The 66,738-nt window shown below is 35.8% G+C and overlaps 2 protein-coding genes across 2 annotated transcripts; both read left to right on the top strand.

The window, feature by feature from the left end:
* The first annotated feature begins 38,332 nt into the window (after positions 1-38,332).
* On the top strand, positions 38,333-45,842 carry LOC128557411 (collagen alpha-3(VI) chain-like). Its single transcript, XM_053544776.1, has 8 exons — positions 38,333-38,491; positions 39,198-39,464; positions 40,586-40,722; positions 41,438-41,629; positions 42,403-42,528; positions 42,949-43,146; positions 43,920-44,018; positions 45,422-45,842. Exons 1-8 carry the CDS (start codon positions 38,413-38,415, stop codon positions 45,584-45,586), a joined length of 1,263 nt encoding a protein of 420 aa, XP_053400751.1. The 5' UTR covers positions 38,333-38,412; the 3' UTR covers positions 45,587-45,842.
* A 9,084-nt stretch (positions 45,843-54,926) lies between these two features.
* On the top strand, positions 54,927-59,067 carry LOC128557518 (tubulin beta-4B chain). The gene is made up of 3 exons (XM_053544911.1): positions 54,927-55,086; positions 58,399-58,507; positions 58,910-59,067. The coding sequence occupies exons 1-3, from the start codon at positions 55,030-55,032 to the stop codon at positions 59,041-59,043; spliced, it is 300 nt and encodes a 99-aa protein (XP_053400886.1). The 5' UTR covers positions 54,927-55,029; the 3' UTR covers positions 59,044-59,067.
* The last annotated feature ends 7,671 nt before the right edge of the window (positions 59,068-66,738 follow it).

Genomic DNA, 66,738 nt, shown 5'->3' with positions numbered 1-66,738 from the left:
GGATAGTTTCTTTTGCTCCATTAAAAACAAGACAAATGCTTTCACAGATTACTACGGTGATATGTTTAGGACATGCATTTTTTTAAAGATTAAATTATCTCGTGCCCATGACATCTTATCTCGAGCGCACGACGTCTTATCTCGTTCGCTCGACATCTTATTTCGTGCGCACGACATCTTATCTCTAGCACTCGACATATTATCTCGAGCTCTCGACATCTTATTTCTAGCACTGGACATCTTATCTTGTGCACACGACGTCTTATTTTGAGCGCTCGACATCTTATCTCGTGCGCATGAAATATTATCTCGAGAGCTCAACATCTTATCTCGAGGGATCGACATCTTATCTCGTGCGCACGAAATATTATCGCGAGAGCTCAACATATTATTTCGTACGCACGACAACTTATCTCGTGAGTACGACATCTTATCTCGAGCGCACAACATCTTATCTATATATAATTAAGGCCCTTTGTGTGAATTCAATTCATCAGTGAAAACATACGACTGCCACCGTTTTTGATTTTGTTTCGTTTATACTTATAACCGTTTCACGTGTTTGCAGGGTTGTAATTTAAATACACAAACTGATAAAAAGGCAGCACAAAATCAGTGATGACGCAAAGGAATAAATTTAAGTCCTTGTGAAAAAAGGTTTAGTATTCAGGCTTCGCCAATATTTCAAAGAATTTCCACGTTTCCCCTTAATTCATGCATGCAGTTTTATAACTTTTCTGACAATGCGCGAATTTATACTATCAGTCAAACAGCGATTCGTTGCTATTCAAACATGCAGTAAGCATCATTGATTATGTTCGTTTAATTTTGAAGATAGGATGACCAATTATGTGCACTGCTCTCCCAAATATAAACTTGTACTTGTGGGAAGTTTAAATAACATCTGAATAGGTGGGACCCTAATTATCTACTTGCACTTATGTTTTACTGATGACCTAAATACACACAAAGGGCCTTAATATATATAGATATGATGTTGAGCGATCGAGATAAGATGTCGTGCGTACGAGATAAGAAGTCGTGCGCACGAGATAAGATGTCGAGCACTCGAGATAAGTTGTGCGCTCGAGATAAGAAGTCGTGCGCACGAGATAAGATGTCGATCGCACAAGATAAGATGTTGAGCGCACGAGATAAGATATCGTGCGCTCGAGATAAGATGTCGTGTGCACGAGATAAGATGCCGAGCGCACGAGATAAGATGTCGACCGCTCGAGATAAGATGTCGATCGATCGAGGTAAGATGTCGTGTGCTCGAGATAAGATGTCGTGCGCATGAGATAAGATGTCATGCAATCGAGATAAGATTTCGAGCAATCGAGATAAGATGTCATGCGCACGAGATAAGATGTCGAGCGCTCGAGATAAGAAGTCGTGCGCTCGAGATAAGAAGTCTTGCGCACGAGATAAGATGTCGATCGCACGAGATAAGATGTCGAGCGCACGAGATAAGATGTCGTGCGCTAGAGATAAAATGTCGTGGTCACGAGATTAGAGGTCGTGCGCACGAGATAAGATGCCGAGCGCACGAGATAAGATGTCGTGCGCTCGAGATAATGTAACATGTAATTTTATCTAAAAAAAAATGCATGCCCTAAACAGACCACCGTACAAATATTGTCATAGTTGGGGATCAATATTTAAAAACAACAAAATCGTAAGACACTATAGTAAAAACTGATAATGTTTGTGAGTTTTGGCAAGGAAATCAATCCGGTATTTACCTGTTTGAACATTACTCCCCTACTAATTAATATTTTGCACAGGTTTGCTTAACAAAACCCATCTAACATGCACACACATAGTAAAGAATAAAATTCTGGCAAAGAAAGTCTGTATTGAACTCAAGGTATAGTTCTTTAAACTTCGACAACACTGATTTTGCCATGAAACAAAAACACTGAGATAAGGCGTTGATTGTCCCGTGTGTGTGTGTGTGTTCGGGTTCAACATCTTTTCCAGTTTTTCAGTCATATGAACGACGCCCAACTTTATAGCATTACTGGAATATCACGCCATAGACGGGACATAATACTCCACCCAGTCACATCATACTGACAACGGGCTGAGCAGTCCTAGTACTGAGAGCCAAGCGAGGAAGCTACTAGTGCCATTTTTACGTCTTTGGTATAAAGTGGCCAGGGATCGAACCCAAGACCTCTCGCTCTCGAAGCGGACGCTCTGCCACTAGGCTACCTAGGCGGTCTGTTTGTCCCGTGAGACATGACTTAGGTCAGCCTAGATAATGAGCTCACTTTTGGTTTATATGACACAAATAATGAATGTATTACCAGAAATTAAAGCTTAATAGATGATCGGTGACAAATTTTCTCTTTTTCCGAAGGCATATGTTCTATACAACACCGACTCTCTGCAAAATCGCATCAACATGAATGTGGATTAAACTTGAAGAAGCTACGACACGTGAGATCTTAGTTTCTTTTAATAGCAGTTGCTTTACAATTGTTAACGGATTTTGGCAAAGTATGTTTAAATAAAGAGTTTATCTTACGTTTAAATCTACGGTCTACTTAACAAAGTTTTCGTGAATTTACACATAAAGGCAGATAAATGCTACACAATTTAAGCTTATATGCCTTGTATTTGTTATCCCATTTTGTCTCTGTTTTATTGTCAGGTTATCCTCTCCGGATTAGTACTGTCGCCATAAGGTTTGTTGGACCAACGATGGAATTGTGTCGCACAATAACTATAACCACTTTTGTTATATGTCTCGAGTTATAAGAAAATTATGTTGTTGTTTTTTGTATAAGGCCTAATGTTAAGTATTTAGTATTTATTTTTACTTATCTTCTTTACTTATCATTTCACCTCTTTGTAACCGTTCTCTGGTTCAGTCATAATTTTCTGCTACAGCAATTATAGTATCCAAGAGTCTCTCTTTATCTCCAATTTCTTCTCTTTCTAGATTACATTCCCCAGATCTGCGTCGCTATGTGTTTAAAATGCATCACATGTGCAGTGGATGATCCAGTGTTTTATATAATACATCACTACGTAAGTAATGCGCTAGTCATATAAGGACACAGAAAATAAGGACAAAAGTCTGATAGAACAAGAGCTGTCTCCATAGGATGACACATGCCCCCGATGGCACTTTGAATGAATAGTTATGGCCGATGTTAGAGTTTAGGACCTTTGACCTACGGAGCTGGGTCTTGCGCACGACACGTCGTCTTACTGTGTCACACATTCATGCGTAGTTATTTTAAAATCCATGCATGAATGACAATGATATGGACCGGACACGTCCATCAATGCACTATCATGAAAAATGACCTTTAATGTCTAAGTGTGACCTTGACCTTTGAGCTACGGACCTGGTTCTTGCGTGCGACACGTCGTCCTACTGTGGTACACATTCATGCCAAGTTATTTGAAAATCCATCCATCGATGACAAAGATATGGTCCGGACACGCCCATCAATGCACTAATCTTTAACGTCTAAGTGTGACCTTGACCTTTGAGCTACGGACCTGGGTCTTGCGCGCGACACGTCGTCTTACTGTGGTACACATTCATGCCAAGTTATTTGAAAATCCATCCATCGATGACAAAGATATGGACCGGACAAGCCCATCAATGCACTAACCTTTAATGTCTAAGTGTGACCTTGACCTTTGAGCTACGGACCTGGGTTTTGCGCGCGACACGTCGTCTTACTGTGGTACACATTCATGCCAAGTTATTTGAAAATCCATTCATCGATGACAAAGATATGGACCGGACACGAAAATTGCGGACAGACTGACAGACCGACGGACCGACAGACCGACAGACGGACAGACGGTTCAAAAACTATATGCCTCCCTTCGGGGGCATAAAAATTCACGTTTTAAAAATGTAGCCGCCCGTACAGTAAGTAGTGCAAGTCAATGGAAAATATTAATGATTATTATGTCATATCATCTGAGAGGTTATAAAAGTTAATTCTTTATGGTCACAATCATTTGTTATTTATTTCATTGTGACAGGTAATTTAAAGAAACTAGCCATCATTTCTGACAAAAATAATGTCATTGTCAAATGACATATATAAAAAGGTCTTTCCGAAGCATACAACAAAAGGGGGAAAAATCACGATTTATTCTGTCCATGAGTAGTCATGAAATATGCAACACACCATGTACCAAATGGAACCGATTTAAGCAAAACTCTTTCATAGAGATACAATGAACAAAATCAATGATCCCAAAGGATAATAACAGCACCCAGGCCAAGACATTATTAATTTCCGTAAAATTCTTACAGGACATATACAGTCTTACATAATATGCACGTTGACAAAGTACATGAGTCATTTATGGCATTAAAAAAATCTATAAGATGTTCTTTGGAAAATCCCTGCAAAATAATGACCGATAATGTAGAGGTAGTGTCGGCTTTATCGGAACACTAGTTCATACAAATTCATTGAATGGAATTGATACTTTCAAAATGCCTGAACATATAACAACATATATAGTTAAATTATGGCGAGACATTTTACAGCCTCCACATGACATATAAAGACAGCTAAAGCCGCTACGCCTCAAAATGGTAGCAAAGCACTTAAGTAGTCTTACCAAACAAACTGGCCCAAACTTGGTAATCGCTACCAAACAACTTTAGACACAACCGCATTGTCGTGGTGCAGTACAAAAGGCGTGGGACCTGTATACTCCAATGACATACGGGTATTAATGATTAGTGCATGTCAATTTGTGGGAATATGGACCGCCGTGAGAAAAATATTGAGAAATATAGAGACCTATACCACATTGTAGATTGAAGTGCGTTATCGTAATTTTCCCGTGCATCTCTTTCCAGTCACCAGTTTTGCAAAAAAGAAACAACTGTCAATTTGTACCTCTGAGGCTTTTGGAAAAAAACCCTCCTTACGGAACGACATTGATGCCCGGTAAAGGAATGTAGTTTTTCGAGAGGTAATCCATGAGAACTACTTCTGCCTAGTTTGTCGTATGATTTTGAAAACAGTATACACAGCCAGGTGTTGTTTCTATATCAACAATAATGTAATAAGGTGGTGTTATTAAATGAAACTAACAATTCAAAGACTACAATACTGCATCGATTGGTATTGACATATCTCCATATTGAAATTTGATTTAAATTTTATTTACTCAAAAATATTTTTTCTCTCTATTTATTTGGGGTATGGGGATGTTCCCCGTACAATATTTTGCAATGTATCAGCCCATGTATCTGTTACTAGATATGTGGTTTGTCAAAATAGCTGTAGTTCATGTTGTCTGTTGACTATATGCGACGTTTAATGTATACCTTTTCCTTTACCTTTATATAATCGTCATATATTTGCAAGAGCGACTTTCAAGAATTCAGTGAACGTTATCAGTGTGTCCGTTTGCAGAAATACTGCTATTATCAACTGCGAGAATATTCTACTAAATGTCACTATCGTAATTCAGACTTGTGTGTGTGTATTTAAGATTAAATTTAAATACACTTCAGTTACTTAGTGTATCAAAACAGTAGTTATTTATCAAATTCAATGGAAATGTCTCCAAATGTATTTTTGGTAATACTGATGTGCTACCATATACCGTTCTGACCCTCTTATTCGGAGGTATATTGCATATTTGGTGTAACTTGATGCTACACTTTCCCCTTTGATCGTGTCTAACAAAAAAGGTGGAGGACGCAATGATAGGTAGCTGCTTTGATATAGTTCTACTTTCCTGATTCGTTTGATCCTTAATAATGTTCTGCTGTTGTTTTGCTTTCTGTAACGGCATGAATAACATGCACAAACGGTTATTAAAAGTTTTAAGAAGAATCCCAGGAAGTATATAACTAAACTAATCAAAATAGTAGAAGACTGTTTGCTAATGAGAGGTTCAGAATTGTGAAATACCCTCACGACATTTAGCACTAGCTTAAGCTGAATTCTATTTTGATGATATTTAATGAATTCAATAATACTAGAGGACCCGAGGATTTTCATACAGATATTTATCCGATCATTTTTGTGTTTCACATAATAGCGTGGCTTTAGTTTCCCTTGCGTGAAAAAGACAGTCGGGGGCTCACATTTTATGTATACTGATCTATAACATTGGAATATGGTGGGATGTAGAGTTTGAGCATTGTTGCCAAACTACTCTTTTAAGCACACAAGCGTGTTTTGCAACTGACAGTTCCAATGCGTTGCCGCACTACGTTCCTATATTTTACGTTTTGAGCTTTCTATCTATAAGCTTTACTTCCTTCTTATAGTTATCATGTTCTAGCCTATTCATTTGTTACTGCTGTGTAACGGTTTAAAGATGAGTTGTATTAATATGAATAAGAGTATATCACAAATCGGAACTGTTGAGAAATGTTTTCAGCTGCAGAGAAAGAATGATGAAAGAAAGAAAATGAAATGATTATTCCCTGCATTTAGCTAATTATGGAAAGCCCATGTTAAACTCAGAATGTTTTAAATGCAGTAGTAATACATAATAATGATTGTAGATACTTATTTTATCGCGGGGCTGAAAACGATTTTAGTAGAACAGTTCAGGGTTAATGCTAAGTTTGAATGAATATAATTTACCAGTAATTCTGAGTAACTAAGAAAACTATCATGAATTTAATACTTGCATTAATTAAAAAAAATCTATGAAACTTCTACTGGCAAAATGGTCTTAATCATGCAACATGAAATTGCAAACAATGCGTATAATAATTAATATGCACATAATCTTATATAGACTAACTGACAACTACTTCTACCGACAATAACTTGTACTGTATTTTCGTCAAATTCCAATCCTTCTAGGTACTTATTAAAAGCAGATATTGGTAACATATATTCCCTTGATGTATGTTATATTTCTTGTAACTTTTGGAAATATTCTTATTTCAAGTTCAGCACCATAAGAATAGTCGAAAATAATTAATAATATGAGGTAGAAGCGACATGTAAAAATACATTGTAAATCAATTGGGTGGGGTACAAATTTAACAGTTAAAACAAATTTAAAATACGTTTTCCTGAGAAAGTGTAACTATAAATATTTGAAATGTCCCCTTGGCTTGTTTAATGACATGATATCCGATATTATAAGCAATTTTACTATTTTTTCCAGACATTATTTAGCAACATTATTTTCATAATCGGTCGCCATGTTGATGACGTCATTTCCGGATCCAGTTGCGGTCCCCAGAAGAGATACATACATATTGTTTTTGTCTTAGACCAAGGAATAATTTGGTATATGTTGCTATATTTCTCAACTACTTTCGAGCGGGATTACCAGTGGCCGTGTACTATTTTGCAGTTAGAAAAACTGAGAGTTATTTAAATATCATTTAACGCAAGATAGATTATGGTACAGAGTCATTTACTTGACCTTGACATTGAATATCTGGCCGCCCTTAATTACAAGCAAGCTTGGTTATTAAAGCAAATAAGGGAGAGGTAAATGCAAGGGCGTTTCTGCCTGTTTGTGAAGATCCATCCAGCAGTTTATTTGAAGAAGTTACTGGTATCTAAAGTCAAAGTCTACCACGGACGATGAACGCCAGAGCATCCGCCAATGCTTATGTTGTCGATAACAAATTATGTCAATTTATAAATGGGGACATTTTTCCACCACATTTATCATCACACTGATGATAAATCACGTCGACGTAATCATTACATTCGCCATAATCATCATAATCACCGCCATTAAGATAAGTTTGATCGCTTCTATTTTGCGGCCTAACACTGGTCAATGTTATTTGTACTATACAGTGCTGGAACAAAATAATTTATGCAAATGGCTGTGGAGACAGTGTATTGTATTTAAATCGCAATTGAGTAGACTTTGTGTTCAATACAATTTGTGAGAATGGCGACTGACATACAGTTTAAGGTAGTTCAAAAACCGAGGCAATGGTGTAATTCCCAGCAATGGGTTACCTTGTCGGAGACACCCTACGTAGGCGTCTAACTTGTACAGACTGCAAGGTCGTTCATTAACATCGTTTTACTTGAGATGTTTGGCTGCTGTACTCGACAGTAATAATACGCCATTTCTTTTAAGTAGCAACATACAAATCATCTCTCTAATATGTATTCCACTCCTGTCCCCGAACAGCCTCAAACACACCTGGCCTCATTTTCATTTTTGTCGTGTTGGGCGACCTGTGGAGCTTCCACTTTCTTTCTATTTCATTGAAAGTTTGTACTACATGTACAGCAGTTAACTCGAATTAAGAGAGGAAACTGTAAGAAATAATGTCATTGAGGGACAGTTTTTATATTGTAGTTATTAGCCTAGGCATTCTCTACACGGCTTTTGCACCATAGGACAGTGTTCTAGAATTTTAGAATAGTGTCCTGGGATGAAATAAATAAAGTCATGCCATGGTATCTTGTTCCTTTGAGATCATACATAGTGGGTAAGTACCAAAAAAGGTAGGAAGCACAGATCACCCAAACAAAATCTGATTTATCTATTAATCGCATTCATTAATCACGCGACTGTGCTGGGTACGGAATCTTTTATTTACTTTATTTATTTTAAGAAATGTTCCACACATTCCAGTTTACTGCTCATTTTACTACATTGACTTAGTGTATGTGCAGAATACCGGAACTGATGCTCATTTTTAATTCAATTGCAAAAAGCAGAAACGAGAATATGAAGGATTTGTTAAAGGGAAGGCAGTATACTTTTCTTACGATGTCAGTAACATTTTCTTTTATTTCACTTTCTCATCGGCTTACGCTAATTTCATCAATAAAATCTCAATAAAAGCAAAGAACACAACCAAGCAATATTACAGCATATAATCAAAGGTTTTCTTAGTTGCATAATTTATACCTTATTTGTGTATTATGGTTTCTTTTGAGGACATAAATATAAATGCCTTTGTGCTAAGGGATTGAAGGGGGCTGCATATTTCATAAGCTCTCTTGAAGAGACTATATTATTTGTCTTGGTTGGGATCTATGCTTTCAAAGGATCTCTCTATATATTTAATCAACCTTTACAATATCTGCTGGTGCTGTGTTGGGACGACTGTATAAAGTCGCCTCGTACTTTAACGTAACGTTGTTTTAAATTATGAAAAGTATTATATTCTCATCTACAACAATAACACTAATAACAGAATACATTATATAACTGTGAATCATGAGACTGTTATTCTTTATCATTTAAAATTACGTTTGGTTTTCCGTCAGGTTACGAAATTGCTCGTTTGATTTAATCGTTTATTCATATAAACTGTATGTTTATGATATCGACAGTAACCCAGTGATGTTTGTATAGATCTGTACTTTATGGTGCTTGCTTGTTGCTTCGCTTTCTGCAAAGGTATTATTATTATTATTTACCAGGTTTTTATAGCGCTCTTTTCATCTATAAAATAAACGTTCAAAAGCGCTGTACAAACTACATATCACCGAATGATATGAACATACAACACAATACAAACAATATATCAACAATAAAAGGTATTTAGCCTGAATCAGGTTTTACTCTACATTTTAATTGTCCTAGATATTTTAAAGAACAATTCACAATAGGAAATAATTTCCATTGCATAGCTCGTTTTCCAGTGCAAAGTGAGTTTCAATAGATCTTGAAGAAAAAGTGTGTGTTTTAATGATCGTTTGAAAGCATCCAAGTTTTTAGCGTCTCTAATAATAGCCGGAAGAGCATTCCATAACTTCGGTGCAGCTGATGAAAAACTACGATCACCGTACCTCACAGTTTTGCCTTTTGGAACAACTAGTTGTTTTGAGTTGTTCTTGGATCTAAAATTTCTTGCTGGCAGATAGAGTTCGAGCAACTCTTTAACATAGATCGGTGATTGGTCATGCAATGCAATGCTATTGAATACAATAGGGTTATTATAACATCGAGTGGATTTTGCCAGATCGGATCTCACGAGGCGCGCAAGCGCCGAGTGTGATCCGACCTTGCAAAATCCACGAGAGCCGAATACAAAGTCCCAGATCTAGCTACTGTTATAATGACCCTTCTATTATATACCTTTACCATTTTGATTCTTGTTTTGTTCTTGAACGAAATCTTCAATGTTTATCGATATTAAATGGAACTTACTGAAGTTTTTATGTGCGCTATTTATAGAAATGTGTCGGGTCATGCATATTTATGAAAATAGTCCGGCAGCATACAATACGGAAGGTACAATACGGAATTTAAAAGGTACAATACGGAATTTTTGTCTGTCTGTTCATATTTAATTGTGAAATACAAGCCGAATTTTTACAGAATTTATATAGGTATATGATAAATGCATATATGATTCATAACGATATTATCATGTAGGATAACGCATGTTTTTCGTGTTATAACGTCTGCAGAATCCGAAGGGATTGGTTGGAGCCCTAGCTCGATAGGGCGTGGGTACCAACTTTTCCAGAGTTATAACACGAAAAAGAATATGCAATATCGCTATACTAGCATAAAATGCGTATACAAACTAATACACGAATAAATTATCCATCAACGCCATTAAAGACCTAGATCCACTACTATATTAGTGTCCCCCCCCCCCTCACACCCCAACCCCCAAACCAATAAACAACTTCCATTTCAGCGATTATGTCTTTCATCTTTCAATTCGTTTATTTCTCTCAATTCATGATAACATGACATTATGAGGTACAATACAATATTCATAATATATAACTATAACGAGGCATTTGCATTGCATTTGTCAAAACAGCAGGTAAAATACTAGCACTAAGTTCCATAATAATATTTTCAATGTTATGTTCTTGCGGGAGAGTAACAATTTTGCAACAGTACACAATACAAATATCACTTAATTGAGTTAACAGATCCGCACATTCTATCCAAATTTATAGCATTAAACAATATAAATATGACTTTTAGGTGAGGTAGAAAGCTATCAACAGTTTTCAAACATTACGTATATTAATCTTATCATAATCTATTTAAACCTGATCTGGTCATCTCAGTCTACAATAAGAAACAAGTAGATCTTATACTTCTAGAGTTTAGTAAGGCTTTCGACAAGGTTAGCCATGAGAAAGTCCTACTAAAAATGCAAGAATATGGAGTCAGAGTTAACACACTAAGATGGGTCAAAGGCTTCTTAGATAATAGGATCCAATCAGTAGTCCTAAATGGCACTACCTCTGATGCCATCCCAGTATCATCAGGTGTCCCGCAGGTGTCTGTACTTGGTCCCCTGCTCTTCCTAGCTTACATAAATAACCTCCCATAAAACATCAGTTCCAAAGACCGTCTGTTTGCAGATGACACGGCAATATATCTAACATTGTCATCTGCAGACCAATCTGTCACTCTCCAAAATGACCTAAAACTTCTAGAAAAGAGTTGGAGTGGGATATGGAGTTCAACCCCTCCAAGTGTCAAGTGATCCACGCCACTAGAAGGAAACATCCTATCCCTACCCAGTATTACCTACATGGAGTCCAACTTGAATCGGTCAGCTCAGCTAAATACCTAGGCGTGGATATCTCAAATGACCTATCATGGGACAATCACATAAACAGGTCAACCAAAAAAGCTAACCAAACCCTAGGGTTCTTACGAAGAAACATTAAGCTCAAATCCCGACCCATAAAGACCATTGCTTACCAGACTCTAGTCCGACCCCAGCTTGAATATGCCTCTGAGGTATGGGCGCCCCACACCCAAACCCAGACAGACCAAACTGAAAGTGTCCAAAGGAGAGCCGCTCGTTGGATCAAGACTGACTACGGCCGTACTTCCAGTGTAACAGATATGCTACACTCCCTAAACCTTCGTAGACTGGATTTAAGGCGTATAGATTCTAGGTTATCACTCTTCTATAAGATTCATCATAATCTGGATGCTATCCCAATCATAGATTACCTTACCCCAATGACCCTTTGTGTCCGCTATGGCCATTCCCTAAGATATAGGTTAATTACTGCAACCACAGACTATTACAAGTTCTCTTATTTTCCGAGAACTGTGTACCATTGGAACCAACTTCCCCCCAGTGTCGGCAACCTCCCTACCCTAGAGCAATTCAGTGCCGCAGTTTGCAGCCTTGAACATGTCTCGCCCTAGTTATCCTGCAAACTCAAGTTTTAACCTTTTATTTCACCAAAGTTATTTTTTAGTTTCTTCCACTCTAAGTTTTTATCACTATATTCTTTCTCTTAATGATTTTGACGCGCAAAACGTCTACGTCCCCGCAAGGGGGTCGACGGTCACGGAAGATAGATAGATAAAACCTCTGGATGATATTTTTAACAAAGATACATAGATTTTTATATTCTATAGTATTGCAATTCATATTCATGACATATTCGTAGTGTAAAATATTTGGAAATCTATGAAACTCTGATTATGTAACAGTAGCTGATTAGAGAGCAATTAGCACAGCAGGGGTCCCAAAGTGACCATGAAGATGTGTGCAGTGGAGTTGAAAGAAATTGATTTACCTTTGGTGAATAATAATAATAATAATAACAATAATACTATTATTATCATTATTATTATTATTGTTGTTATCATCATATTTTATTATTATATCATAATTATTAATATCTGATGATGATGATGATTAGTATTACATAAGATTACAAATAAAAATAATAAAAGATACACTATTACAAATAATAATGATAATAAAACTCGGGTATAGTGAAAACTCAATGAGCTTTTTTTGTGTTGATAAACAATATCTTATAATATTATAATTATAATAAAAAAGGTCATTCCGATGAAAGTGACCCTTCCATTATATCACAAAACGAATAGGAAAATGAGTTTCTCATATATTTGCAATCACCATTATTGAAATGTAATATTGCTGGATAAAATAAAATTATTGTGTTCCATCTATTTCAAATAATAATTTGTCTAATGTGTATATTTATGCCTTTCTTTATCACACTAAAATGCACATTCGATCTGCAATGTTAGACACATTTATGTTATTTACAAGATTCTGCAAGCATTAAAACAAAACTTTTAGATGAGTGAATGTCACATTTTCCTAAAATATCAAATCTGAATTTATGCATATCTCCAGACAGAACTTGAAAAAACACATACTTTTTCTCCTCTAAAAACATAATGAAATTTGTAACATATTCCTAAATAAATTTCTTATCATTTTATGTTTGATCATCAAATATTTTCTTTTTCATAATAAATGCCAAAAATAGGTATAACTTTAAAGTTATCACTTATCTATTAAATAAAATACACTGTTTCTCCTTTTCACTAACTGATACACTTGTAAGGTAGACTGACTTTCCAATAAATAGTGACCCTTGTTTATTGGAACCATACTGTGTTAGTCATCAGCCCCAAACTGTGCTAATGAAGACAGAAATCCCTTGGTCCATTGATAAGATCTAGGCCTTTAAATTTCCACGAAACGATGGGGAATGTCTGCGTTGTTTTTCACGTTGACTTCATTTCTATTTGAGCGCAAGAATCTCTCTGTTAACACACGTTTTCTGTCCTGTTAAAATACCCCCGAAAAAGTACAAGAACAGTACTAATGTCTTTTATGCTAGAACATGTATTTAAGTGATAACTTATTTCTGTGTTTTACATATATTGACTGTTGTTATCATTACGTGTGAAAGGAATTCGTTTGTATGAGGATAACTTAACACTTTCCTGTAATTTTAGAATAAGAGTGAACTAAACAGTAAAATTCCGTTTCCTGTATCTGACCTTTTCAAGGTGGTGACCCAGTGTATTTCATTATTTGTCCTCGTTGTCTATATATTTTACTGGATATACGTGTTTTGTGTAAATTGTATCGTCAACATATCCATACATACACGGTAGTAGGTTTTCGGTATGACAGGTTCATGGAACATTACTTTAATCTAATATTTTTATAAGAAATTACGACAAAACGCAAGATATAAGCTATTTTAAACATCTTTGTTGTCATGGTTACTTTAAACTTCAATAAAAATGGAGTACCATGTAAAGTGCTTGGTATTTTGCAAATAATATGACCCAAATATTCCATGCTGGTCATTAACAGAATGTTACTGAAGCCGACGAAAAACCCGTGTTCATACATAATTGAACAATGAGAGAAAATAAGCTACCATGGAAACACGAGTGCCGCGACATATACATTATAAGCTGATATTAGAAAGCTAACGCGCTTAATAGTCAAATTATCAGTTATGCAGACTTCTACGGATAACAATGAAACTAAAATACACGGAAAAGTGATAAATATACGTATTTTCCTTCTTTTTTCAATATAAAATACGTTTGAATGATCATGTCCTTCATACCTGAATAAAAATTGTACTTGAAGGGACAGAAATAAACGACATTGAGATTGTAGCAGTTAAAATATTAAATTACACGAAATACAAAAAATTGCTGCGGTTCAATTGATCTGAATTTACCCTGGTAACAAGATAACCTACCTCCTTAACTAAGCGACATTATAGGTAAATTGATGTTACTTAGATAATGGGACAGTAATGTCTCATATTTTAGACATCAAATCAGTTTTGATTATCGTCCTTATTTCATTGCTGTTAATTTACCTTCAGTGTACAACTCTGGTTGTAATATTATCATTCCGACAAAATTACAGCAAGCATTGATAATAATACAACATGAAATTTTTCCTCCATAAAAAATGTAGTACTTGCAATACCAATGATCTTAATGCTTGTGTCTTAACTGACCTATTGGAAACCCGGAACCATAACCATAATTCTAACACGACTCAATATGTGTAAGAAAGAATATATCTCAAACAATGATTTTGGCCAGATTAGCACTGTACGCTATCTAATTTGGAAAATCTGTTTAAAACCTTTATCCGATCTTCTTCAAACTTGGTTAGAATGTGTACACGTATATTGTCTCTGCAAAGTTCATTAACCAACCAGATTGCCTACTTCACCGTGATTAAATGAGACTGAACATGTTATTAACGTTATCAAGTTATTGCCTGCCGAAACGAAACACTTTTAAATCATTCTTTTCAGCAATCAATTTTGTCCGTCCTGATACACTGTCTCCCGCAACACGGCGCGGTAAGAAATGTAACAAAGTTTAGTCTGTCATCGTGTTGACAGACGAACGGTCATTAGAATCACTGCCTGGGAGTTTAAAGTATGTGTATTTTGAATGTTTTCGCGACAATTTATTAACTAAAATGCTTAATACTAAATAGTGATTTTTATTTTCTTACAGATCTAGTAGTTAGTTAACGATTGTTTCAAGATTTCTCATAGATTCTGTCTATCAGGCTTTTGGATGGTTTATGGACTTATTATGGCCCCCTTCGAAAAAGGTGGGGTATATCGGTCGGTCGGGCCGTCAGTTGGTATGTCGGCCAGTCGGTCTGTAGACTAATCGGTTTCCGGATAATAACTCAAGAACGCTTGGGCCTAGGATCATGTTACTTGATAGGGGGGTTGGTCATAACCAGCAGATGACCCCTATCGACTTTTAGGTTAGTAGGTCAAAGGTCAATGTCACAGTTAACTGGAACAGTTGAACGGTTTCCGGATGATAAGTAAAGACCACTTGGGCCTAGGATCATGTAACTTGATATGGAGGTTGGTCACTTGATAGGGAGGTTGGTCACTTGATAGGGTGGTTGGTCACTTGATAGGGAGGTTGGTCACTTGATAGGGAGGTTGGTCATGACCAGCAGATAGCCATTATTGATTTTGAGGTCAGTAGGTCAAACGTCAATGTCACAGTGACCTGAAACAGTTAAACGGTTTCCGGACGATAACTTGAGAACATTTAGGCCTAAGATCATGAATGTTGAAAGGGAAGTTGGCCATGACCCCTTTTGAATTTGAGGTCAGTAGATCAAAGGTCAAGGTCACAATGACCCGGAATAGTTAAACCGTTTCCGGACGATAACTTGAGAACACTTAGGCCTACGCATTTCTGTCCCTTATGCAGTTACTGAATGCATTAAGGGGGCATTTCGTGTTCTACGAGCTCTTGTTGTGTTGGGTTTAATGTCGCACCGACTTAGTTATAGGTCATATGGCGACTTTTTAGCTTTGATGATGGAGGAAGACGCCAGGTGCCCCTCTGTGCATTATTTCATCACGAGCGGGCACCTGGGTAGAACCACCGACCTTTCGTAAGTCAGCTGGATGGCTTCTTCATATTAAGAATTCAACGCCCCGAGTGAGGCTCGAACCCACATCGATGAGGGGCAAGTGATTTGAAGTCAGCGAGCATAACCACTCACCCATGGAGGCCCCGGTTAATGAACTAGCCACTAGACTGATAATAAATATATTTCTACATGTTTCCCCTTTTTTGTCCAGTTCCATTTCATAAAGACAAAAGCCAGTCAATTTTAGAGATTTTAACAGAGGAACGATGTTACAATTATCATTATGATATTGGACATAGGATATAGACTGGCTCTTTTCACTACATTTTATCATAAAAATGTAAAAAGATATATCATAGTTAAGGAGCTAGTCTAAATACGTTACTGCATGTAGTCTTTCATGATCAAAAGTATTATGGCAATTAGAAAAGAAAAAGTGTTTCAGGACTACTTACATAAGGCCACGAAACTCTCCCCATATTGTAGAATGTGTACTGCAATCTCAATAGTATTGCCCAAGACATTGCAAGCCTGAAACTATACTAATACTTTCAAAATACAACGTGTATCTATTTTATGCATTTTCCTTAACAAAATTTGACAGAGTTTGAAGTGAAACATTTGAAACGACGCCTGAACAGACCTTGAAGTGAAACGTCTGAAACGACGCCTGAACAGGGTTTGAAGTGAAACGCCTGAAACGACGCCTGAACAGGGTTTGAAGTAAAACACCTGAAACGACGCCTGAACAGGGTTTGAAGTGAAACACCTGAAACGACGCCTGAACAGGGTTTGAAGTGAAACACCTGAAACAACGCCTGAACAGGGTTTGAAGTGAAAGTAATTCTGAACAAATAATTCAAACATTATACAAAACTTGGATATCGATTGTTACTGTACAATGAAAACTAATTACTGACTTTTATGCACACGCAGCTGATAGGATTAGGGGTCACAAAGACAAAGATAATTCGTTGGAAGCTCAAAATGTAAGCAAGCCAAATAATTGCACTTGGCTACGTGTGCATTATCATGCATTTAACTACATTCAAATATTCCCTTACCTAATTTAAAACTTGAGATAATTTGTGTACCATGTGAGAAAAAAAAATGTGTATCTTTATTTAGGTTCGTTTGACTCTTACACCTATATACGGCAGTAACAATAATTATGTTATATTATTATTTCTATTGGTCAGTATCAGTACTGGTTTGCCGTCGATTAGGCCTTTGTGCTTCCTTGGGATCTACATTTGCCTTTTTTCTGTGATAATTGATTCTTCATAATAAATTCTTTGACAATATACGAGTTATTACATAACGTTTCGAGTGCCCGCTCAGTTAACTCAATAAAGAAAAGCGCAGATTTATGGGTCACGAAGTCAGGAGTTCGATCCCTGAGCGAGGCGTATGTTCTCCGTTATGATTTTAATAAAATACATTGTGTTTGAAGTCATTCGTTCTCTGCCTCTCATTCATACATGTTGAGAAGTTCGCAGTTTCTTGTGAAGAACAGGTTTGTGCTGGTACAGAATTCAGGAACGCTGGTTAGATTAACTGCCCGCCGTTACATAACTGAAATACTGTTGAAAAACGGCGTTAAAGTCAAAACAAAACAAAAACAAGAGCTGTCCGTAAGACAGCCAGTGCTCGACTATTCGAATCGTTGTCACAGAAGCAGGAATATTAATTAATCTATATAATGTTAAAATATTAATAGAGTTTCAACCAAAACTTTAACCAGAAGTTTCTAAGTCTAAAAGGAGGCATAATTTGCCCAAAATACATGTCAGAGCTATGGGACTTGATGCAATCAACTAGTTTTATAACCTCGAAGACACATGTGAAGTTTCAATTCAATATCTGCATTTGTTTTGCAGATGGTAACTTGCACGCAAAACTTTAACCAGAATTTTCTACGTCAAAGGGTGCATAATTTGCCAAAAATACATGTCAGAGTTATGGGACTTGACCAAGTGAGGTTGGGAAATGACCGAGAAAAAGAAAAAAATAAGTTTCGAAGCTATATGCTTTTAAATGATAACCATATGTACTTGCACGCAAAACTTTAACCAGGATTTTCTAAGTCCAAAAGGGGACATAATTTGGCCAAATTGCATGTCAGAGTTATGGTACTTGATGCTATAACCTAATTTTATAACCCCGAAGACACATGTGAAGTTTCGATTCAATAGTTATAGCATTAGTTTTGGAGATAGAAACTTTCATGTAAAACTTTAACCAAAAGGGGACATAACTGCCAAAAATACATGTCAGTTATGGGACTTGACCCAGAGAGGTTGGTATTTGACCTAGAAAAATAAAAAATAAGTTTCAAAGCTATATGCCTTTAAATGATAGCCATATGTACTTACATGCAAAACTTTAACCAAGGCGTGACGCCCTCGCCGACACTGACGCCGACGCCAGGGTGAATAGAATAGCTAGACTATTCTGCGAATTGTCGAGCAAATAAAAAAGGACAAACACACTTTTTGAAACAATGTATATTTATATCTTTTTTTAACAAAAATATTTTAGGGCTGGGATTGAAACCTTTGTTTAAGGAACAGGGAACAACGTCGATAACAACGAAATTTTAAAGGTATAAAAACATTGTAAAGACCATTCTTCCATACTCAGCCGAAATACAGAAGCAAATACAACTATGTGTAATGTGTAAGCAACATACCGATGCCATATTGGTAAGATATCGGTACAATATCGTTTACTTAGGTTGAGGAAGTTCCCAAGAACATATCAATACCATATCGTTTACCACAGATGAGACATCGATACCACATTGTTTACCAAGTTTGAGGAGGCGTAAAAGTAACATATCGATGTCAAATCGTTTACCAATGTTCAGGGGCGTGAAAGTTTCATATTGATACCGTAACGTTTACCAAGATTCATGGGGTGGGTGCTCTACGGATCACGGGGTCGTATGTTCTCCTTGACGATTTCATAAAAGACTATGTGACGGAAATCATTCGTCCTCCACCTCTGATAATTCATGTGGGGTGTTGGCAGTTACTTGCTTTTTTTTTTTTTTTTTTTTTTTGGGGTTTAACACCGTTTTTCAACAGTATTTCAGTCATATAACGGCGGGCAGTTAACCTAACCAGTGTTCCTGGATTCTGTACCATTACAAACCTGTTCTCCGCAAGTAACTGCCAACTTCACCACATGAATCAGAGGTGGAGGACTAATGATTTCAGACACAATGCCGTTTATCAAATAGTCACAGAGAACATACGCCCGGTCCGAGGATCGAACTCACGACCCCGCGATCCGTAGACCGACGCTCTACCTACTGAGCTAAGCGGGCGGGCTGGCAGTTACTTGCGGGGAACAGGTTTGTACTGGTACAGAATCCAGGAACACTGGCTAGGCTAACGTACTGCCTGCCGTTACATGACTGAAATACTGTCGAAAAAACGGCGTTAAACCCAGAACAAACGAATAAATCATGGGGTGGGTGCGTAAAAACAGCATATCAATTGTTTACAATGGTTTTCATTTTTTAACTTTGATTCAAAAACAAATATTTATTTTTGAGAAATTTATTTGTTGACATATATGTAGAAACGAGATTGTTTTACCGTTATGTCTACCAAATAAAACAATGTTAATCCATCATTAGTGTGAAGAACATGATCTAATATTGCATATAATTATTGTCATACAGCAGCATGCTTTCACATAACTTAGATCTGAAAACATAATGTTCGTAAACTTACTGATCAAAAGAGTGATCCCGTCCAATTATTAGTTATCTCACTGATGACACTACAGATAAACTGTATTTTTAAAAATTCGTTTTTGGTAACTATTTGGTTCGTTATAACTATTCATACAGACAACAAAAATAAAGCTAGTTTGGGAGTATTAGCAAAACACATGTCTATTTTGGCGGTAATAACGCATACAGGCGGGTAGGTAAACTGTTTTGCTTGGAATGGTAATACCCCGTACCAGTATCAAAATCTATACTTTGTGCAATTTGAAAAATGACTGGTACATTTACATGGATTTTTAATACAATAAAAACGTCCTTCATATAATGCGAAATACCTCGGGGTTTAACTAAGCTTTCGTGTTTAACTGTAACCATTTCTCCATTTTCGAGATTATACACATCAATTGCATCTGCTTCTTTGTCTGTTATAAGTAACTGTTTTGTTCTTTCATCGTAACAACACTTTGAAGACTGCTCCAGAAGAGAACCCATTTCCTTTAAAGTCAATGCCTAGATCGGTCACTACTCTGGACGAGTTAAGCTCATGCGATGGGCCGTACCGCTATAAGTGCTAACAACAAACCGGCCGTTGTCAATGATTGATGAGGAGTCAATATTATGTGTAACTGGAATTATACATATTTCAGTTAGTGTATTGTTCTCATTCAACTTATACATACACAATTTCCTATCAAATCCAGTAGATATAAACACATAATCGTTATCGGTTACAGACAAACTGTATGGCGTCGCTGGCAATGAACGTTCACCTACTTTTTTCAAGTTTCCATCCACCACAACACATTTCTCATTATGAAGATCAACTGCAACTGTTCTTCCGTCATTCAAGAACCCATTTCCACGATACCATGGTTCTCTCTCATAAGAGTTGTCTTTTTCTGTGTTTATCTCCACTACAAGAACAAATTCAAGCTGTTTTGCCATACTGATGTGTGCTGTCTTGTACTCGACTTTCAGAGAAATCATTTTTCTATTGACGTATTAAGAAGTTCCTCCATTGCTTCGGAGAAATTCAGTGACAAGTTCATCGAATTAACCTCGGTAATATCTCGAAAAAGTTCAGAATGTCGCTCAAATTCACTCTGTTACTTCTGCATAACGACATATACTTGTTTTGCGGTTCCGTTTTCATCAGCAAGGTTTAAAATAGACCTAGGCGTTCCATTTCACGTGCAATGTCGTCGCATCTAACAGCATTTTCCAAGTTTTCGTTCGCTTTTGACGTTGGTACAGTTTTCATTTTGCTCTCTAGTTTTTTCTCAAATTCATCGAAACTCTGATTGATTTTTCGTCTAAGAAATTTTATTCTGTCTTTCACATCATATACTTGTAATTTCATTTTTAGGTATTGTTCTGAGTACAATTTCATTCTCTGTTCTAGCAGAGACATTTTTTCCGAAAGTACTGAACATTGTATATTACTACCTTTATCATTAACAATTTTGCTAATTTCTTCCAAACAGTTGCATTTTCTATGTGCAATAATAGCATAGTTACTACAACAAATTTTGTCTTCATCTTTACAAAAATATTTCAATTTCTTCATATGTTGCTCACATCTTTGAAGCCTTTGAAAAGTTGTGAAATATTCAACATATTCCCTATCCTCAATCAAAACAGATTTGTGAGACACCGTGAACTCAGAGCTATCATGGATCTTCTTGCATTCTTCGCAAAACGTTTCATTGCAAACATAGCAGAACAATATTGCAACAGTCGAATTGTTCTTTTTCAAGCATGGTTGGCAAAGCTTTCCGTCTTTTTCAAACGACTTGAGGTTAAAAGTTAGATTCTTCAGTAATGAAGCCAGGGCGAAGTTTGATCGTAAAGATTGAGCCCACTTTTCAGGCGGTTGCTTCTTATCGACAGACGTCACAAAACGGCAGAGAGGTCACCTTATCCCATCACCAAGAAGTCCTCTTTCTTTGTTCTTCAGAATATATTCCTGAATGCAGGTCTCGCAAAATGTATGTAAGCAAGCAAGGGCTTTCGGCTCCTTGTAAATCTCATAACATAAAGGACAGTATGATCAATCATTTGCTATGTTAGACGCCATGATATCAACCTGGAATGAATATAAGTGCAACGTAGAACACCAAGAACACGATTGAGAGGTTGCATGGCTGGAGACGGGGATATTGATGGGGATGGGTATATAGATGGGGATGTGCTAGGGATGGGGGTGGGATGGGTGGAGATATGGTAGGGATTGGGAAGGGATGGGATGGCAGTTGGGAATGGGGATGGGGATGGAGATTGAGGTGGGGATGTGGATGGGGGTGGGGATGGAATAGGAATGAACGGGAAGGGATGGATGGATGGATGGATGGATGGATGGATGGAATGGGATGGATCGATGGATGGATCGATCGATCGATCGATCGACAGACAAACAGACAGACAGATAGATAGACAGATAGATAGATAAACACAAATATGATAATTTTATCCCTTATTTCTATTTCGGTCTTGTTATTGGTGGTATGATAGGTGACAAGATCTTAATCATATGTAAGACATATTTGGCAAATTAATTTAAGTAATGTTTACAGTAGCGGACTCGTAATGGCTTGCTAATCGCCAAGTTACGTACTTTCCTAGTTTGACATTCTCCGTTATTACGGACAAACATTTGAACCTTCATTTGCAGAACAAAAGTACGTTGCCAAATGTCCTTACGCGTCCACGTAACCGAACATGCACTGATATATTACACAAATTTAATATTTAACTTTACTGAACCACTGAAAAATACTTTTGTGCTAGTGAATATAAAAGAAATGAAACCACAATCGCGTAGCACTCAGATATATAACTGTTATTACTAAACTTGATACTGAAATAGGAAATGTGTGAGTAAAAAAGAGAATAATTCACGAAAAGTTTATGCCAGAGTTATGCACTTTGTATTGTATGATGTGGGTGATGCTGTAAAAAAAAATAGATGCAATTTTAAATCAAATCTACAGAGTTATAACAGATAGAGTGAAAGTGCATAAGAAATTTCATAATTCAAAAGTTATAGGTTTCGGAAATATATATGATGCAGATGATGATGAGGAACTAGTGTTTAAAGTTTGAATCAAATTCACTCAGTATTAACCGAGGCAGAGTAAAGGTCCGACAAAAATGTTACCTGAAATTCTAAGTAGAAAGGTGTAATAACTTAAAAAATCGTGCACGAGTTTTGGACTTTGTATTATATGCTGTGGGACAAAATAGCTATTGAAGTTTGAAAATATCCATTGAGTTTTTACAGAGATAAAGTGGAAATATATCTAACCCTTAACAAATAATCTCGACAAGGACAACGTCGCCGACGCAAAAACAGGAAGTTTATAAAGGACTGACAGTTTTGGGTCAGATTGGGTTATTTATTTACTTCGATACTTGGCCTAACTATTAACTATGAAAACTGTTCATTTCCTAAGTATGAAATTCTACATTAATAATAAAAAAAAACTTTATTATATACGTATATAAATTCTGTAAAATATCGGTTTGAATTTCACAAATAAATATGAACAGGCAGAAAGAAAAACGTATTGTACCTTTTAAATTCCGTATTGTAGCTTCCGTATTGTATGCTGCCGGACTACTTTCATTAATATGCATGAACCTGACACAGTTCTATAAATAGCGCACATAAAAACTTCTCTTAGTTCCATTTTTATATTGATAAACATTGAAAATTTCGTTCAATAACAAAACAACAAACAAAAAGCTACAGGTATATAATAAAAGGGTCATTAAAACAGTAGCCAGATCTGGGATTTTGTATTCGGCTGTCGTAGATTTTGCAACGTCGGCAAAATCCACTCGAGCCGAATACAGCATCCCAGATCGATCTACTGTTATAATAACCCAATTGAATTCGCTGTCTGATGATATATTGTTTAAGCAATATTCTAAATACATGCAAATCACATACGGTTGACATTCTGAAAAACGATTATACACGCAACACGTTGTAGACTGCTGGAAAGAAATTTAGCTTGATATTTTTATATGATAATGTTAACCCACCCCACATACATATCTTTTGCCCTTGTGAAACAACAATTTTAAGTCTAAAGCAAGTTCCTTTTGTAATATCAGAGATATATTGAAAATGCCAATAGTAATTGAAAAAGTGTGTGTGGGGTGGGAAGTGGGGGGGGGGGGGGGGGACAAATTGTTGCAAGATGTCTGGACCTTTGGTAATGATAAGGAACAACTATTTCAAGTTTGAATCAAAATAATGTTGTTCATGATAATAGACAGAGTGAAAGTGCGTCAAACCTTTAACCCGAAATTCTAAATAAAAAGGAGAGGAAAATCCGTTTTATATTTGTGTGAGAGTTATGGCCCTTCTGTAATACCATGTTGATAATGAAGAAGAATAACTATTTAAAGCTGGAAGCCAATCTCTCGCGTAAAAGCGATTAGTAATTGAAAGTGCATCAAAGCTTTAACCAAGGCGTAGACGAGGACGCGGCCGCCGACCGACGCCGGCGCGAGTGTGATAGCTTCCATATACTTCGTATAGTAGAGTTAAAAACACAGAAATCCAAACTGATTTATCACCAATTATTTCGGCTATTCGAAGAGTAGGCAGAGCTATTGCACTTAACCATTCGTCGGCGTCGGTGCCGGTGTCGGCGTCCCGATTTGTTGTTTAATTATACGTAAATGCCTTCAAATAGACACTGTTTTAGGACTTATGTGAATTGCAATTCAGTCACTCTATATGAAACAAGAGCATCGCCTATGGGTGCCATCGATCGTCTGCAAGTGCTGGTCAGTATGTAAGAAAAGTGTTATAGTTCAGAATTTCTAAACTTAGTACAAAATGGGTAATAATTCTAATAATGCAGTAATGCAGACTAGAGTTATGGTTCTTGGCCTACAAAGTCACCTAATATTGATAAACAAACGTGCAATGTTTCAAAACTGTAGCTCTTATAGTTTTATAGAAAAGATGGACCTAAACAAAACATTTAACTAAGAAACACAAATTTTCTAAGTACAAAAAAGACCACAATCAGATAATTGAAAAAAAATGCAAATCAGAGCTACGGCTTTTGGCCTACTAAATCACCTAATAATGACAAAGAAGTGTACAAAGTTTACAAGCTGTAGCTCTTATCAGCTTATGGTTTTTGAGAAAAGGTGGACCTAAACAAATACTTACTGTAATTTATCCCATATAGGAGAAGACATTTATAAGCCTAGCTTTGGGATCTTATCCTTTTTCAACATGTATAATAACGATATTGTAAATTGTAAAATGTAGTATGCACATATATTTGAAATAAAATATGTTTAAACTAAACAAAAATATTAACCGACGCCGACAATCAAGTGACGACAATGCCTCGTAGACTTTTTTCAAAAATGAGACCCGCTAATAAACGAACTTTCATACTTCTATTCATTAAAATGAGCCAAAATTGGGCTATTAAATCTCAGTTCGACTCTGCGGGCCAGTCTGCGTGTTCAAATTGAACTTTTGTCCAGTCCAAAACAAAGCCATTACTGGAATTAGTCCATAAAAGTCACGAAACTATATGCATATCCATTACATGTTGATTGTGTATAACCAAGGTTAATTTGAATGAAAACTATATGAGTTTTGTATACAAGGTGCTGGCTTAGAGCCGAAAAAGGGTGCATAACTGAAAACAACATGCGCATGTCTACTTCATGTTAGAAATGTATACCAAGTATTGTGTGATCTGGAATGAAAATGCAGAAGGAGTTGTACAGTTGAGTACACACAGAAACGACTGAATGACTAACAGAAAGTTCATTTTTTTTTTTTTTTTTTTTTGGTTGGATTTAACGTCGCACCGACACATGATAGGTCATATGGCGACTTTCCAGCTTTAATGGTGGAGGAAGACCCCAGGTGCCCCTCCGTGCATTATTTCATCACGAGCGGGCACCTGGGTAGAACCACCGACCTTCCGTAAGCCAGCTGGATGGCTTCCTCACATGAAGAATTCAAAGCCCCGAGTGAGGCTCGAACCCACATCGATGAGGGGCAAGTGATTTGAAGTCAGCGACCTTAACCACTCGGCCACGGAGGCCCCTAACAGAAAGTTCAAACAATATACATGCCAGCCGGGTCTTCAACATCTAGTACATAATAAAATATGACCGTTTAAGTTTAAACTGAGAACACGCTAGAAAGAGAGGAATAGCAACAATTATACAACAGTAAATCGACGTACAGAGACATACAATAAATCATTTATACCTTCCGCTACCGAATTGTGGAATACACTTGATATTGCTGTTCGCGACTCAAACTCATTGAATATGTTAAATCAAAAATGAAAGAGATGTTTAAAGCCCCACAAGTACCTAAGCATTCTTTGTTCGGAAACAGACTTTTTGCGGTTCTACATGCGCGCATAAGAACTAATTGTAGTAATTTGCATGGCGATCTGTTCAGCAATTTTTTGAGGGAAAATGCAACATGTAATTGTGGATACTCGTTTGAAGATGCTGATCATTAATACCTATTTCACTGTCGCATATTTAAACCTCAAAGAATTATACTATTCGAAGAAACTAGAATCTATCATCCACTTACTTATTGTTAATCTATTACTTTTCGGTAGTGATTTGTTAGACGTTGAAAATAATCAAACAGTATTTACAGCTGTTCAAAAGTTCATTAAAACTACGGAACGTTTTCACAACGCTTGATTTTATTTACTATATGTATTCGCCCTCCTGCCACTATTTTGCAAATGTTTATGTGGGCAGAAACCAATCCATTGAGCGTGGATGGGGATAGTTCTTGGCTGGATCTCAATAGTTATATATATGTACTTGTTAAACTACTGACAAATTATTATGTTTCTAACGCAATATTTTGTGTCTTTTTTTCTTTTGCTTAATGTGTATACATGTTACAAATAGCTTAAAATAATGCTGTTACTAATGTTCTAAGAACTTGGGCCCAACCCTTTTGTTTTTCATTGTATCGTAAATGTTTTGTATCTGAAATACATGTATATAATAAGCAATAAAATATTATTAAACTAAAGAGAAAATAAGACAAATAATTTTACCTGTCAAAAGCCTGATAGTAAATATCCTTACGAATCTACTGTCGTTTCAAAGTGAGCCGAGATCACTGTTCTTTTTTTTTCGGTATTTGCACCGCTCTTGGTCCGTCGGGTCAAATATTATAAAGACAAGACTGAATAAAATCGCTCCGCCTTATTGTCAAAATTTGCCCGAGGTACTGTAATATGAAATCATGTTCACTTATCTGTGTACAAAATGTAATCCTGATTTCTTGTGACGACTGGTTAATCAACCATAATCACACTTCGTATTAGGTATGTTAAAGGCGCCACAGAATAACTGTATTCTTTTGTATTTCCATGATGGTTTTTATAATTAATTTGCATGATAAAAATGAGGAATATACAAGTATCTAGCTGCAACTAAATATAGCACTATGTACAGTATTTGATGTATTAAGGCCAGTGTCGTTTGGACAATGTAAAAGTCCTGTGTAAAACTGAAATCGCCGAAACAACACGAAAAATGCGCGGGGATAAAAAAGAAACTATTATTGTTGAAAAAATATCTCTATAAATAAATTATACAGTATCAATGGCACTCAAAAGCGTGTCCCAACAGTGAACGAGAAGAAAATGCATAGAACGTAGCTGTACGTGGCGGGCAATATCAACCCGCCGGATGCGCTATGTTCACGTTCTGCTGCGTTTTTGCTACCTAACATTACGTTGAACTACGTTCTCGCCACGTTGTTGCCATGTTGTAGTGCTTTGTCTAGACACCCAAACCTTGACGTACGCCTCCGAATATGTATACATCTTGTGATTTATAATTAAGCTTTTGTGATAAATATTTTGATTTTATAATTTCATACACAGATCTGTTTTTCTGGATTCACAAAAACCATATAGTAAGAATATCATATGATATTTTCTGCGTTTTCTGTATATTGCATGCAAGTTAGATAAACATTTAAACAGGTGTACTTTTCTGGTGATGACATAAGTACCGTTGCTACGGAACGCCAAACACGACTTTGATTTTTTTTTTACTCTGCCATTCGGCAATGTTGTTTCGTGTCATTCGGCAGTGGTATCTTATAATTTGTCATCTTGAGTACGACGGGAACCAGACTAGTCTCTCGGCAGTGGTTATATACATGTCATTTTGCAATTGTTTTGTGTCACTTGTTAGGTGTAACTTGTCATTCAGCAGTTGTTTCATGTTATTCAGCAGTCATAACTTCGGCAGTGCTTAATTTTCATTCGGCAGTGGTTACGTATCATCCGGCAGTGATTACGTGTCATTCGGCAGTGGTTACGTGTCATTCGGCAGCAGTTAATTTCCATCCGGCAGTGGTGACGTGTCATCCGGCAGTGGTTAATTTTCATTCGGCAGTGGTCACGTATCATCCGGCAGTGGTTAATTTTCATCTGGCAGTGGTTACTTGTCATCCGGCAGTGGTTACGTGTCATTCGGCAGTGGTTAATTTTCCTCCGGCAGTGGTTACGTGTCATCCGGCAGTGGTTACGTGTCATTCGGCAGTTGTTACGTGTCATTCGGCAGTGGTTAATTTTCATTCGGCAGTGGTTAATTTTCATCCGGCAGTGGTTACGTGTTATACGGCAGTGGTTAATTTTCATTTGGCAGTGGTTACGTGTCATTCGGCAGTTGTTAATTTTCATCCGGCAGTGGTTACGTGTCATTCGGTAGTGGTTAATTTTCATTCGGCAGTGGTTAATTTTCATCCGGCAGTGGTTACGTGTCATCCGGCAGTGGTTACGTGTCATTCTGCAGTGGTTAATTTTCATCCGGCAGTGGTCACGTGTCATTCGGCAGTGGTTAATTTTCATCCGGCAGTCGTTACGTGTCATCCCGCAGTGGTTACGTGTCATCCGGCAGTGGTTACGTGTCATTCGGCAGAGGTTAATTTTCATCCGGCAGTGGTCACGTTTCATTCGGCAGTGGTTAATTTTCATTTGGCAGTGGTTAATTTTCATCCGGCAGTGGTTACGTGTCATTCGGCAGTGCGTGTCATTCGGCACTAGTAGGTGTCATTCGGCAGTTGTTACTTGTCATTCTTTAGAGGTAACTTGTCCGTCAGCATTGGTAACTTCTCATTCGGCAGTTGTTATGTGTTTTTCGACAGTTCCTGTCTGGTATTCGGCATTTGATACTTTTCTTCCGGTATTTTTTCCCCGAAGCTCAGCACTTTGTCATTCAGCAGTGGTTACTTGCCAATTGGATCTGGTAACCTGTCAACTTTACTTGTCAATCGTTAGTGCTAACTGGTTACTTATCATTGTTTATATCAATGTTTCTTATCATTCATTAGTGGGAACTTGTCGTTCATTTCATACGGGAGTGGTATCATGTTATTTGGCACTTTCTTATTTGGCAGTGATTACCAGTCATTTGGTTGTGGTAACTTGTCAATTGGCGACCGGCAGTTGTTTCTTGTTCATTAGAGGTAACTTGTCATCCGGCAGTGGTTACTGTTTTTCGGCTGTTAACCCTTACCCTGCTTAATTTCTACAATACACTTGTCCATCTTCCAGTTTGGACTGTACTGTTAACTGTTATAAAGGGGTACTTACTTAAAAGATACTGACTGAATAGCGAACAGTGCAGATCATGATCAGACTGCATGGATGTGCAGGCTGATCAGGATCTATACTGGACGCAAAGGCAGAATCAATCGTTTCCAGCATGGTAAGGGTTATGTCGTGGCAGTGGTTAATGATATACATCTCGCTGGCAACCAATACATACAAAAGAAAAAAATATAGAAATACTTAAATGTTTGTTGTAAATCAAAACTTCGTATCATTATATATATTCCTTACTTGCACAAATATTTGTCATTTAGTTATTATACAATAACATATTAAACCTTTTGTAATTTAAATAAAAAATGGCAGGGTAACGTCTTCATTTTGTTTTCTAGAGAAAAATCCATGGTGATAATTTCAGAAAAATAACAAAAAAAGAAAGCAAATAAATGAAAACTTTCATGTCTGCACTTTACATTTAGCTAGAACCGTCACAAGTATCGTAGAGACACGCATCCATTATGCCAGTACAGAGTAATTCTACAGTGTCTCTGGGATACCATGTAAGAGCAAAATGCAGTGTATCCATGTTTTGTGTACTGTCCAGATAGTGTAAAGTGCTGGTAAAGGACTTAGTAATTTCTAATTCCGTTTTCATTCGAAGTCAGAGTAAAATGGAAGCGAGTATTTAAAAATGAGTATTAATTTGGCAGTGGTTAATTTTTATTCGATTGATTATTACTAATGAATTACACGAAACAACTGCCGAATGGCAAGGGACCAATAAATTACCACTGCAACCAAATGACACAGTGCCGAATTACATGGTACCGCTGCAGTTTGATCAGTTTGTTTGTTTGTTTTGGGTTTAACGCCGTTTTTCAACAGTATTTCAGTCATGTAACGGCGGGAAGTTAACCTAACCAGTATTCCTGGATTCTGAACCAGTACAAACCTGTTTTCCGCAAGTAACTGCCAACTTCCCCACATGATGAATCATAGGTGGAGGACTAATGATTTCAGACACAATGTCGTTTATCAAATAGTCACGGAGAACATACGCCCCGCCCGAGGATCGAACTCGCGACCCCGAGATCCGTAGACCAACGCTCTTACTTACTGAGCTAAGCGGGCGGGCTAGTTTGATATGTAACCATTGCCGAATAACGAATTACAACTCATGAAAGACAAAAAACAACAGCCTAATGACAAGATACCACTAACGAATGGCAAGTAATAATTGCAAAAATGATAGGTTACCAATGCCGAATGACACATAACTACTGCCAAAATCACATGGTGTCGAATTACAAAGTACTACTGGTGAATACTCAATTAAAAATCAACCGTCATACTATCAAAGTGAAAGGTATCTTCAGAGTATTACTGAAAATAAATACACACCAAGCAATTATTCAGCGAATTTCTTTCAAAAGTTAACATTGCCTGTGAATATTTGAACTCAAGGAAACCGTGGGATGGAGATACTGATTCAGAGCAGAGTGAACCAGTCATGGAACCAATTTTAAATGTGTCCGATGACGAGTCAATGACGCAGAGGATATTACATTTCATCTCGGCGAGCTAAAAAGCTGAATACTAGGTAATTTAAATTAAATCAAACAAAGAGTGATTCTTACTTCTTCTTTTCAGCAGGTTTGATTACTAAGAAGCCCTGTGTGAAGTTTCAATCCGATACATGAAATGGCTAACGAGATTTGATTCCGCACACAAAACATTAACCAAGATGTGACAAAGACGATGATGGCAACGACGCGTCGCTCTCACTGTTCTCCAAAAAGTCGAGCTAAAATCTGGGATTTTTTTCTGTTAGGGAGAACTACCTGTCATATACATAATTTTATTATAATGAACAAAAGTCATGATGATATATTGGTATTAATTTTTACTGTATTAATCTTAATTTACATAATAAGGGAGCGGTTTGTCTAATGGATAAGGTGTCGGTCGCTCAAACCAGGGGTCGTGGGTTCGAGTCCCACTGCGGTCACGACCATGACTTCTCATATGACACCAGTACTGGTTTTTCCAGGAAGCGAGAGTGGTTACAATAAGCTTCAAGCTTTCATCACAATCGAACTAAAGCAAATTAATATAAGCTAATTTACATAATTGAAATTATTCTGACACTTTGCTTGTTACAACACTGACTCGTTTATAATACTTTGATATACTGTTAGCTGCAGCATGAAATTAATAGGTAATGATAAACAGACAAAAGTGGTACATAAGTAGTACTGTATCTAAGGTAATGTGGAATGTGACTTCAGCTACATTATCTACAAAAAATACACCGACTGCTAGAAACCCATACATCACTTATATGATTCGTATGTGCACTAAAAAATTTCAAATCACGGCGCATTTTTTAATTTTGTCGAAAGTATAATTATTGTAGCAATTTAATTACGGTTTCTGACAGAAAAAAGGTACAACATACATGACTTTGTAAAAGTGTACATGTTCTACCATAATTTCCGTGTATTTGAGTTAGACAATTCGGCAGTCTTCTGACATAAAGTAACTGAAAACGGACGTAACTTTCTTGAAAAACACAGCTTTCAGGACGATTTGTGTGTAATTTACCGTTATTGAAAACGAAAGTACGTTAGTATTTCACAGAATTGATATTAAATTAAATTATGTTAAATATTTAACTTTTTTTGATAATAAAGTGTTCTTTTGTCCCACTAGAAAAGTGACTATTATTCAGCAGATTATGTTAAATAGCAAAATAAACCTAAGGCCATTTAGTCTCTAAAATGTCACCTATTTTTTGCATATCATGGCTTTCTATATACAGACCGACATATTCATATAAGGATATACGCACAACTTTCATAGTTTGGCAATTATTATTATTATTTTTATTATATTTACTCTTACATGCCTGTCAGCATAATACATGGGGTGATGGCGTTTCTTTCCGCCCAAACGTCTTGCATCTGGATAGTCAAAGTTGACAGATTCTCTTTCTTTTTTTCCAGTCCGTATATATTTTATCATATACTTTATCTGCAGCTTTCATGAACCTGACGAACTTTGAATGAAAGAGGGATAGCCAAATAGACCTCCGTCCCATGTCATAACCTCTGGAAGAAACACTTTCAATTTATGATTATAGTATTATTATAAAGGTTAAATTGTTTAACCTAATTACAGGCTCTGGCAAACCTTATTATCTGTTAAATATAAGCCCAAGAAGATGTGATCCGGAGAAATTTTTTATCAAGGCGAGGGAAAATGACAATATCAAAATTAAAGTAATCTCTTTCGTTATATAGTTTCGTACGTATGATACCATTATTAATGAAAATCTGAAAAACGCATTGTTAGCCTCATTTAACTGAAGCTGTCGCACTGGGGTTTAAATCTGTATCTGCATAAGGGACTACGGATGCGAGTCTGTTTCTACCCTAAATAACTATGCATATGTCATGTATATGCAGGCTGTTACGTTCACTAGCGGATAATTAGTCGGGAACATGAGTTGATTTCACATATGGTTTTATATGATCACAGATCATTTCCCTTAAAATCTGTGAAAAAATGAATGAGTAATAGCGATCCCATTAATATAACATGCATTATCCATTTTGATACGATAATGTAATTTAATGTAACAACATTTCAGAGTTACATTACGGGTACACTACCTTAAGACAATACCTCGAGATACGTAACTTCAAAGTCATCGAATATAGAACATAAAAAATGATACGCATATAGTAAAATCTAGAAACAAATGACAGCAGGCAGTCAGAAATCAAGATATATATAGTTCCGCAGCTTCCTGGAGTAAGCTTAACTAAAAACATGAGACTGCTGGTAGAACAGGGGTGTCCGTTTTTTTTTAAATATACTTTGTTCACTAAGTTTCACATATAGGAAACTAGCAGTAATAGTGAACAGTACTAACTTTAGAAACGGGGAATTAGCTGTAACAAAAACGTAAAGTGGACAGCACCAAAACAATGAAGAATATCCAACAGGGAAAGCCACGTTCCAAAAACGCAGCCTCCCCAAGCGGCACACGATCAACACACACACACACACACACACACGCACGCACGCACGCACGCACGCACACACACACAAAGCAAACAAGCATGGACAAAACAAACAATTAAAGGAGCACAGTGGGGTACCGCCTTGAAACGGTCTGTGGCAAGTTCAACAGTTATATTTAGCAGTAGAAGAAATTGGCAGAAACAGTAGCAGTAGTGGCAAGAGCAGTGCTGCAGTGCAAAATGTGAAGTAGGCAGTAGCAGCAGTAGCAGTAGCAACAGGGGAACAGCAAAAGCAGTGGTAAGACGTGAAATTGATAGAGTGGCAAACTACAGTACGTAGCAGAAATTGACAGTAGCGGCAGTCACATCTGGATGAAACGTAGTAACTACACCGGTAGCCGTATGGTATGGTAACTACACCGGTAGCCGTGTGTTTGGATCTGTCCAATATGGCCTCTCCCGCCGAGCAAAGAAAAAAGTCAAAAACATCACGTAAGTTTCGATATTTTGTACGATTTAACACATCTTTGTACATAAAAAATTACTATGCTTTCAGTTTTCATTCTAAGGTGCAAGTTATTCGATATAAAAATATCAAATCATGTCAGTTCAAGTTAGTAAGTTATAAAAACGTGCAGATTATGACAATCAAGAAGCGAAAACGAAACTTTTAAATTATCTTATCAAAACTCTTGTAATTATATCGTCAGAAAAATGAGTTGAGAAGAAAGAAGAAACATTTTCACATATCTTGTCATCGGTCTGTAAACTAAAAGTATAGTATGTTTGCGAATAAGTACCATCCAAAGTCAATCATATGTATCAAGTGTGTAACGGTTTGGATACAAGTAAATGAAAAACTGTTAACGGTTTGGAATTAGTATATGCACCGGTTTGGATCGCAATTTAAGTCACATTCCTGTACGATAGACCGGTATCAAAGTTGATAAAACCACATCTATCTCTTTCAGTTATTTCTGGGATATCAGAGGTAACTTTTTGTAAGGATTACGTAACATCTACAGAAAAAAAATAAACTGAAGTTCATAAAACTAAATATTTAAGGTAAAAGGAAGAACTGTGTATAAACGAACACTGTACCTCGTCATGTCAGCGCAATAACTCAATAAGTGCTTATATGATATATATGCACTTATTGAGTTACTGCACTGACATGACGACCTATTGTTATTATTTTTGTTACCGGTGCATAATAATATGTTAGGTTTTATAACGAATTTATTTCCGAGAACATTTTCAAAATGAATCACTGTACGATAAAACGACTTAAAAAACGCAGCGTAAGTACGTTTGAGTGTCAGGTTGGTTAAATATCAATTTTCGTTCATTTTTGAAGCCCTGCCATCTGCCGTCTCGAAGGTAATTTGATTTCTTTTCTTAAGCTTCGGCATGCTCTTTGTTGATTATTTCTAAGATGTTATATCAGTAATGACTACTGGGAATTTATTGAAACTAAGTTGTTCAATGTGATGATCTGATATGCAATATACATGTTCCATAATTCTAGTTTGCTTTGTACAAAGGTATGACCCTTTTCCCGATTTACAAAATTGAGTTTTGTAACTTTTGTACCTACGCAGGTATCTCAATAATCAATAGATACGGTGAATCAAAACTTCACACATCTCCGTGATGATCTAACATGCAAAGTAAGAGTCTGCAAGTCTGACTTTAAATTCATTCTTCCTTTAGCTAAGAAATACTTGTTACGCTTTGGTACTCGAGTACTATTTGGTATGTAAGCAAGAACTTCTTTTATCACATTTTAAGAAAGAAATGAGACTTCAAACACTTATTTACTCTAATGATCCGATATGCAGTGCACATGCTCCAAAAATCTCCTGCTAATTCAATGTGCCGCTATATTGACTTAGAACTTATGGTTCATGTATGTAAGCAGGTATCTTATTTAGCATCAGAAGACGGGAAAATTCCATAACTGAATCATACGTCTTACTAAAATTGTTGGTCCTTTTGTACTTGTTTATGTCATTTATTCATTCAGTTAGCTTTCATTAGTGACGTAGCATTTGAATAGCTGATCTTTGTTGGTACTATCAAACTTGATGTTTGCCTTTTTTTCATCGAGATGCATATAAATAGTCGTGAAATTTGAACAGAAGTCAGTATATTAGTAACCAAATAAGTGAATCATTCCTTTTAAAAGCTCTGTTTTGAAATGTAAGATCAGAAGACAGGAAACAAAGCTTTTAATGGGGCCTAACTATTTAACTAACTATCTTGCTTAATTAACAATATTATGTATTCATGCACTTGCAGCCTATCTTATGTAGAACTAGGCATGTGCGTTTGAATTTCCAACGAAAATTGGTGTTGACCACTGCTTTTCGTGGCCATTCCTCTCCCACTGGTGTTTTAGACTTGAAAATTTCACTGCTACGCTTAAGAAAAAAAAATTAAAATGGGAAACATTTTCAATATGAAATACCACGATGTACTCGTAAGATCAAAACCTCTTGAAACTGAATCCTACAGCAGTGTATGCATGGATGTGTACATTATTTAAACTATTCTCAAAATATAAAGACATACTATAATGTATTAGTTTTGTAAAGTAGAAGAAACAAACAACCATCTGGGCGTAGCCGTGGAACTGTCATTGACAAAATGACCACTAGGGTATAAACTTGTTAGTACATACAGGAAGGTGATAAGGTGTACAAGTCGTGTGTTAATTAAACACTATATATTAAACCTGTGGCTTAACGTATTTCCGGCAGATCATGGAGCATGGCTTCCACGAGGATGTTCGTTTGGGCATGTGCTAACGCATATATCACTTGTGAGGTGTGCGTCAATGTGTACCGAACTGAAGCAGTCTTCAGCATACATTGATCATTTACTCAGTTTTAACACATATTTTCATGGTCATCTGCAAGGATATGTGTATACTCATTTCAAAGGTTATTGATTTCAAAATTGTTAACAGTAACAGCCTTCATACCATTTACCATTGTAAAATATGAAAACATTACTTACAAACAAACAGTATTTCAAAATTACCAGTTAAAAGTGTTAGTCCAAACCGCAAACATCCAAGGAGATTAAGTCATCCAAACCGGTGTACACTTGTTATCCAAACCGTTACATTCATGTTTTACTACACAATACGTTTTGTGTCCTTTTGATTCTTAGGGGTTTTGTACATATCACAGTTTATGCATACTTATACTAGAGATTATCCTAAAGTATATTTACATCCATTTAGTCCAAATATTTCAATTTAACAGGTAATAAAAATGAAATTTTGGAACATCTGACCGAAAACTGGCCAATTTCCATGAGTTGATAAGATATATCTATGCTAAATATGATTCCGACCGCCATATCAGTCTGGCGATTACTTCTTTAGACATAACCGCGATTACTAAACAAAGTTTGGTAACGAAACATAGCAAGGCGTAGTAAATATCTTCAAGAACTTACATGAAGTTCCATTGTTTTTTTTGAGCGGCCATATTGGATATATCCAAACACACGGCTACCGGTGTAGTTACCATACAGTGGTACTGGTGGCAGTAGAAGTAGCAAACTGTAAAATTAGCAGTAACAGTAGAATCATCAGGAAATCGTGAGTAGCAGTATCAACAGTATCAAAACGTGATATTGAATTTATTATGATGAAGTCAGGCAAGGGCATACATTTTAACCTACCTCCTTAAAATAAACGGAACGTCCTTCCAGAACAACGTCAGTCACACTTCATCTTTGTTATTTGATCCGGAAATTTTATTTCGGTACCTAGACAAGGTGTATGTTTAAATAGCTAGATTTTTTTTCCATCCAAATAAACCACCTGTGTGGTTTGCTGTTAAGAGACTCTTTATTAAAATGCAATGCTTCAGGTTTCTTGGAGAAAAGATGTTTCTTGAAAAACGTAACGAAATAAAAAGAATATGACAGAAACTGCAAGAGAGTTTCTCGTGTTTAATTATTTTATTCTGCGACATGTGACTGAAATGTAAAAAAATAGTTTAAGAGAATTCGACAAAAGGACAGCGCAATTTAGGGTTAAGTAAAACGTTTCTTGTCATTGGTTTTTAAATTTTAGTTTCTGTATTTGAAAATATCTGAATGTTGAAACGCTACTGTTAAAATGATAATCGTGAAGGACATTTCAAAATGCTGAACTGTTTCACGTATAACTGGTTGACCTTTAGGAATACTCTAAGACCTTATTTCATACAGTTCAAGAAGAAGTGTATTAAATGTATAAGTCCTAATCTACCATGATAGTTATACTGTACTGCTAGATATGTTCTAATCTACCGGAAAATTATATACATGTAGTTACGCTTATGAAACACTCACGTTAAAACTTGTTCGAACATTTGATCGTCGCTATAACCGTATTGAAGCTGGATTGTGCGTACATAGTCTACCATCTGTGTCATTCCTGACTGAATCCAAGGCTCATTAAGGTATATCAATTGAATAATTCTTTACAGTGGCCCTAATTGAATATCATTCGTGTGAAAATTATCCCTATGTTGTAGCATGGGAACAATTAAAATTAAGTATTTTGACCAAAGGAAACGGCGAACGAAGTCATATCCAGAAAACAGCACCATTCTATATCTAGTCAAGCAATCATGCTCTGCTCTAATGTTACTTTTTTTTTTTTTTTTTTTTTTTGATTTTTTTTTTTTGCACCGTAAGTGTAAAGTACTTGAACTATGTGTCTGGCCGGCATTTCAAATAGAGAATCCATTATCAAAAAGACATGACAATTAATACTTAAATGTTCTACAAAGCACTTCATTCAACCAAAAACGTGGTGTCCCAATGCCATATTTCTATTTTCACATGACTAGTTCACACGCACCTTTTCCTATATAGACTATAATATTCAACTCAGCTGTGTTCAGTTATCAAAGAACAATGGCTCGTGTTGGAACTTCAGTATTAATACTAGTACTTTACCTCGGACTATCAGAGGCTGCTGAGCCTGTTGATAAAGGTAAACATAAATCTTTTTGTTCTTTACAAAATTCTGTATATAATTCAATCAGTTGGAAGAACCGTAGGAAGCCATAGATCACAACCAAGTTGAGCAAAATAACAGCGGGCTCGGTTTGATTGAATCTGTTAATGAAAAGTTCATTATTTGGAACCTTTATAACAGACAGTTTGACAGAGGCTGACCTTATAATTATGTGATATATTGTTAGGAAAATAGAAAGCGACTTCTGACATAGAGTTTTCAAACATTACTGATATTGTTTTTAAATGTTTTAAAACTGCTTATTCACGGTTTATTTCCAACATAAATTGAATTCTGTTTTAAATTGAAAAAGTAGTTAATGTTTATCAAATTGCAAAACAAAAGCAATTACTCAATTACTCTGCAGTGGGCTTCTGTTGCCGCTTCGTTATCACTTGTCCTCCAAAGTTGTGGGCTTGTACCGTTAGGGATGTAGATTTACACAATGAGAGGAAGCCATCCACCTGGCGTGCGGTAGATCAGTGGTTCAACCAGGGCACACGCGCTACCATGAGGAGGGCCCTGACTCGTCCTCCACCGTTAACAATGATCTTAATTGTGTCGTTTGACATACAGCACAACGGACACAAAATAACCTGTTTATCTTAAATTCGTGATCTGTTAGTGTAAAAATGTTATATTTGAACTGTTAGTAAATAGCACCTGATTAAAAAACTTGCAGCCTGTCCATTCAAGCCAGCTGATCTGATATTTGTTCTGGATGGTTCCGGAAGCGAGGGGTCAGCCAATTTTAACCGTCAACTACACTTTGTCTCAAACTTCACCAAACAGTTCGAGGTTGGGCCAAACAACACCCGAGTCGCTCTTGTTTCGTTCGGCACTACTGTCCATAATGAGTTCTATTTGAATCAGTACATGGACAATGCGACTGTTCTGAACCATATCAACCATGCAAAGTATCCTGACGGGGAAACAAATACACATCTAGGTAATACCTTTGTCGACAGGCATCAAAAAGCTTCAGGAACGAAAGTTCTGTAATACACAAATATATCTTGCAGATATACTGTTTTTATATGTACTTTCCGAAAAGTATCGTGAAATTAATGCACGAAGTCTTATGTTAATAACATGGAAAAGAAAATGCTTCTTATGCTATAGATTTGGTAATTTGTGACGGGATTGTTGTAAATACGTATTAGCAAATCGAGGGACTCTCGCAATAAAAACAGGCGTACATATGAACCAACATATTATCGACAGTTTACATTAAACAGCAAAACAAAGACGCAAAAATACCATATCTACAGACCCTTTTGACAAGGTTATCATTAGATTAAAATGTGAAGGTTTTTCTGATTTAAAGACAGATAAGAAATTCTAACAGCACATGGTGCTAGTCAAAAACTAGTACTATTGAGTTATGTTGATTAAGAATACCTTACTATAGAATTTAAAGGCACTGGCCTCCAGAGTTTGGCTTAAAATGATCTTTCTGTCAAATTGAATTATTGTCATATAATGAACATTGGAACATGAGTTTTTTGTTTCTAAACTACCCTTAAAATGCCAAATCAAGTAAAAATATCGAGTCGGGAATCGAACCTAGACCGCCGCGGCAATAAAATTGTTCCTGCATCCTTTACCATTGGTACACCACGGAAGAATACTGAACGTTCGTGAAATGTAAAGCTTTATAATGAAGGCAGTTTACCGCTGGTACCCCGTTACAAATGCTTTTTAATTTTGAATGGGAAATTAGTAAAACAACTAATTCTTATGCGTTCTCAAGTAATACCTGTAGGTAACGAAGGTTTAAAACCTTCTCCAGAAATATAGCAACAGTTTTCTGATATCTTGAAATTTTCTCTTCTTTTTTTTTGATGTCGTACGATCTGCAGGTCAGTGCCTTTAAAACAATGGTCTCACAGATCCAACAGAATTAGCCACCCTAGTGTGCAAAACATAAGCGATTCAAATTTTAACACTGGCAGAACGATTTTGGTATTTATCAAATTTAAATGATCAATTAGGCTTGTAAATTTTTTCCAAAGCAGTGAATACATTTTATTAGTAGCATTTCATGAAATTATCAAAATCTGTTTGTAGCCTTACAGTTTGTGAGAACAAAGACTTTATCATCGGCACATAATGGTAACAGAAATTCTAGTAAAATCATCATTGTGTTGACGGACGGGGAGTCCTTGGAGCCGGAGAAAACAAAAGCTGAAGCTGCATTACTCAAGGTAGCCGGCCGTACAAGCAGCTATGAATATTTCTTTAATCAAAATACTGAAAGTACAGAAAGGCTGGCGAGCACAACACGCTGAAATGTGAAAAAATAAGTTTGCACCACTTAAAACATTATGAGTTTTCCATATCAAATTAAGTAGAACATGTGGTACTGTTGGGAAAAGCATTTTAATATGATTGAGAGAGATAGTACCTTACTCAATGTAGCTAACAATACTAATTACTGTATGTGAAGATCTCTTTGAGAACTAACTGAACACCTTACCTCCCGAAAAATCTGTATACTACAAATTAGAATATGTCCAACATTCTTTAATTACACTTTTAACTCGCAAAACTCAAGGTGCCAAGCAGTAATACTCCTTATATTAATTACACATTTCGTGAAATAGTTATAATGACGTGCAATATTCTGCTGCGAAAACACGTTTTTAAAACTGTACGGTATGCAGTTAGCTTTTGAACCGAAAACAACAGAAATCTTGAGAGAGATACATTATTATTGTATTACAAGAGTGTTGGAAAAAATTATTTAACTTAAGGTAGATGTTTGTTGAAGTGGTTGCTTAGTATAGGTGGTATTAAGGCTCATTTGCCTGTAATGCCATTCGTAATATTGTCCACCTATTATTATCCTTTTCATTTAAAGGGATGTAACAGCCGTATACTTAGATTTTGTAATCACTTTTGACGTATATTTGCTTACAGCGAGATCCTAGGGTGACAATTATTGCTATTGGTATCGGAAGTCATGTGGATCCTACAGAGTTGTCTAACATAGCAAGTGATGGTAACCATACATTCCGAGTTGCCTCGTTCGAAGCCCTGAATACCATAGAACATGACCTTACCACCGAAACCTGCAACGGTAAATTTATATATTTTGGTCAGAATTACTCAGTATCAAAGAACTTAAATCTTTGTCTGGAAACAAGCATTGAAAACCATGTCTTTTCTATAGGGATAATACACAGAAGCCCGCGGGATTGTTGATGACAGAGGTCACAAATATCCCAAGAGTTTTGTAGATGTTAATACACAAAACAAACATATATTTTCCTCTATAATCGCAACAAATATATGACACGAAAACTAAATGTATTCTTTTCATAGGTAATAACTTTACGATTTCGGTGAAGTGTTTAATTACCATTCTGTTATTCTGTTGGAAAGGGTCAACATGTTTAAAGTATCCATAACTGGGGCGCACAATTTAACAACACTACTAAAAGCATTTAAGGTTTTGGATTTATTTTTATTTCTCGTTTGGTGTGTAGAATTCTTTATGTTAGGAAGCCATCGAGCTAGCTTACAGAAGGTTAGTGGTTCTATCAAGGTGCCCACCCGTGATGAACTAATCAAAAGCTGGAAAAGCTACAATATACTTAATTTGTGACGGTGTGACTCTAGATAAAACAAAAACAAAACAACAAATTATCAAGACTTCTAACAATAAACTGCATTCGCAATTTAGACTTGAATGAAAACAGTCAAGATACAACATTCTGTTCAATGTTTCTTTCCCTTGTTTTAATACCTTACATGTCTGATAATAATTGTAGGAACTATGGAATACACTAACTGAATGACTTGCCGGTCAATAGTTTTGACTATTGACTGGCCAGCCATATAATTGTTTTGTTACAAGGCACAATTAACTATTTTTCTTCAAGTTTTCACTTTCTGACTCGGCTAAATATTCCTGGGATAGTGTCCGAGGTATTATTGAGTTCTATGGTAATGATACAGGCAACTTCAGCCTTGTTGCCGGTCCAGGAAACTACAATGACCCGGATATGGTGAGTTTCCCCTTTTAACAGTGGTAAAGTTGATTTGTTTTATAATTAAGAAATGGCAATTGATCTTGGTCAGCTTTTGATGTTAAACTATATATTATATCCCATGGCTTATGGCTGCAATAAAATGTGACTTAAAAAAAGTATTTTCTGTGGTATAGAGCCGAAATGTTACTTCTTTAACTATCTAAGAAACATCCTGTTTGAAATAGTCTACGTCCCTTATACAAATCTGGATTATTTTTCGAAAGCTAAATAATACGATCTGGTGTTTGATATACGACAGTTGTGCTGCCTTTTATAGAGAGCAAACTCCAAAATGATTCAATTAGACTAACTTCGTGTTAACTAGTGGGTTGACTAAAATGTTGAGCTCAACCAAAGCCGGTGTTCGGTTTTACATGGTTATTTTGTAATTTTCAGATCATAGTAGGGGACTATGGACTGAGTTATGACCAGCAGCGTGTTCAGATGGCCATGTGGGCCATCATGTCAGCTCCTCTGTTGATGTCCATAGATCTCAGGAATGTAAAACCGGAAGCAAAGGCATTGTTACAGAATGATTATCTCATCAGGGTGAATCAAGACTCCCACGGAACACAGGGGAAAAGAATAATGAAGGTGAGTAACATTGTGAATTAAAGCATTCCTACAGGGAGTATAAATCTATTTTGCTAAATGACCAATCAGCTAAATGATAGAATTGAAAATAAGAGGATATATCATGCGATAATGGGGCCTCCGTGGCCGGGTGGTTATGGTCGCTGACTTCAAAGCACTTGCCCCCTCATCGATGTGGGTTCGAGCCTCACTCAGGGCGTTGAATTCTTCATGTGAGGAAGCCATCAGACTGGCTTACGGAAGGTCGGTGGTTCTACCCGGGTGCCCGCTTGTGATGAAATAATGCACGGAGGGGCACCTGGGGTCTTCCTCCACCATCAAAGGTGGAAAGTCGCCATATGACCTATAATTGTGTCGGTGCGACGTTAAACCCAACAAATTAAATAAATAAATATCGAACGATAAAACAATATTGGAACAAGGGAGATAAATCGTGAGGGCATAATGCCACTTATTTGCATTATCATTCTATGTTCCTAACAAATGAAAAATAGCGAACGACGAATACGGTACTGGTACAAAATTTAATTGTTGGTTCCCAATTTATCTTTGATGACAGCTTAAACAGGAAAACTCTCTTCAGCAAGGCTTACTACAACACCGAATTCTATACGTACCAAGTTAAAACAGAACTGTTTAGAGCGACAAGTACAAAACTGTCAAGCAATAGATGAAACAAAAAATATCGATGTCCATTCATAATTTTTTTTGTGAAAACTGGTGTAATTCTGTACTGATACTTCTATCTTAAGATATATATATCTTCATTTCAGAACGGTGCAATGGAAGTTTGGACTAAAAACTTAGGTTTCGATGACAAAGGAATGGCATTTGCTTTTCTGAATTTAAATGATGGCGGCGCTCCTTTTGAAGTTCGTATAATATATTAATTCTTTTCATGAGAAAAAATACCTCATTCAAAAAGGCTATGTATAGATGTAGAATGAAAGTCTGAGTTGGGTAGGATGTTGTGCCTGAGCGGAGAAATTTGCTGACTTCGGGTTATTCGCCCTTTTATCATTATGAGTTCCAGCCGGTGGTCGAATTCCTTCATGTGAGAACGCTTTGACCTCGCTTAAATAAGGTCGATGGTTATACCATGTGTCTGTTTGGAAATAAGAAGCACATATCTTCTTCCACGACATTTACTACAAAATACTCTCATTCACAACTCACCGTGTAAAGATAGCTCCGACAATATAAATATGATACAATATATGCTTCATAAAATGTCTCATAATCCCAAGTTATTTTAGGTACTTTCAACATGTAGTTTGTAAGTCCTTTTGAATAACATTTCTACATAAGTGAAATAATCTATGCACAAGTTAAGTTACTTTAAAATTTATGTCCAGTGTTTCCGATTGGAATTAAACATGATTTGGTTTTTATATGGGGTCGCTGGAGTCATGTTCAAGGTCAGCATAACATAATAAATCTGCAAACTTAGAAAATTGCACCGTGGTGAAATGGGCAAATTCGTACAGTGCTCCCTCTCTACAACAACACCCTTTGGAAGACGGAAAATTTGGTTGTTGTTCGGTGAGAGGTGAAATAAAGAAGCATATTTTGGAGTCAGTGGCAAGTGTTGTTGCAAGGAGGGAATTGTTGTTCAGAGGGCCGCTGCAGAGAGGGAGCACTGTATTTCTGTTGTACCTTTCTGTAATTTTAAATGGACCGGGAGCAGTTAAAACCAAAGTACTTTTGGGTTTTTTTGTTGCTGTTGTTTTTGTTTGATAAAATAGAGTGAAAGGATCAAACCTTCAAGGTAACAGTTAAATAAAATAGAAATGTCTGTAATCAACAAAAAGTTTCCAGTTTATAGCTTTAGTAAGGATTGACTTACTGTCACAAAACTACGCGTGTAGCAAGTTTATATAAAGAACTGGCTTTGGATTGTATTTTGGGTCACTGTTGATAAAAGTAAGAAAATGATTTCCACTCCCACTCAATATATTTAGTCTTGGTACACCTAATATCAGCAAGCTTTGCTTAAATGGTGTGAAGAGTGTGTTAGTGTTGGTATATATTGTAGAGAACTGGTTGCATTGTGTCACCATAATCTAAAGCGTCGATATGTCACCTTATTCCATAAAGGAACTTAACCATCTATGCCTGTTGTATCTGTACTTCTAAACAGCTTGATCGAATGCCGTCAAACATGTATAACAGAACATGAACTTTTTTCAACAGAAAATAATGAAGTGATGCAAAGTTTGAAAACCTGGCATTCGTAGAATTTGGCGGTTCTTGTTCATTTTTCTTTTTATTGCAGGTAAGCATGCCACTGTACCAGCTAGGTTTGAATGAAGCAGAAGGTTACAACATGACGGAAGGTTTCACGGGAAAGTTTATCGGAGTTCTGAAACCCCACGATATCATTAATGCCAGTGTAGATCCTTCAGGTGTGTGGATGGGAATTGCTTATTTCGACTGTTAATGGTCATGAAAGTTTAATCATAACTTTTTATCACTCAAAGGCATGTACGTATACTGTTATCAAGGATCACCAGTATCACATTTCTTAATATGAAACCAAGGATCCCTGTGATCACATGACAGAACTATGTCAGTGCTTGTAAACCAGTTGGTTTGCTTGAAAACGGCGTTTTTATGTTTTTCAAAGAATAGTAGATATCTATAATGTGCAATTTTGTTAAATTTTCAGATCATGTAAATATATTTGAAAAAAAATATATCAAGATCTTTCTTGTTTTATTTTCCTGAGCTTTGCTGTCATTTTTTTTTTCAGAAGAGAAAAACGTTGCTTTTTTTTTAATCTTCTGTTTTTAAATTTACATTTTGCCATGTTCCACATGATTATAAGTGTGCATCATAAGTTTGTCGCTCAATTCATCTATGTATAATAACGGAATGTATGCTCAAATACATCTAGCGTTTAAGTGTCTTTTTTAGGTAACATTCAAATTAAAATAAGAGCAAAGAGGTTTGTTAAAAAAGTTTTGATCAGTTAGGTGAGAAGAGGTCCGGTTAAGACCTGGGAATGAATATTCTGTTTCAATTTCTTAAAATGTTTATTCCATTACCTCTTAACTCTTAGTTTTATTCGCTGGTAGCCTAAACATATCATATATGCCATTCGTCATCATCTTGTAAAGCTTATAATTCAGTTAATGCAAGATTTATTTTTATTTCTATTTTTTTAATTTTCTTTTTTATTTATTTTATTTATTCATTTTTTTTATTTAACGTTGCACCGACACAATTATAGGTGACTTTCCGGCTTTGGTGGTGGAGGAAGACCCCAGGTGCCCCTCTGTGCATTATTTCACCACGAGCAGGCACCTATGTAGAACCACCGACCTTTCGTAAGCCAGCTCAATGGCTTCCTCACATGAAGAATTCAACGCCCCGAGTGAGGCTCGAACCCACATCGCTGAGAGACAAGTGATTTGAAGTCAGTAACCTTAACCACTCGGCCACGGAGACCCCTAATGCAAGATTTAGGCCAGGTAACTGTGTGAATTTAAAATGGTCCAAAACAGAATCAGCACCCCTTCGGAACTGTACATGTATTTTCATTGCTAAATATAAAAACCCCAAGTATAAATAGCTGTACCGTTAAGCAGTTTTGAGCCATTCTAAGGTGTCCTGTCGCGCTTAAAACTGATGATATTCACAAAGAATTTCTAGAATAAAAGATAATGTTTTATTAAGTTATAACACTCTTGCATCAGAAAACCTTTTATATATAACCGTAAGTTAATACCAAGTTTTAAGATAAGAAAGCACTTAAAACAAACATTTATTTGCATCTACAATACGTATAGCGTGTAATTATTAAATGCCTGTTTAGCGACTGTAACATTCATAGATGGATCCATTGCAAAGATCGTTGTTTTGATATATCACTATGGTCAATCTGTAGGCTTGAACTGCATTCCGCAATAGCATGATATCTTGGTACCAGTGTAGTGCCTGTATGTCCTAGATTTTACCGTTATATTTGAACAGGAAGCTCTAATCACTCTGGCTGCACTTGGAAGCATTCTATTAATGGTTTAGATATGCTAAACGCAATCGATTTGCATATTCTGAAGCGCCTTTTCACTCATCCACGTTGGTAAGTCTCTTTGAAACATAAAATATCTAATCGGATGATCTCGGACTGTATTCTTACGTAAATATTTACCCATCAATCAAATTGATCGCAGTTTGTTAAATGCAAAGACACTTTTCATTCTTCGCGTTGACAACTTCTTTGGTCCTTCTTTTATACGATAAGCCCCGTCCAAACTTGAATGAATCCCATTAAAGCTTCTTGGTCTACGAAATTGAGTTCTTTATTTACATATGGATGTCCTGTAGATCTACAAAGCGAGAGTGTTACACAAATATTTCATTGTGAATAGGATAATGGGGTAATTTGCTAGGATGAAATCAGATCTGACGATAAGTACATGCAAGATAAAATCCTGTAGTCCCGACGAACAGTTGAGAAATTGTATAAAACTGTACGGACTTGTTCATTTAATTTTTCAACAAGAAATGCTGTCCTTGTCATAGAATGTTAAACTCAAAACATAATGATAACAACAATAACAAAAATGATGAGTTTAATGATGATGATTATAAACAAGCTGAAGCTGAACAGCATTGCATCTGTTTACTACAGAGAAAATTCCTTACGTATTAACAAGGACAGTTAGAGAAAATAAAGACATGCTTTAATTATCGGGTTTCGGTAAGTCTTAGATAAATATTAAGAAAGTTTACTCACTTTTTTGGCATACTTTAATAAATATGAAAATAGATCGATGACAGTCATGAAAAAGAAGATATGGTCGTAAAACTGACGAATGTTTACAGAAAAATAGAATAAGACTGTAACGTTCATTTAAATAATTGCATCATTAAATGAGCCGTGCCATGATAAAACTAACATAGTGGGTTTTCGGCCAGCATGGATCCGCGCAGTCTGGTCAGGATCCATACTGTTCGCTTTTAAAGCCTATTGGAATTGGAGAAACTGTTAGCGGACAGCATGGATCCGGACCAGACTGCGCGGATACGCAGGCTGGTCTGGACCCATGCTGGTCGCAAACCCACTATGTTGGTTTTCCATGGCACGGCTCAAATGGCTTTCAAGTTGTTACAAAGCAATGAGTAGTCCGCAACACCAAATTGAAAAACAAAATATTCAAATAAAAATTTGCAAGATATATGCCAAAAGAATTGAATTCCTTTGATTTATTTTGTTTCCTGGTGAAAGGTAATGTTAAAGTGGCAATGTTTACCCGAATGTTTTTCGTACTACTTTCGATGAAAAATTAAGATGGCCATCGTTAAAAAAAAGGAAACAGTAATTGACGAAAGCAGTAAATCTTTGTTAAACATAATATTTTATCTATCAATGGAGCATTAACTTTCTGTTAATCGTGCTCAATCAGGAGATTTTGAAGTAATGAAAGTTGTAAATTGTTCGGTTTGAATTTATATTGCTTAGTTTGATTTCCATCTCCTAAAATAATGATTTTTGTGCTAAGAAACTGTTAAGTGTTTGTATACATAATCCCCAGCAATCGACAGGTGGACTACCGGTAGCATTAAAAATCTGCTCTGTAATGTAAAGGACCGTAGTTTGCATAATTTGTCGTCTTAGAGACTAAAGAAAAGTGGCAATATTTGGTATTTTGATGTCAGGGTTGGTCCCTATATCCTAGGACCTCCTAATAGGCACTCCATAACATAAAATAGTGAAACACGACATAATTACGAATCAATGATGTTGTATTTTATTTGAATGATAGTTTAAGTTATACGTTTAGCTGAAATTAAACGTTTGGCATTTGTCGCTTATTGTACTTCATAAAACACTTTTTTTTCATATTAAGTAGTTTTATCAACAAGAAAATGAACGCTTTTAAGCTCACCATTTATTTACTTTTTTTTAAAATATATTGAAATACTGGCGTGAATAGGTAATATGTGATGCCATATTTTATACCCTTTTTATGAGAATTGTTTAGCGATCATACCAGACCGCATTGTCAACTGAAATCTAGATTCTCCAGCAGCACCAAAATTATTCAATACTTATTTTCATTTTGACTTATTATTTTCATATTTTTTGTCTTTCATAAATTATTCCAGTCTTCTAAAATCTAAATCTAAAATTTGCAAAACACAACATTAAAATATGTGACCAAATATAAATATCGGTAATAAGCTCTTGATTTGTACAGTTCAATGTGACCTTGAGGGGTGGGGGGGGGGGGGGGTTAGTTCTTTAGCCTGAATAAAAATGAAATATCGTAGTCAAAGAACGTTTTAATGCAAGGATGAATATAAATGACGTCACCGTCACATACCGGTATGAACATTGAACTTTAGTATTGAACAAGAGCTGTCTCCATAGGATGACACATGCCCCCGATGGCACTTTGAATGAATAGTTATGGCCGATGTTAGAGTTTAGGACCTATGACCTACGGACCTGGGTCTTGCGCGCGACACGTCGTCTTACTGTGGTACACATTCATGCCCAATAATTTTAAAATCCATGCATGAATGACAAAGATATGGACCGGACACGCCCATCAATGAACTATCATGAAATATGACCTTTAACGTCTAAGTGTGACCTTGACCTTTGATCTACGGACCTGGGTCTTGCCCGCGACACGTCGTCTTACTGTGGTACACATTCATGCCAAGTTATTTGAAAATCCATCCGTGGATGACAAAGATATGGACCGGACACGAATGCACTATCATGAAAAATGACCTTTAACGTCTAAGTGTGACCTTGACCTTTGAGCTACGGACCTAGGTCTTGCCCGCGACACGTCGTCTTACTGTGGTACACATTCATGCCAAGTTATTTGAAAATCCATCCATGGATGACAAAGATATGGACCGGACACGAAAATTGCGGACAGGCCGACAGACTGACAGACGGTTCAAAAACTATATGCCTTCCTTCGGGGGCATAAAAATATTGACGTGTCATGTACCACTGTATTTTAATTAACGGAATTTATAAATGAATATATAATAAGAAACTATATCTAATATGCGTTTTAAGATTGTATTATTCAATACATTATCTTAAAATAATCTTACGTTTAAAAGAACTAAACTTTAAAGTTTTATCTACATTTATATACAGCTGTACTTTACCTTTACATGAAACGGTAAAATATGTAACGTTTATTTGAAGGGAATCATTACCAGACTATACAGATTATTCTCTGTAGTATCTTAAAGCTTCTAGTACACTAAGACCCTTCCATACCGGAACCTCTGAAAACCAGAAACGTCCAAACTGACCAGTTTAGCTTCTTATTTCATCGTAAAATTATCTCTGTAAACCGGAACCTGTCTAATCTTGAATCCAAACAACTTTTCTAGACCGAGCACAAAGTTGCCTGTACTTGTTTTATGAAAGACTGTAGTTAGTCGACCCGTTGGTTAACAAAAGTAATGTATTGAGGAGTTTCAACTATTTACACTCCATATCGGGAACCAGCGTCAGAATAAGGAATACTGGAACATGTTGTGTATAACATAATTAACATGCAGAGCTACTCTTCTGTATCAATGGTACATTTTATGTAGCACCATGCAGTACCCTTTTTAAAGATGTAAATATCCTAGAAGTACAATTGCAGATCGTCCTTCCAAAGTATTTGGGGTCCTTTCTTTTGAATAAGGTGTAATCTAACAGACTGTTCTTTTTTCTGAAATGTAAATATTGTCTAAAATATAATCCAAAAACTAAGCATTCGATCTGTTTGTCAAAATATTTGATTTGTAGTATATAAACATTTCACACTTGTAAGGCGAAATAGTAAATTAACAAAAAGGCTTCCAAATGAATTAATATGCACGAATTGACTTCTTGGCGAACTAAATGCAATTAGGTTTAATCCGAATGCTAATACACCGTAAGGATAATATATAAACATAACAAAAATAGTGCTTACTTTGATTTGTTTCTGTTTTATTTAAAGGTATCTCAACATGTCATGTCATTCGGCGACTTTAGAGTTTTACTTGTAAGGTATGCAAGGTGTATTATTCCCATCGGGACGTTACAGTAAAACCTTCCATAGCGGTCACCTTGCAACTGCCTTAAGCGGCCAGTCAGCTAACTTTACAAATTGACTTTTTATTCTGATTTCAACTTGACTTAAGCAGTCATCTGTCTTAAGCAGGCAAATTCTGTTGCTCGTTTTGGTCGATTGCTTAACTCGGGTTTGACTGTACTTCCACATGGACAGCACCATCAGCCTTCTGAATTAGATAGCTGTCTTATATGGTATGAGGCTCAAACCAGTGTCGCTCGCGGGCAAGCGGTTGCTATCAAGACGTTAATGATTTAAAAAAAAAAAAACTCATCTAACGCTTTAAATTACCCACTGAAGAAAAGATCTTTCTCATATATAGCCATAATGATACTAAAGATATAATTATAAATTATACAAAATCTTGATTAAATTTTTGACTTAACTTTAAATTATCTGAGATTACAAGACCTGTTCCATCTTTTACGTATTGTCACGTTTTCGATTTCGGTGAACAATGTAGTGTGTAAATAGTACGCTTCTGTCTATTTGCAGATTAAACAAAAAACTAATGAACTTTGACACTAATATTTAAATGGAATGATACTTTACCGTTACTATGTTACTGATGGTACATGAAATGTTTGCCGAGGTTCTTCTAAATGGTAACATCATGGTATGTAATAGGACTCTAGTCTGCTTAAATTGTAAAACATGAAGGCTGTTTACTGCTTATTTACATGGAAACAAAAATGGTTATTATAAAGGCCCAAGAAGTGAATAACGTCAATTCGAATGGCTAAATAAAAGGTATATCAATCATTACTTGGTTATGTATCAAATCTTGTAATGTCTTGATAGAAGGAATCGACCAAGACCGCCTCGATAGTCTAGCAGTAGAGCGTCCGCTTTGAGTGCGGGAGGTCGTGGGTTCGATCCCCGGCAGCGTCATACCAAAGATGTGAAAAATGGTATCAGTAGCTCCCTTGCTTTGCGCTCAGCATTAAAAGGGAAACTGGCCACTTCTCTCATACCCTCGTGGCGATGGATTCCATCAGGAATGAGGTGCCGAGAGTGATTAATATAAGTTGTAGAACTTCCTTCACAATCGACCTAAAATAAATTATGTATAAACTAAGCGAAACATTTTTATATGTGCATACCATTTGCTTTTGTTGAGGCCCCTACCATTACTGGCCCTTTTCAAGTTGTCTTGGTGCTAGTCCGGTAAGATACTTGTCAATGTCAAATCAAATTTATCGCCTCAGATTTGATCCACTTACTGAAGTAATTGCTTTGAGATAAACAAATGTAACTATTGGTATTGTTGCTGCAACATACCAGACGGGGTTAAACTCTTTGTCAGCGAATAGTTAATATATGTAGATGACAAGCAACTTATTGTTTTAACAACTATAGCTCAAAGATAGCTACATCCAAAATATTGATTCTTTGAGATCTCTAAAGAGGCTGTTTCCAAAATAAATTTTGTGACGGTATACTTTGTATTGTCATAATATATAAACAATTGTTTAAATGACTAATTAATGTATTTGAATTCAAAACAAAACCAAACTTTAATTGTCCAAAAGAATAAAACTTGTTTGGATGTTCTTTATTCTTTAAGGTTTTTGTATACCTATGGAATTAATACAGATGAAATAATTGTACGATCGCTTAAGGGTGTAACGATATATCGAAATTCGCTGTATCCCGATACACTAGTCTTGAGATACGCATATCGTATCATAGACATGTTTCACGATACAGAAACGATACAGTGAAAAGTAGAAATATTGAATGAAAATTTTCATACAATCAGTGTTAAAGATAGTAACTAAAATATTTAAAAACGTAAACCAATAATAAGTGAATGATAATTTTAATATAGGAACATGTATGCTTTAATTTGCTTAACTTTTTCTATATCGAATTAAGAAAAGCAAAACAAAGAAAATAAATTGATACCAGTCTGTTATGCTTTGTCTGAGGTTATTTTATTTTGAATAGCATCGCATGTAAGACTAAACTTTCTTTCGATTCTTTGTGTAATAAAGGACCATATATTGCAGGATAAGGGGAGGTTATGTCGAATACATTTTTTATTAAAATGCACTCAGTTAGAAGTAAGATTTTCTAAGACGGGCAACCCAAATTGCTCTTACTTCGTATCTCGCCGGTTTCTTCTGATCTCGACCTGGTAGCAAACTTACTTTTATGTCCAGTGGGTGTTCTGCTACCTTAAGAAGCACTAGAAGTTTTGGCATGGATTTCTCACGGCCAACCGTGATCACCTTTACAACACTTGTCGTTAGCGTATTGTTTACAGAGATTTTCATCTCGAGTATTAACAAAAATATTTAAAAAGATAAATCAAGAACAAACATTTACAAAATCGTCGATTACATTGCACCAATTCAATCAGGGAACACGGAATATAGAGGGTTAATCTAAGATAATATTTGTAGTCCCCATCGAGATTCCGACACAATATATGTGACAATTTGTGATGCATACACACACAAGATGGGTATCTCATTGCCACTATTGTTTTTGAGATATCAAATTTTTATCACGCAAAGTTATGATTATACTGATACCATAGCTTTGCAAGATCTTGATAAAATATCCCTATTTTTGCATTCAAACTAAAGTTAGCTAGAGTATAATGAGATATTTGTGAATATATTAAACTTGCCATACTATGAAAGTCTGAACCCAAACTATGTGCATTGGTTCATTATGTCATTAAGCCATGAAATAAGAATAAGTAAAAATGATACTGACGACAACGTGGAAAACGATGAGTATAGTAATAATGGTGTTGATGATGAAGAGGAAGAAGAAGAACATGATAATAATGATGATGATGAAAATGCTGCTGCTGATCTTGTTGATGGTGGCGGTGGTTATGATGTTAAGAATGGGGAGAAGAAGAAAAAGATGAGGAGGATGATGATGATGATGACGACGACGACGACGACGACGACGACGATGATATTGAATTATTTATGATGAAGAAAAATGTTATTATTGATAATTTATGATGATGAAGAAGAACAAGAAGAATGTTGATGAAGAAAGCAAGAAAGAGAATAAAAAGATGATGATGATGATGATGATTATGGTAGCATGATGATTATGATAATGATGAAGATGACATCATGAATGAAGTTTATTGTTGACTGTCTATCTTTAAGGTAGTGGGTTCGAACCGTATTGAGTACAGGCGCACCTTTCATATAAAACACAAATCGGTATTGAAAACATGCAATTTCTCTCCACAGCTGAGCTAAAATAAACACGTTTTAATTGTTAAAAAACAGATACATTTTTATATATATGAATCTTGCTCTGTTTGGATAAGGAAAATTGACAGAAAATTAAAATCTTAATGTCGCCATTGTCCCTCGTCAACTAGTTTAGCCCCTTTCACCGGTTCTGGGCCGTTTTTCTTTTAGTTTGACAACCTGTCAGATAACTGTTTCATGTCCCAACATACAGTAAAGGAATATCAACGCCTTCAAATACCATTGCTCATCTAATACAAAAAAAAATTATCTTGTGATGAAATGATAAATCTTGATATATCAAAACAAATTATCGACATTGTATCTTACTCAATGTTTCTAACGAGTTGAAACAATATTTATATATGTTTAAATTTGTTTTGCCAACGCGCGCCGAACTATTTTGTGGAAATGCGCACTAATACGACCACGTGATTTTTATCCAAAAGCGCCCGGATATAAATCGTCGGATTGTCCATCTCGGCAATCGGAAGAAATATCATCAAGGGGAAAAGAACCCAGTGCAATTCATTCAGGGAAGCTATAAACACATAAAATACATCATGAGAGAAATAGTTCATATGCAAGCTGGCCAATGTGGCAACCAAATTGGAGCAAAAGTAAGATGATTTATCATTTTCTGCTGCTTTATTTTAATTTTATTGTTGTTTTTGGAAAAACTAAATTTGATATTCTATTCAATTTTTTTCTTTAATTATTACCTGCGAAATTTTATCATCATTTTTACATATTGTTTGATTAAATGATCTTTTAAAAAGTAACAAATATGAATTTTAAGGAAAGCATATATTATTTTAACAGTTACACTATACGAAAAAAAAAACACTTTATTTTTATAACAACTAGATTTTCTTTATTATCTGAGTTTATGATTACGTTTTATTTAATGTTCGTTACAATCTGATCTGGTTTTATTTCTAACTGAATGAAACATCATTTTGTAAACATAACACCATGGTGTTACTACTATATGACCAAATATTTCTTAAATGTACTTTTACATCAAAGTCAAATCTCAGATTCTTTATTCTCTGGTGTTAAAACTGATAAAATGTCTGCTCGTAATCTCCCGAAAGGAATTACTTTTATTTGTAGAATAAAGTAAACTTTTATATTCATTATGTTAATACATTAAAAGAATAGTTAAAACGCTATGATTAAGAAACAACTAGGCATTTCGAACTTGCACGTGCTGCACCTTGCTTTATAATAATGACATTATTATTATTATTATCATCATTATTATTTATAATTTATTATTATTATAAAAAATATAATACATAATAAATTAATTATAAAGAAGTTACTATAAAAAAGCTGATATGGAGGATTTTATACGAATGTCTTTTCATACTGAATTTATTAAACGAGTTGAATAATATAATAAAATGCGAGGCTCTGTAGAATATTTTATCAATTTTATTCAACGGGTTTAATAACTTCAACGTGGAAAGGCACATATATAACATTCTTTTCATATATAAATGCCTCTTAGCCCTTTTTATGCTGGACCCGGCTGATTCTGCCTGAGCGACCAGTGCATATCATGATCAGCCTGCACATCCGTGCAGTCTGATCATGATCTGCACTGCTCGCCGTTCAGGCAGTATCTTTTAGTATGCACCCCTTTTAACAGTTAACGGTACTGTCCACACTGAAAGAAGGACAAATCAGGGTAAGGGTTAAAATATGTTCGCTACAAAGACTTCATTTGCAAGAGATAAATAAAGATATGTTCTGGTATAAATCACAATAAAATGTCGATCCTCTAATAGGCCAATTCTCGTATCATCATTTACTTAAAGTGTTTGTGTAACTGTTCTATTGTTTGAACACCAAAATTTAAATAAAAATCTCCTATAAATACACACTGACAGTTTGCAAATCGTTCAAAATTGAAAAGTATGGGTATCATATTGCAGAGATGTATCTAAACGTCCACTTAAGGAAATCAGAGTGTTTGTTCTTGTTCACAAAATTTAGCTGATACCACAATTATCATGTTCATCTTCAAAGAATGTTATCACGATTTTGCACTTCAAAATGAGCATGTATCAAATTTGAAAACACAAGATTTAAACTTGGCATATTGTATTTTAAATAAAGTGAAACGATCAGTATTTCGAGATGTGTCGCGTTTCTGATGAAAAGATCGGAAAATAAATTTGAACATATATTGTCTTAATTCTATTTTTAAAGCAATGGCGGCCATGTATTTTGAGCGCATTTGTATCATCGTTCTTAGATTTAAATAACCATATTATGATAAATTAGAGAAAAACAACTGCATATAAGAAAATCTTATTTATTTAGTCAAAATATATTAAGTAGAACCTCAATTCAGTCGTAAAAATTAAAATCCTACATCTAATTGTATTTCATATTGTTTTGCCTTATGTGCCGTATCTGATGACAGAACGATGTATTGCAGTGCCAAAAAAATAGCACCTGTTTTGTTATATAGATATTATTCAAACAAGTTCAAACGTTTCAAATAGCTCTGTCAAATAAATTGTGTACCCCCTTTAAAGTTAGTGATAGAGTCGTTTACTATCATTGTGTCATAAGGAACTTCCACCACAGACATGTATTACTGAACCAGTCCGGTTTTTTTTCTTTTCTTTTTTCTTCTTTTTTATTTTTTTTTTTTTTTTTTTTTTTTTTTTTTTTTTTTTTTTTGCATTTGTTCGAATTTTACTTTCGCGACGACACTGCACTGAGTGGAGCCTTGATAGGCGTTTTGTTAAGAGGCAAAGTACTAAACAAGGCCAATGTTTCACTTTTTCAATAACGCGTGAATTTATAAAAGCTTTTGTATATATATTTAAAAACTTAAAACATGATTTAATTCAAATTTACTTTTAACCTTTTCACCTTCATTCTGAAACATTTCTGTAAGTCTAGCACGCTTTCAATTGTATTTCAAGCATTTCCGAGATAAGCGAAACAGAACATTCTTCATAAAAGTATTTAGACGGAAAGTGAAAACTACAATATCTTTGTTGATGAGATTTAATTTGAAATCCTTTTAAGACACTCTTGTCACTTAAGAGTTTAAAAGCTTATGAAATTTGAAGGGTTTAATCGTTACAGTCTTGATAAGAACTAATAAATGCGAACATGTTACTGAAAAGATTTTATAAACTTTGTTTTTCGTGGACATCGGAATGAGCGTTTTTGTTTTTATGATTGAGTCAAAGAAAAGAAGAGCTGTACACGTTTGCATATACAAAAGATGATAAAATGATTTGAATAAAATGTACGAACGTGCGGTATTTAAGTGATATTTATTACAGAAAAATGTAGACATTTGTCAGTTGATCAATGAAAGAGAACTAACATAAGTTGTTTATACAGAATACTGTTATAGATTTTGGCAACGACGGTGTTAAGGTAATGAAGACTTCAAAGTTAAATAACAAATAAAAAAAATACATAAGTAACTGTAAACAACGAAAAACCTGGATTGAGCAACATGAAGCCGAAAAAGACTTGATCAGGTTAGGCAAAATAATAAGTAATTGAGTGTTGTTCCTATAAGCAATTATTCAAGTGATAAACCTCAACTGAGTAAAGGGTTTAAGGGTAAGTCTCTAAAAAAGGGACAGCTGGTTAAAGCCGTTCATTGTCTGTGTTTTTTTATGACCTATTAACCTACTAAGGCTTTGATCAAAGGTGATGTGAGGTAAAATGTTTGAATTTAGTGGCCTGAACCAGTCAGAAGTCGAGCCGCAAAAGAAGCCACTGATAAATAAACACTAGAAATATTTCATCGAACATTGGACTTTTTAATTTCTCAACAACAGTATGAATAATAATAAATACGTTTGACATGTCCATTACATCAAAAATAAGAATAATAATAAGGTTTTTAACTGAAAATTAGGGCAAATTTAATCGTAACTTTTCAGTTCTGGGAAGTAATATCAGACGAGCACGGTATTGACCCCACAGGTACCTACCATGGAGACTCAGACCTTCAGCTCGAGAGAATTAATGTTTACTACAACGAAGCCACTGGTATGTTATACATGTATAATACGTTTAATTGCATGATTTTTTTCGGGACTATAATTGTGAATTCTCAGTGAAAAATATCAACTATGTTATTCACTGGTACGGAACAATAAAATGAGTAAAATTTGGCTTAACTACCTGAAAAGACATGAAGTTCAAAAGAAAATTTGTCTGTTAAATACTTTTCACTTTTGAATGCTACATCTCACATTTTCACTCTTGATTACGTTACTTATGAACGTATTATACATTTTTATTCACTCGGTGAAAGATATTTCGACTTTGTATTTAAACAAACATACATTTTGAAAAAGTCACACCAAAATAATTTCAATTTAGAAATATAATGTTGTGTTCTTGTTGTCTTTAAGAAAATGATGATCTATTAAAGGGTACATTTTTCAGGTGGCAAATATGTACCACGTGCTGTTCTAGTTGACTTGGAGCCGGGAACCATGGACTCTGTCAGATCAGGGCCATTCGGACAGATCTTCAGACCTGACAACTTTGTGTTCGGTCAGTATTTTCAAACTATATAAGGTTGTTCATCTCAACATCATGCTCAGCATGGAAAGTGAAAGTCAGGCCACTCAGACCAATTTCCAATTGCGAAAAGCAAGAACTCTATATGGCCATGTTCGATTGGCACTATCTGCAGTTGTAGCTGTAATAGTTAGTGCTCGTTACTTCCCTGTGTCTTCCATGGAGGCTTTTTTTTTTATCTTGCAAAGGCAAGTTGAGAACCAGCAATGTAATAACCAAAAGAGACTCTTGTTTCCTTTTTGCATAACTATTCGGTGGTATACCAGTATATATGAAATTGACAGGTCTTGCAAACTGTCGAACGTTGATATCTTATGTTCATTCTCCACATATTTTCTACTGTATATGTAATTATATTCAAGGATAAAATACTAAATATAAATGATCCATTATGCCATGTTGATTGTCACGTTGATATTATATATGTATAGAATATGTGTTATAGATGATGTACTATGTACAAGTCTTAATAAACTACCTGTTCTGTTCTGTTCTTGCAGTCTCAACTTCGCTGAACATTCGCGCGGTAAACAAGCCATTGAGTAGCTTTACACAAAGCTAACGTAGTTACATCATTATCATTATCATAGTAAAACTGATATAAAATGTTTGGGCCAAGCTGTAAAAATACAAAGCAACAGACATCCCATACTACGGTGGCACAAATGTGACATAGATATTTTTTATACTGGTACGTGCGCACGTTATAACTAATACGTGCGGACGTATTAGAATAAAAAAAAACATCAGCGCACGTATAAGTAGAAAAAAACAACACATCTGCATACGTATATATTGCGTGTGCACGTAATAGCTAATACGTGCGCACGTATTAGTTTAAAAACATCACCGCACGTATGGTATAAAAAACATCAGCGCACATACTAGTAGAAGGAACAACTGCGCACGTATAACTTATTAAGTGCGCACGTAATAGATAATACGTGCGCACGTATTAGTTTAAGAAACATCTGCACGCGTTTTTTAAAAAAAAAAATCTGCGTACGTATTGTTATAAAAACATCAGCGCATATGTAAGTTTAAACATCTACGGACGTAATGGTATAAAAACATATTCGTACGTATAAAGTGATACGTGCGAAGATGTTTTTTATACTAGTATGTGCGCACGTATTAATAAAAATACATCTATGTCACCTCTGTGCAACCATACTATACAAAATAGTTCTTGCTAAATATTAATTGAAAATCACTCCACTGTTGTTGTTTTTTTTTTCAACCAGAAGTGTCTCTATAATTGGCTTTCCTTTTAAAGTAACAAATTGTCCGGCACCACCAAGAAAATCCAGCAAGAACATTAGTAAAATATGTGTCGTCTTTAGGAATGCAGAGAGCAAAAAAAAAAAAAAAAAAAAAAAAAAAAAAAAAAAAAAAAAAAAAAAAAAAAAAACAACAGTACCTGAAAATACGTTATAATATCTTTTGCATTTTTGATGGCCACGAACACTCATATCCGAATATTCAAATAATTTGTAATTTCTGTAGAATTGTATATACACTGTAGTTTAATTGAATGAAACCAATACGAACGAAGCGTATTGAAACTAATATGATTATTGAACAATGGGACTATTATTTATCAAAAATCTCAAAACATTTAATAAGTAGTATTACCACTGAGTCTGAACAATAAAAAAACACATAAAATATGTGTACTGGCAGCAGGCTATGTACAAGATTAAGTCAGTTGCTTGCTGTCACAAAGTACTGCCTTAGGAACACCACTTGAATCGTTGAAGTCATCAAACGGGAGGTCGATAAGTGTCTATTTTAAATAGTGACCGTAGTAGACTAGCTCCTAGACTATGATATATCTTTTAACATTTTTGTGATTGAATGTAGTGAACTGAGCCAGTCTATATCCTATGTCCAATATCATAATATTGATAATTTCAACATCATTCCTCTGTGAAAATCTCTAAAATAGACCGGCTTTTGTCTCTATAAAATTAAATTCGTCAAAAAAGGAAAAATGTAGAAATATATTATTATCAGTCTAGTGGCTAGTCTATGCCCGTAGATGCACCCATGGTCTTCTTTATCAACTAGCGATATGTGAATGTAGTCCAGTCCTACCCGTGACCTATTCTGTCCGGTATGTTAGGGTATCTGTCTCCGTACCTACTTAGTAAGACATGTCAGATAAGCTGTATAAGGAGAGAGTTTCAAATAAGCTTAGCTTTCTACTCAATCATTCATGCTTTAATTATGTAGCCTTTCATGTTGTAAATGCATATATATGAATAAAATATTGTTTAAACCACTTGAAATAAGCTGTTCAAACGACTTAAATCTAGCTGGACTAATTGGGACTGAAAAAAATTTAAACAAACAAAAAGCTGTTCAAAACCAGACCGCTAACTTCTGTTTCAAAACTCGACCAATCAAAGGAGAAACGAATATATTACATTCACGCGTGTTTTCAACATTCAATAGGACGTGAAACGTCAGGATCTTTTTATACATTATATTGATGCTCAATTTGTGACGTCATTTAATGTGTGTCCGTGCATTAATGTCGGTATTTTCAATTTTATTCAAACCTATAAAACGAACAAATATCTGACTAGAAATAAATAATCATTTTCAGGTCGATGTGTGTATGATAATAAAAAACTCGTTCTTTCGTAGAAATATATTGTGCTCCTGAAGTTGCCTACCATTGATATTATTGCACGGGTACTAAACTGTGCCTGCAGTACCTTCTGTGCCGATGAGGAATGTTGACAAAATGAGCGAGAACGGTGTGTGACTTTTTTTTCGTATTTGTCATTTTGTTACTGTATGGCGAATCTTTTTAAATATCGGGGAATGTAGCGGGGTGTAGCTGTATCTTACCTATACATCCATGCTAAATTTAGTGGCAAATGATCAGTATCCTAGAAATGCAAGAAAAAATAAGTTGTGAAGGAAACGTGAAATTTTCCACATCTGCGACTGTGTTGACTCATTTCTTCCCACTGACCCAAAACGTATCATCACTGCCGTCGTAAATTATATCTATAAGTGACATTCAATCTGTAAAAACATAAATGTGTCCAAGAAAGTCCGAATTTGAAAGATATGCCAATATCTGAAAAGTACCGCAGGCACTTCGATGAAGCCGCAGCCCCTTCGAGGTCCGCAGGAAATTCGGAATGAAAATCCAGTATGACAATTTTCAACTATGAGAAACTCAGTGAACGTAAGTTAGTACTAATAAGTGCCAATTAAGAAGTGTGTTTAAATATGTTTCATGGACAAAGCGACTTCCCAAGCTACGTTCTGCGCAGTCTACTGCCTAAGGGGAATAATAATAAAGATGTTTTCATATCTGTATGCACGGTTTATCTCTCTTCGTATAGAAGAGCTCATCTGTATCATTCTGAATTTACCAAAATAGGCAATATAAAAGGCTTGTAAATTGTTTAACCATATTTTTCAAACTTTGATTCTTACACCTGTTGATCGTTATCTGCTTCTCTTCTCGATAAACATGCACGCATGCTATAGCCCTGCGATCGCTCTCAACCAAAGTTGTGATTTCACAAGTAGGAATTTTTTTTAGAGAGGCCTTGCGGTGGAAAAACGATTGCAAAGTTAAATTTCATATATTACGCATTTAAATTAGTGCCCGTCTTTCTGAAACAAGAATATTGTATTATCTTCAATTAGCACTCTGCATTGAAGTTTTAGGCCGTGTGTCAACTTTATTTTGACAAGTAACATGTGGTCCGACATTTTTTGTATCCGGAAGAAGCCTTTAGCCTTTAGCCTGCTGGCGGGAAGTGATTCTGCATTTGCGACCAGTGCAGACCAAGATAGCCTGCAAAACAAAACAAAAACTTGAACCAAAAAAAAAAAAAAAAAAAAAAAAAAAAAAAAAAAAAAAAAAAAAAAAAACCGATTCCCGCCCAGTCGATGTAGGTATGAATAAGGTATTGTATTGAGTAAATAAAAGAATAAATATAATTTCTTTCGTTTGAGCAGACGAATTAGAAAGAAATTATTTTCCTTTCAATCGTATGTAGTCTCCGCCAGGTGGCGTTCTATCGCACGAAGTTTTCGTGCGTAACGGTAATTAATGTAGTTGTCAGTTCAGCTTTGGGACACTGACCATTCTACACGTTAAGGTAACTTGACATGAACAACCAAGATGGCGTCACGAAATTGGGGTTGGTCACATTATTTACTCGTATAGACGATATACTGCTACAGATGTCTAAAATTGCATTTAAATCATTTAATACACACATATACAATTGACAAAATGCATTTAATTTATAAAATTATAAAATCAAATGTTCTGGAACTCACCATGAAAACTAGTCAATTTTTGTGCACATTTTGCGGAAAAGTTATGTATCCAAACTGAAAAAAATTTATATCCTCATATCTTTGAATATGTCCTTTAGGTGCTCCACCTATAAACGAAAGAACTTATCAACTGAGTTTTATGCTATTTGCTCGGTAATTTCATTAGTAAATTATAAATTTCTATATTTTCACCCTAAAAAGTTGAAACCTGCCTGCAGTATGAGGGTCGTTAAAAAAATTCGAAGTACATGTAATTTTACTTTGTCCGTATTTCTGAGACTTTACATCCTCACATATTAAAAGTTTTGAGTGATGTGTTCATTTCTTAGTAATTTTGCATTGTTTGTATTTTAATTTTATATAATGTTTACAATCTTTTCAATCTGTGTCCTAGTTCAAATATGTTTGCTACTGTTTGAATAACCCTCAATGTCAAATCTTCTCTGACTTGCATGGAAATCTCATGGAAAGTGTGGATCATAGGCCATACTAAATTAATGGATGTTTAATGTAATTGATAAAGTACATTTTCTTGAATTTCTGTTGCCCCCCAAGACATATAGAGCCAGTTTAGATGAGGATTTCTGCATTTGAACATGCAAGAGTCATAAAACACAATGTAAAAGACCCGAAATCAGCTATGTTTGGGTTCACTTTCCATTCATAGGACTGGGAGAGTTTTACGATAAACATATTTTTGGAATTGCATAGCCTCTTGTTGCTGAATTTATTTGCAACAAAATATTGAAATTTATAATTTACTGACCAAATTACAGAGCAAATAGCATAAAACTCAGTGGATAAGTTCTTTTGTTCATAGGTGGAGCACCTGAAGGACATATTCAAAGATATGAGGATATCAATTATTTTCAGTTTGGATACCTAACTTTTCTGCAAAATGTGCACAAAAATTGCTTAGTTTTCATGGTGAGTTTCAGAACTTATGATTTTATAATTTTATAAATTAAATGCATTTTTACAATGGTATATGTGTGTATTAAATGATTAAAATGCATCTTTAGACCTCTGTAGCAGCATATCATCTATATTAGTAAATAATGTGACCAACCCCAATTTCGTGACGCCATCTTGGTTGTTCATGTCAAGTTACCTTAAATTTTTGTAAAATGGAAAATGACAACGTGGATTCGGAACAAGTAAATACGCATGGCGGTTTATCTCAGCGTGACGCCAGACAAGGGGCTAGCCAGACTTCTATGGTCGAGAGTCAGCTGCTGCGGGTTTTGGAAGAATTACGTTCCCAGCGGGAAGAAGTTCAGTCGTCGAAACAGGAAATCCAGGGTAACTCGCTCAACGTCGCTTGTGAAGTAAAAAAGTTGAGGACGGAAAAAGAAGTCGTCTGGAAATTCCAAGGTAACCGAATTCAATTTTAATTCAATACAGAACTTGAAGAGATAGCCAAGCAAATTTCTTGGGCTAATGAACATTCGAAGTTTGAATACTCAAAAGAACTTTTAGCTGAGTTGTTAGAAAAGCTGAGGAAACGCAACAAATTAATTCGAATTGCCGACGGCAGTCCCGGCGGCTGGGATACAGTCAAATCTTACGAGACAAACCCCATAGCAAGCGACTCGGATGACGAAGCAAAAATCAACCAGGCGGAGAATCGTGCGCTTAAACGGAAACGTCCGAGCTCCAGGGGCGGCAAAGGACGCAAATCGTACGATATTCCCTCTGGCTGTTCTGGTTATCTTTCATCTGTTAAACCATGGGGAATTCCCGCACACACATTTCAGCCAGTGCAGTCTACATTTCTCGGAGGTCGGCCCTTTCGTGGCCACTACGCAGCGGGAAAAGACATTTCCGGTTCAAAGTACACCGCACCGCCAGGACCATGCTACTCGTGTGGAAACTTCGGGCATTTCCGACGTGATTGTCCAAGCACAGGCAGCGGGGCGACATGGAAACAGCAGACGACAGGCAAATGATTCAAATGAGACCGACTCTTTGAAAGATGAGTATAATTTCGATTATCAGAGATTTACTAGTGACTATTTTGAGTACGAACAAGGTCAAAAGAGCATTATTGTTAAGGGTCGTTTAAGACAAAATATTCAATTCTGGCGTTCTATTGGAACGAATCCATATATTTTGGATGTGTTAGAAAATGGTTATAAAATTCCATTTTATTCTTTGCCTCCCAGAACCTTTTTGAACAATAACAGATCTGCCACTTCCGAATTTCAGTTTGTTTCTGAGGCAATTCAAGATTTATTAGACCGGTATCTCATTGAAAAGTGTGCAGATCCACCTTACATTGTTAATCCTTTAACAGTCTCAGATAATTCCAGCAAGAAAAGGCTTATTTTAGATTTGAGAGCTGTAAATAATCATATCTGGAAGCAGTCCGTCAAATTTGAGGACTTAAGAATAGCTTTGTCCTTTCTGAAGAAAGATTTTCACACGATAAAATTCGATATTACTAGTGCGTATCATTTCATAGAGATTTATCCACCACATACTGATTATTTGGGTTTTTCATGGGTGGATAAGGAAAACAATGTCGTCTTTTACAAGTTCCTTGTGCTCCCCTTTGGTTTAAGCAGCGCGTGCTACATTTTTACAAAGGTTACTAGGCCACTGGTTAAAAAATGGCGCGGAGAGGGAAAGTCATTGATAATGTTCCTCGATGATGGTTTTGGGTGTGCTCAAGATTTCAATAAAACTTTGCAGTTAGGCACACAAATCAAAAAAGATTTACTTTTGTCGGGTTTCATTCCGAACGTTGGAAAGTCGATTTGGGTGCCCGTTCAGGTCCTTCAATTTTTGGGAGTTATTCTAAATTCCTTGGAAGGAATCCTGTACATTCCCGAAGAGAAAATAAACAAAGCCTTTCTGACTATTTCTCACATTTTAAAAGCCTATACAGTTCATAGAAGGGTACCCGTAAGGAAAGTTGCTAGTCTGGTTGGTCAATTGATTTTTATGTCTGTAGTCATTGGCCAAATAAGCCAAATAATGACTCGTTCGCTCAGTATAGACATTTTGAATGCCCATTATTGGGATTCGTATATACAACTGTCCGAAGAGAGTTTGGACCAGTTAAACTTCTGGAAACATAACTTAGAATCTTTGAATGGCAGACGCTTGTTTGATTCGGTCAATTTTTCTAAAATTGTATATTCAGACGCAAGCGCTTCCGGTTTTGCCGGTTACGAGGTCAGAACTTTTAATGGAGTAGCCCACGGTTTATGGTCTAGCGACGAAAGTAAGAAGTCCTCTACATGGAGAGAATTAACGGCTGTTCATCGTGTGCTTGGGTCTTTAACCCATCTTCTATCAAATCAAAGTATTAAGTGGTTTACGGATAATCAAGGGGTTACATTCATAGTTAAAAAAAGGTCTATGAACAA

The sequence above is a fragment of the Mercenaria mercenaria genome, chromosome 5, assembly GCF_021730395.1.
Source record: "Mercenaria mercenaria strain notata chromosome 5, MADL_Memer_1, whole genome shotgun sequence".
Taxonomy (NCBI): domain Eukaryota; kingdom Metazoa; phylum Mollusca; class Bivalvia; order Venerida; family Veneridae; genus Mercenaria; species Mercenaria mercenaria.
The sequence above is the reverse complement of the archived record's forward strand: the minus strand, read 5'-3'. Positions and strand labels throughout refer to the sequence as shown.

What these genes read in the sequence shown, in the direction of transcription:
- LOC128557411 (XM_053544776.1), top strand. Translation starts at nt 38,413, where the DNA reads ATGGCTCGTGTTGGAACTTCAGTATTAATACTAGTACTTTACCTCGGA. An exon ending in TGCTGAGCCTGTTGATAAAG is followed by an intron (nt 38,492 to 39,197) that starts GTAAACATAAAT and finishes AAAAACTTGCAG; the next exon opens with CCTGTCCATTCAAGCCAGCT. An exon ending in ATGGCGGCGCTCCTTTTGAA is followed by an intron (nt 44,019 to 45,421) that starts GTTCGTATAATA and finishes TTTTTATTGCAG; the next exon opens with GTAAGCATGCCACTGTACCA.
- LOC128557518 (XM_053544911.1), top strand. Translation starts at nt 55,030, where the DNA reads ATGAGAGAAATAGTTCATATGCAAGCTGGCCAATGTGGCAACCAAATT. An exon ending in GCAACCAAATTGGAGCAAAA is followed by an intron (nt 55,087 to 58,398) that starts GTAAGATGATTT and finishes GTAACTTTTCAG; the next exon opens with TTCTGGGAAGTAATATCAGA. An exon ending in TTACTACAACGAAGCCACTG is followed by an intron (nt 58,508 to 58,909) that starts GTATGTTATACA and finishes TACATTTTTCAG; the next exon opens with GTGGCAAATATGTACCACGT.